This window comes from Sinohyriopsis cumingii, chromosome 7 (genome assembly GCF_028554795.1).
Source record: "Sinohyriopsis cumingii isolate HCF-2022 chromosome 7, ASM2855479v2, whole genome shotgun sequence".
NCBI lineage: Eukaryota > Metazoa > Mollusca > Bivalvia > Unionida > Unionidae > Sinohyriopsis > Sinohyriopsis cumingii.
Genome location: NC_142967.1, coordinates 18,963,796 through 19,035,884, shown reverse-complemented (window position 1 = coordinate 19,035,884; position 72,089 = coordinate 18,963,796). Strand labels below are relative to the sequence as shown.

General features: G+C 35.1%; 1 protein-coding gene across 2 annotated transcripts; it reads right to left on the bottom strand.

Moving 5' to 3' along the window:
• Window positions 1-13,249: 13,249 nt before the first annotated feature.
• LOC149794815 (solute carrier family 75 member 1-like) lies at window positions 13,250-70,116 on the bottom strand. Of its 2 annotated transcripts, none has more exons than XM_089964472.1 (13): window positions 69,917-70,116; window positions 50,852-51,101; window positions 48,719-48,815; window positions 39,375-39,478; window positions 36,467-36,625; window positions 35,442-35,633; window positions 30,417-30,513; window positions 29,208-29,319; window positions 27,447-27,502; window positions 25,167-25,219; window positions 21,481-21,571; window positions 20,773-20,910; window positions 13,250-20,211 (listed from the first exon to the last, which is right to left on the bottom strand). In XM_089964472.1, exons 2-13 carry the CDS (start codon window positions 51,080-51,082, stop codon window positions 20,111-20,113), a joined length of 1,431 nt encoding a protein of 476 aa, XP_089820598.1. In that variant the 5' UTR covers window positions 51,083-51,101; window positions 69,917-70,116; the 3' UTR covers window positions 13,250-20,110. The 2 variants fall into 2 exon arrangements, with proteins under 2 accessions (XP_089820598.1, XP_089820600.1); XM_089964474.1 differs by lacking the exon at window positions 69,917-70,116 and adding an exon at window positions 60,101-60,221.
• Between the last annotated feature and the right edge of the window lie 1,973 nt (window positions 70,117-72,089).

The following is a 72,089-nucleotide window of genomic DNA, read 5'->3' as shown; positions in this document are numbered from 1 at the left end:
ACGGGACAGTTAGGGACCAACACCAGCCACGGCATTTCGTACCATGATTATCCAGGAGGTTACACTTTGTGGGCTAATGTTTTCACTCCAGACCAAGGAAGCGACGAGGTACGTTTCCACGCGATAAAATTCGGTCAACTGCCTGTGGTACTTCAGTTTGCATAACCTCTACCCGAGACTGTGAACGTCATCTTTTTTGCCGAAATCAATAATACTATAGAAATCAACAGTTTGAGCGAAGTCATTCTAAAGTATTAGAAAATATGGAAGACTAATCTCTCTTTGAACAGTAGACAACCTTTCTAAATGAAATGGGAGGATACCGTGGAAGCAGAACCACCCACCAAAAAATACACAGACGAAGAGACCATGGCGATGTCCAGATGACCAGAGGCCGAAGACTATCTAGTTTCCTGTTTTTTCTATGCACCTGTCGGAAATTACGGCATTGACCAAGACAGATTGCTGTAGATGTCAAAAGGATTATCCCGGTCAATTTTAACGTGATAAATGTATGATGGTGAGTCAAGAAGAAAAATTGGACAAGTATCTGGACAGACACTTGGGTCCTCATCTCGGAAGAAACAGTGTTACATCAGTGATATAAAGCTTTCCGTAACCATTCTTCCCCTTCATCGACTACCCTGAAGATCCGTCCTTTCGAAACTATCTTGGCACATCGTACAGAGACGAAGCCATACCCGTTTAATTGACAGATTTTCAAGTAAAAAGTCAGAATTGTATTGATGACTTATTATCACCCGTGAAAAAATGGATACCTGAGAACTTTATTACATTTAAAAAAAGCTGTTCGTACGCAGCTTGTAGGAATCCTGTGGTGTGCGCTAAAGATGAACTTCCTCATCGCAAACTTCAGGACCATCAAGCTTATGTCTTTAACACGGACGATTGTCATCTCCCAGAAGCCCACTTGGTGGCCGTCTACTTCCCTAAGAATAATTGTGTTGAATATTTTGATTCGTATGGATTACCACTTTTGGAGGACGAAACCATCGAATTTATGAGAAGAAATGCCCAGACGACACGATTAAATGATGTGAAATTACAAGGCACATATTCCATGATGTGTGGACAATATTGTGTGCATTTTCTTCATAAATGCAGACTTTAATAGCCCTTAGAACATTTAGTGACTTAGGTTGATTGTAACTGTTCTAGAAACGATGAAAAAATAGATCGATGGTTTTGTGATCGTTACGGATATGTCTTGTCTTTAGCTAGGAAACGTAGTGTACATCAATGAACCAATGACCTCCCTTCGTGGAAGTCTAACATAATTTCACAACGTTGTCAACCTTGTCAAAAGTAGTTTTTTGAAAAATTATTTTATTGTTAAGTAAAAATGTGTTACTTAAGTAAATATTTGTTGAATTGTTAGTTGTTTGTGAGTGAAATAAAAAATGTTGTTTTGAAAAATTGTGTCTGTCGTTTATTTTCCAAACAATGTGACTATACATGCTTTTTGATTTCTCCCTATCCCTCATCATAAGAGATCAGCTCTATAGCATTCCTACTCAACAAAAATCGTAGGGGTGTTTTCTATCGTGCCGGCGCTTTAGATATATCAAGCGCGGCAGTCTCCAGTCAACACCTGCCCCAAATACCGTACATCAACGAACTAACTTCCAAGAACAAAAGAACAAATACGGATCCCCTACGACATAGCAAGAAATATTAAACAATGTATATAATAAAAACATTGAAACTACATAAAATATATACTATGGTACCTTAAACAAATTAATAAATATGATAAAATATAAGCAAACATAAGAAAATAAAAACATAACATCCAACAAAACATCAATTACTAGACAGGACTAAAGCGGTAGGGTAAGACATCACAAACATAACATCACATAAATAAATATATTCACAAGCTAGGAAAATAAACAAAACAAATAAGTCCAAACCTATCATAACTAGTAGACAGGCTAACACAGTTAAAATTAGGGAATAAATAAGACCAGATGTCTTTGACAAGTATTAGCTACCCGAGTATTCGACAAAGATATATATCATATCAAAATAGATTTAGCCTGAAAATAACATCGCATAAATAACTCTATCCACAAACTAGGAAAATAATCAAATCAAAACAAAAAATAGATTTAGCCTGAAAATAACATCACATAAATAACTCCATCCACAAATTAGGAAAATAATCAAATCAAAACATCAATCACCAGACAGGACTAAAGCGGTAGGGTAAAACCGCTAGCCAAAGGGCAAGTCCAAATTGAAAAGAAAATTGAAAATTGGGTGTGGGTATGTATATGTGTAAATATGTATGTGTGTATGTATATTAATATATATGTATTATTGATTTTTACAAAATATTTTTTTTTTTAAAATCAACACTCCCTCCCACTGCATGTTTTCAGGCTATTCATACAATATTAACCATACAGGTCTGAAAGAACTACACAAATAACTCTGCAACTCACCTATCCAAGAAAAACTAATGTATATAAGATGGCTAACCCTGCCACCAAGCCCGGTTGCACAAGGCGACAAAGATTGGTAATGCATAAACAAACATCACAAAGTTTTAGGTCCCAAACTGAATTGACTATAAGGTAACAAAAGCCCAGTCATCAGGTCCACCGCACAAGGCGGAAATTAAAAAAATACCAGATACACAGACCCCAAATTATTAAACACACAACACTAAAATCCCATCATTACCCCGCAGACCAATATAGTTATAGTATTAAATAACAAAACTAAGAGGCACAATGTACTCGCAAAATTCCAACAAGCAAATAAGAAATGACAGCCCATGGACAAGTCGCAAACATCATGGCCGGCCTACAATTCTGAAAGTCGAATCGGAACCAAAACACCTAACTCTACCATCAGACAAACAGAAAGGAGAAAGAAGATGAGAAAAGAAAACAAAGAAGAAGAAAAAGAAAACCGACATCGACTTAAAAATTGCCTTCTTACATGAGGTCCTTCTTCTGGGTTATGATGTCTTCTTTTTTGATAAAGGAACTATCCCCAAAATCCTGATATGATCCTTTGACTAGCGCCATCAAGATTCAAAACCAAAGAAAACATAACATGACACAAAAAAGTACATAGGGTGCCTGACACCCCGCTGATTGGTACAATTTAGAATATTGAAGGTACACCATGTAAACAAAATTCTAACTTTTTATCAAAATAGTAAAAAAAATTATACAACCCATTGAAATTGGAAAATTGCACAGGTACCTCACGCACTATTGAAAAAGCAATTGTCCACTAGCAAAACTGGACTAAAATTTGATCATACGCGCTTCAACGTTTTGGGGCGTACCGCTTTCATGTGCCCTTTCGCGTGCCCGGGGTACCATTCCTCCTTGCCTCTCCTAGACATGTCCAAAATTAAGGAGTGCACATAAAAAAGGGGTTGTGCTGGTACCATACACACAGCCCCGACCAATTAAGAAGCCTGACCTTCAGGACTTAACCGGTCGCGAAAACACTAGTAGCAAAGGCGACATACATTTTATTATCATCATCAGTCTGACCATCCATTGTTGACTCATCCTTTTGAAGCTGTGGTCAAGACTAGCCAAGCTGAACGAAGCTTACATCAATTTACACCGTCTTAGGCAAAACCTGATACCGAAGCTCATGAGATAGAGAATGTCAGGATGTCGACAGTGGTCGAAGCCCTGATAAAAGAGCTCTACAGAGATGAAATCAAGAAAGAGCAAGAGTTGACGGAGAAGTATAGGCTTCAAAAGCATAGAGAGCAACAGCAGCAGCAGGAGCCAGACAGATGCTCTGTAGTGTGCCGAGTGGACACGAAAGAGTTCTCCTTCTCTTTCCGCAGAAGCAGACCATATCCTGTGTGAAACCCTGCAGCCAAACGGGGACACAGTCTTAAAAGATAAAAGATTGTCATAACTCCCCGACCAAAACAGTCCTTTTCAGAGCTACCCAACACTCTAGAAAAGAGATACTAGTCAAATTGCCAAAATATGTGTATTTGTGTTTGTGTGCGTGCTTGAACGTTTGTTAGGGTGTATATTTGTGTCTTTGTATGCTTGCTCTTACATTTGTGTGTGTGTGTGTGTGTGTGTGTGTGTTTTATCAAAAAGCCTAGTCCCTACACTATGTGGATAGTATATAATGAATTTTTCTTCCCTTATGTGTTGATAGTAGATATGAGTTATTTTCTTCCCTTCTGTGTTGATAATGTTATTTTTCTTCCCTTCTTTATTGATAGTAGATAATGGGTTATTTTCTTCCCTTCTGTGTTGATAATAGATAATATGTAAAGTGATTGTGAGGGATGTTATCTTTCACTTGTTTTTTGTGTATTTGTTTGTCTATCCAGTGATATGTCTCGCCCAGCCAGGTGATGTTTGTGTTTGTTGGTTAGACCCGCGCGGAAGTTCGTTCCCGCCCCGCCAAGTAGTATATCCAGTTATATGTCACGATCCGCCAAGCGTTATTATTTGCATAGTGTCACCACTGAACTAGCTGAACTTACTCGCCACCCACCACCCGCTAAGCGTTATCGTTTGTATAGTTTCACCGAACTAACTGAACGTACCCACCACCCGCCAAGCTTTATTATTCGTATAGTTTCACTGCTGAACTAGTTGAACCTACCCGCCACCCGCTACCCGCCTTTTTTTACCAGCTGTCACTATTTGCTATTTGGTTCGATTGAGGTCAGCCACTGGCAACATTGTTGTCAATGTCCAGCACCGTGACCTTACCCCACTCATTCCATTTCCATTGTCACTAAACAGACCCACTAATTTTTGACCCTATACAGTCACACTATTTTTCGACGCTATACAGTCCGAATATTCCCCATGTTAAATTCCCCTTCTCGCCAAACCTTCCCACAACCTTTTTGACTGGGTTTTCCATTATCGCTATATAGTCTCCACCTATGTTCAAACTTACCCTTGTCCCTATAGTGGCCCAATATTCCCCATGTTAAATTCTCACTGAGGCCCCAGCACAATTCCCCGTGTTAAACAGTCCCACCACCTTTTTGACTGTGACTTTCATTGAGGCTAAATAGCCCCACCCCACCCCTTTTCTACTCACATGATACTACTATGGTCTTAAAATAACTAATACAAAGGAGCGAAAACCAACAGGTTTTGCAACATTCAACAAAATTAACATTTCCATAGAATAGAAAAGTGAAAATCTAAATATAATTTACAGTCTTGCAAATTAAGTCCCGAATAGAATTTCTAACACAAGTCTTAATGAACAAAGTTCAGAATAAACTTTAGTGGTATTTCAAATAATTTTCAGCACTCGAATGGAAACATTGCATTTGAAAGAGAAAGTCGCCAAGAATGCGCAAAACTCGTAAGAAGAAATTCACAAGGAGTATATATAATCCTATGATAATTTTGAATACGCTGAACATACTAATCATTATAGTCACGACTCCTGATTTTGAGGACTAAGATGTTTTTGGAACTAGTAGTTCTTCTCAATGAGTTTCAAACTTTAGGAAACAAATCGGGTCTTAAACACCTGTCGTTCTCCACATGTGGATGGAGGCGAGAGACTGGATTATCACCTTTTGACTATCTACCAACGCCAAGCAATTCGTAAATAGAAAAAATATTCGTAAGTAGAAAACTAGCCTGTGTCAAAACGAACCATCTGATCTTAACTGGAGATAGTTCAGGTCTGACAGAAAGGGCGTGTAACTCATCAAACCCGCATGCCAAGGGTAGCGCTCTCAAAATGCTAGATATCAGCTTCATAAAACTTCTGACAAAGGGTAAGAAAATCGATGAGTTGAACCAAGTCAAAAACCCATGAAAGGTTCCAATTTAGGAAACAAGGCGAAATGATATCGGTCTATCCTACAAGTCGGACAGAATCTTGTCGTGACCTGTAATCGCTCTACCAAGATGTCTGAATGTTTCGGAAATCACGGAGCGTTATTAGTGCTCCCACCCCGACCCCGATAGTAACCGGACAGTTTTTTTATTCCACCTCGTCCCAATAAGACCCATCATCGGGTGCAAATGCAAATAGCAAATATCCTTAAAGATTGACGGATGAAGCAGCCACTATGTGTGCAGAGTGTAACTCTTTGAGCGAGAGTCGGCCAACGCATTCAGTCAGTCGTGTCCGTGATATTTTTTGGACAGTTATCTTGCGCTGGTATCACCAACAAAGAAACTCTCAGACCAGGATACAAGAGTCGGGGTATTTGTTGTTTTCAGCCCCTGTCTAAGGAGGTAAGCGACCAGATTGTCCGACATTATGAGGACCACTTTCCTGCACAGAATCTCACGCCGGGAACGAAAGGCGTTCCTTACATCCTTCCTTTCCAAAAGTTTTATATGAAGAGCTTTTACCCATGGGTTCCAGTTGTCACTTGCTGCGGTGACGACAGGCAACAACCAAACCCCCATGCCAAACTGGCGTCCATACAAATCATGGCATCTGGTGAAGGCAGCCACTATTTAGACGTTTGCCAAACAATGGGAGGACACACTTTCGGCAGATTAAATCAGTATTAACAATTTGCGAAGACGGGTGTGGAGGAGAGGTAAATAAAAATTCAACCTACGAAAACGGATTTGCTGCTGCCTCCTTGATCAAGCACTGCAGATGCGACTCCAAAAAATATTTGCTCGGAGACCATACATTACCCATCTCTACCTAGTAACCTTTCCTTGACTTCTTTGACGGAGACCATGAACGGAGCGTGCGGGGAAAACATGCCCTAATACACTAAAAATGGAAGACGATTTCGGGTGAAAGGTTAACATGGTCGGATTCCGACAACTTCACAAAGTTTCAGTTTTTTCCTCCATTCTTTCATCAAAATGTTCTTTCTTAGGATATAAGATCACAATTCCTCCAACCAATTCCTGCAAACGTTACATGATTCTTTTGAAGCACATTTCGTACAGACGAAGCATGACTCTCGGTTGTCCTCGCTGACGTTTTACTTGTGACATTTACATTTCTTAGCCATTACTTACGAAAAGGCAGAAGAAACGAAGAACAGATAACAACCCAAAGATATTAATACTTCAACAACAACCTTAGCATCACAAAATAGAAAATTCAACAAGTATTTGCAAATCATAATTACAGTAAGTACGTATGTGAAGGTATTATCTGCGACTTGCCAGGTCGAAAAATATTTAAGTCCACAAATTAGAACAAACATGGAAATATATTCAAAACCATTCTCAGCAAAGATCACTAATCCTTTGCGTTACTTTATCACATAATAAGTAACACCAGTTATTAGATGCTCATTTTTTTCCTCCATTAACTTTTCATTGTTAGAATCGTTCAATATTTTACGATACTGAACTCGCGCTCAACTTCATATTGAACTCATAAGGGAACTACTTTTATTTTAAACAAACAATGGACGCAGACGCTAGCACTTTTGATTTGTAAACAAATCATGTACACTCGCGTAGTATGCGCTTTACGTTTTAGTTGATTAAATTTGTTTCTAAATGAAGTAAAGCAGATGTTTCGTGGACTGCGACATGCCAGCTGCTTTGGCACATTGTGCATTAACTTTTTTTATACAATGTTTCGGATTTAGGCTACCTATATAATAGACGCCAGAATGGGTCCTTACAAATTAACATGCAAGTGACAAGGCATAAGCTGTCTTCTTTAGCTGGTAATAAGAATTTATTACAGAAATCAAGGAAGAAATGTAAAAAAATTATAAATAAAGAAATTATTGACATTATCAAAGAATGGGATAACTTAAAGAATTTTTTTAAAGCACTAACCTATTCACAAATGAGATCATACAGAATTAAACTGGAAAAAGAATTTTTTTTAGATATGCTTAAAACTAATTTAACTGCAGAAAGAGAGGGGTTTTAGATAAGAAATTATATAGAATACTAGAAGACGAAGAGAAAAGGGAAGGATATTAAAGCGGGTAAATTTATACAGGTATATAAAAAAGCAGAAGGGTTATATATAAATGAGAAGAGTTAAGGAAGGGAGGGGAGAAAACTTTAGATACTTTGAAAGTAGGTGGAAATGGAAGTAGCTCAGATAAAAAGGAAATTTTAAACTATATAAAAGAGTATTATAGTGGATTGTATAAATCTCAAGTCATAGACGATAACGAGATTAATGAATATTTAAAAGGAATAGAATGCGAGATGATATCATCAGAACATAAAGACTTATGTGATGATTTCATCTCGATAGATGAAATAACAAATGCCATAAAAGAATCTAGCAACAGGGAAATCGCCAGGAAGAGATGGACTCACCGCAGAATTCTATATTAAATTCTGTGCTGAGTTGTCGCCTATACTTGAATGGTTATACAACAACATATTATTAAAAAAACCACAAGATGACTAGCAGCATGAGGGAGGGAACAATCACTATAATATACAAAGAGAAGGTGGATAGGGAAGATATAAAAAAAAAAATTGGAGGCCCATCTCCCTCCTTAATACAGATTACAAAACTCTAAGTACGATTTTAGCAGAACGAGTAGAAGAAGACATGGATAAACGTATTAATATAAATCAGACATGTGGAGCAAAAGGGCGAGGTATCCAAAACAATATTCTAAGTATTAGAACAATTATTGATGTCATAAACATGTCTGGCCAGAAAGGTGCAATGGTACTTATCGACCAGGAAACAGCCTTTGACAGACTAGAGCACAACTACATACAAAAAGTTTTTAAAAAAATTGGATTTGGAACTAACTTCCAAAAATGGACCAAAATCCTGTACAACGGAATAACTTCAAGCGTACATGTAAATGGCGCCAGCACAGGAAAATTTGAAATCCAGAGATCGGTGAGGCAGAGATGCCCCCTATCTATGCTATTATACGTAATAGCAATAGAAATTCTAAATATAAAAATACGACCAAATAAACAGATTGAGGGCATCAAAGTTCCGAATATAAGAGAAGAAGTTAAAATGCTTCAACATGCAGACGATTGTACAAACTTCATAAGGGATTCTAATTCATTCAAACACCTTATAAATGATTTTGAAAACTTTGGTAAAGCTTCAGGATCCCGAATTAACCATGAAAAAACAAAAATTCTAAACATAGGGAACAAAAGGGGAAATCACTCTGGATTACCTCCACAACAAATCAAGGAAAAGGTCAAAGCCTTAGGAATATACTTTGGCCAAAATGAAGAAAAGGCAAACCATAATCAAATAAAAAGTAAAATAAACGAAAATGTGAATATCTGGGCGCTCACACCACTATGTCTTATGGAACAGGCCCAAGTGGCCAAGACGTATATGTACGCAAATATAAACTATGTTACAAAAATCTGTACATTTCAAAAATGATATTTTAAAGACTCTGGACAATCAAATTATAAACTACATATGGGACTTTAAAACTCATTATATAAAAAAGGAAATAATTTATAAAGCAAGGGAAGGGGGGGTAGCAATTCCTAGCCCGTTACTACTTAAACATACAAACATTTGAAATAGATTTAGAATTTTAAAAGCAAAACCTGACATTCCGCGGGAGGATCTCTATATATACTGGTTCGGTCTCTCTAAGAGGCATAGAAAGGATATCTATCAAAACAATAAATTACGTAGATTATTGGAAACCCCACGAAAATTGAAAGAAATTAAGGAAATTTTAGTTAAGTATAGGGACAGAAAAGAAATATGAGAACTAGATAGGAAAACTACATATACATGGATAAGAGAAGAGCTAGCAAATAAAATAAAATGCAAAGTAGAAATAGAAAACATACATGTAAATTGGAAGAGAGCGTGGGGAAACTGGGTCAAATTAGGGTCACTTAAGTTACAAAGCCTCTGCTTCAAATACATGTACATGCATAATGTATGGTTGACAGGAGAGGTCGCAATGAGGTGGCATATGGTCAGAGTACCGCCGAAATGCCCACTGTGTAAAAATTCAACATTTAGTCAAATACATACTATAATTTACTGCGAGGACAGGAAGACTAAAGACAAAAAGTAATAAATGAAATTAAAAGTAAAGAAATATATAAGATACAAAACATTTTATACTTAGACGGAAACTTCGACAAAAAAAAAACAACACTATACCAGATTACAAATGATATAATTGACACTATGACAGCATGGGACAGGTAATCAAAATTGGACGCGACTAACCTGACAGGACTCTACTAAGGCTGAGAAATATCTTCACAAACTAAATGATAAACATGAGTAATGGAAGGACAGGGTTCTACATGGAGCAAGTACTATCGATGACGCCATGGGGCTATATCACAAGGCGCCACGTGAAGTGAACAGGCTCATGGCAGAGACGAGAAAACACTCCTCATAGAAAATTTGCAACACATACAAACACACACACTGTCATCGACACACAACAGTTTCTAAACTCCTTTTCTAAAGAACTTTCCTCTTTACCCTAAACCTCACTCTAGAGGGGTGAAAAACTTTCCGGAAACTTTGGCAACTAAATAAGTAAGAGATAACCTGCTCGAGGTGGGAGAAATACAAAGTAATTAAAGAAAGTACAGACCTTACCTAGAGCACAGTTATAATCTCATGAAATATAATGCGAGAGCGACACATATATAGAATACACATAAACCACTAAGGTTTTAATTTCATACAAGCACACCGCTAATCTCGCCAAATTCTAAATTCTATAAATCTTCCACTGAGAACAATACTCAATAGTAAAAAGATAAGACAACTGGGTTATAATTTGAAAACAATTTGCTGTCTCAACATGGAAACATATATAGCATTCACACCATATAGCACACACACATAGCACACACGGGATATAGGTGACCCTTAGCAAAGGTCCACTATGAAAACTAGGGAAGGAATTCCGAGCAGGTGATAGAAACCCTCTCGGATGAACAACCCTATAGAAACATTAGGGATTTATTAGAAATACCCCAACCAAATATTTCTAAAATATATAAAAAATTTAATTAAAAATTCTTTTTATAAAAATAACACATATAACACACCTTCGGGGGATACATAAACACAAACACTTTACTTTCTTTAGCTAGGTGGGGGGGTCTGTCTGTTGCCCCCCCCCCCCAAAAAAAAGTAATAAGAATGGCAAAAAATATACTTAGTTTTACATCCTGAATTTCCTCAAAATGTACTTTCTTAGTTTTGCAAATCCGAATTACATGAGCCATATCACAGGTTCTCAATCTTAATTACACATTTCGAAATTGTGCTGTAATTTCGATGATAAGTGCAATTACATCCTCCTTACTGCACTCAAAATAAAACAAACACTAAATTCCATAGCGTCTTTTTGATAATTGCAATTGCAAGACTTCATGTTTCCCACATTACGATTTCAAACATTCAATGATAGAAACAGAAACACATTTACACAAGTCAACACAAAATCCAGTCCATAATCACAAAATTTCGTAGAATCAACAAAAATACCAAAATCTATTCATTCCAGGTCAAATGTTAAAGTTGTTCCAATGCACGATCATCCACAATATGACTCCAAATTTCAATTTTAACAAGACACGCCATTTTCTTTCTAAAGTTATGTCTAGCGCACGAATAAGTTCAAATTTATCTGGCCGGAGTTATGTGCCCGGTAATAATGTTGTTGTATAATGATGAATCTGCACTTGTGTATTTAGTTTGGAATACGGCATACATTCAGTTACTTTGTTTCTTGTAGTGTATTTTGTAAATACAATTAAGCATTAGGTAGAATAAGAAAATGAACATATAATAAAAAGGTTACTGCTTTTGTATGGGAAAATATGAACTCCCAAGGTCGTGCAGTATTCCATCCAAAAAACTCGTTTATATTTTCCCATACAAATGCAGTAACATATAATTACTGAATGAGCGTTCAAAATCACGAATATTTTAAAGAATTCGATGCAGGCAAACATGTTACACTGCAAATAAAGCTTACACTGGATTACTACTGGTGCTACCTGACGGTAGTAAGGGGAAGCAATGAACAAGAGTTTTTTCCCTTTATGTATACGGTATATAGACATGACAGTCTCAATTTTATTTTTTCCGGAATTGTTCGATCTGAGAGGTAGTGAATGATATAGTCGGAAATGTGTTTAATGCGCATATTCAAAATGGAAATAAATATTGCCCGCGCTTTTAAGCCCTAAAATAAAGGTCTATACTCATAACAGTGTCAGAAAAATGGTGCTGTAACATGCAAAAGTCTAATCACCAGAGCGTGTCTGTAGATAATAGTACCCTCCATGATGAATACACCTATATATGTAACAGACTCAGAGAAACTAAGGACAAAGCCTCTGCTGTCTAGGCTGACTATAGCTTGCCTATAATTCCATGCTCTACCCATGATCTTGTGTTTCACCTATAATCATATGTCTGACATAGGAGTCTGTTTTACCAATGACTATATATCTCACTTATTATCGTGTTTAACCTATGACCCCATGTCTCACCTAATATTCTATGTCTCATCTATGATCACGTCTCACCTATATCCCATGTTTACCTTTATGATCATATGTCTCACACATGATTCACAGGCTAAAGGAAAATGGCTAGCTTGAGTTCACACAATGATATAACGAGTGTAGGTATGCCTTCATGCAACAATATATGTTAAAGTATAGTTAGTTTAAACAATATTTTGCAAATACTTCTTGAAGCTTTTCTTTTTTTTTTCTAATTAGGATACAGGATGCTACAATGGTTTGTACATTTGACAAATTTTTTCCAATAAGTGTCAGATATATCTGGTTCAAATCAAACCATTGGCTTGAAGTTAAAATACAAACTTGTGCAATCATAGAAAAGCTTGAATCTGAAACTAACTTGTAAGACAAATCAGAAGGCAGATGTTGTTGTTGTTATGGGGTTTAACGCCATTTTTCAGCACACGATAGGCTATGCATGGCGTCCAGTATTAATGGTGGAGGAAGAACCAGGGAAAACCCCGGGAAGAACCACCGACCCACGAGAAGCTACTGGCAAGCTTTCTCACATACCCACATTAGCCGAATCCTAGACTCGAACCCACGCAGACAGAGGTAAGATGGCAGTGATCCGTAACGGAGAGCGTTTTAGACCACTCAGCCACTCAGAGCCCCAGAATACAGATGAAATGGGGCTGATTTATTTTCATATTTCAAAGACATTTTTGTCATTCTTTCTGAAGCATGGAATTTCAAAATGCTGAAAAATAAAATTTCCTTTGTGGAAAAAATGAGGAATAAAACAAATTATGATGCAATAACATGGCTTTTACAACAAAATTTCCTTTATTTTTCCAATAGTTTGGACAGAATATAGTATAACAATATATTTCACTAATTTAAATAAAATTCAAAGTGATTAAGAATCTACCTAATCACTTACTGTCAATTAAATCAGATGCGTAGATAACTATAAAAATAGTCCCTCAAATAAAGTGAGGCTGTAAGAGCGGAAACAAACCTCCAGGAATAAATAAGTTCATTCTTCTGTCCTTTTCTTCATTTTAACTGCTGAGTATTTAAAACATCAAATACATTCTTGGGAAACACCAACATACCAAATTTGGTAACAAAAATATTGTCTTGTGTGTTTGAGTTAATATATTCACAATATATCTGTAAATGCAGTACAAAATTCTTTGTCAATACAATCCTCTTTGTGTTATCATGGTCACATGCCAGTGCAGCTAAAAGTCCATGTCAAGATCTTTGACCTTCAAATCCATGTCAGAGTGCAGAGTTCAAATTGTTTACTGGAATGCAGCCATATACTGAATAAAGTCTGGTCGAAATCAATTAGTATATGCACATATCAGTATGTTCACAAGTTCCATGAAGATAAAATATGTAAGCAATGTTGTCTGACATGACCTGCAAGGTCCAGTGGGTCTGGTTTTCAAGTTCCGTCATAAAAGTACATCAATGTTAGTCTAGTTTTCAAACTCCTTCATAAAAATTCATGTATGTTAGTCTGGTTTTCAAACATCTTCATATCTATAAAAAATGCATATATGTTGGTCTGGTTATCAAAATCCATCATATTCATACAAAATACATATATTGGTCTGGTCTTCAAACTCCTTTATAAAAGTGTACATATGTTTGTCAGACCTGCACTCATTTTATTCAGAGCCTATTATACACTGCAGTGGTGTTTAAAGGAAAACCCACATCACCATTCATGCAATGAATATAACAAGATTTTCAAGATGGCCAGTAGTGTGTCTTGTCAGTCCGATAATCACCATTTTCATTCAGAACAAGTCGCATGTTCCTAAAGTAGTTTTGCTCAAAACCCCATGTCAATACAAGCATCTATTCAAGAGAAGTAGCCACAGCAAGGTTTAAAGGACAACCCTCAATGCCTCCATTTTGAAGGTTGGATCACCATCACTATGAACAACTTGCAGGAAAGAAGAGACCATCTGCTTGGGAAATGTGACTGCAATGAGATTTTTCACATTGTGGGAGGTCACAATGGTAACATTTTCATTTCGGACCAACTACACATAACAAGAAGTGATTTAGTGAAAACCATGTAAATGCCATGACAACTTCAAAAAGAGTAGTGATAAGAATTTCAAGATGGCCATCATGCTGGAGGTCTAATTAGCACAAATTTTCATTTAAGACCAACTAGACATTAAAAACTTATAGTAAAAAATCCATGTTGATATGACCTTCCAATACAGAGCAAAACCAGATTGTCAACATAAACACAAGATTGGCACCATTTTCATTAAGACCAAATAGACCTTGGGATCAATGTATGTATAAAGCTTCATGGCAATCTTCCCAGTAGTTTAAGAACAGCAATAAAGAAAATAAGCTAACGAAAAGAAGATGAACAAGCCATAACAAACTTTTCAGGCCTGTCGCCATAAAAGCTATAAAAAAAGAGTCCCTCATTGGAAATGATGCTCACTGAATTTCCAGGAAGTCAACATACCACCATTTCTTCATTTTAACTGTCGAGTGTTGAAATCATCGCTGATATTCTTGAGCAAGTAACACGATTTTCAAGATGGTCACTGTGGTGGCAATACTGTATGTAAGATCATAATTTTCATTTTGAACCAACCAGGCATTGTAAGAAGTCTTACAGTAAAAACCCCAATATAACTTTCCTTTTAGGAGGAGTAGCCATGGCATGATTTCCAAGATGACTGACATGGCAGTCTTACTGGATGTCATATCAGCATCATTTTCATTTAGTACAAACAAGAACATCAGAAGAAGACTTTATGTGAAAATCCTATGTTGATGCCATCTTCTGTTCTGGAGTAACAATTAAAAAAAAATTATTCAAGATGGCCACTGTGACCACTATTGGATGTCTGAGCAAGCACCACTTTCATCTAGGACCAACTAAACATGGAGATGAATGTGTGTTTAAAGTGTCATTCCAATCCTCCAAGTAATTTTGCAGAAGTACTAAGAACAAACATGTGTTAAGATATGCACAGATCACTGATGATGGAAAACAGGCCATCCCACAAGCGGTTCTGTTCTACGACCAGTAAAGCAAAAAAAAAACAACATTGTGACCATTTTGCAAAACATTTTTGTGGCCTTATCACAGAAACACAAAGCTTAAAGGTAATTACGCAAAGCCCACATATACATGTTCTAATATATTTCATTACTATTTTCCACTCACAAAAGGAAAACAAGTGTCTTTACAAGGAGTATAGGTGTATAGGTGATCTTCACCAATGCAAGGTTTTCATACATAGGCCTTAATAATGTTGTAAAGAGTAACTATAAGTTGAAAAAAGAAAAATGAAAAAACACACCAACCAACCATAGAAAATACATGTGAAAAAATAAGATTGTGAAAAAAACCACAAACTTTGCCCTTCCACTAATCAGGTGATCTTCAGGACAGACGTGTGCAATGTGATTTTTATATATGAAACAAAGAGTCACAAGAATGTAAAAATATTACATATCGATATAACTATAAACATTAACACTGAGCTGTTGTAACAGTTTCTTTGGAAGACATTCATTAAAATGTACTAATACATGCAGAACAATACTAATATTATTTGGTAGTTTAAATCTGAGACAATATTATCTGACATACATATTGTACTTTTTGTACACATCCAGTTTTGGATTCAAAGGAAAGTAATTAGTATATAGATACTTTTTACATGATAACATAACAAAAATATTACACAATCATATCATTATACCATACCATCACCTTAATACATGTATACTATATAAATGGATGAAAATAATATGATATAAAAGTTCTAAAACAAAAGTGCCATGAATGGCATCCTTTGTTTAATAATCCTCTATACAGATACCAGTAGGCACCACTGGTCTCAATGATATGGACCTTAGGTCACAAACTAAACTTACGAAGCTGAAACCATTATTTTCTTACTAGAGTTACTATGACTGTCACCTTTGCATCCCAAAATCTATTGGTTTCTTTCCTACCCAATTTTTGGACACAAAGTCTGGTCGAGGAACTTACTCCAGAACAAAAGTTATTGTGCAAAAACCTATTTTCATTCAAGTCACAATTACATTGGGCCACTCCAGTGGCCTAGTGATTAGAGTGTCCGCTTCGGATGCAGGAGGTCATGGGTTCGATCCCCAGCCCAGTCATACCAAAGACTTATAAAAATGGAAATAACATCTGCCTTGCTTGGTGCTCAGCATTAAGATGTTAGTGTTAGGACTGGTTGACCTGGTGTCAGGATAATGTGACTGGGTGGCACATCATGCTACATGCCTACGGCATGATGCCCCATTGATAGACATCACTATAAACTGCCACAATGCAAACAGCATAGCGATATGACTGCAAAATTGTTAAAGCTACGTTAAAAATCCAAATCACACACACACACATACAATTACCTTGACCTTTCACTCAATGGATCACTTCCTTAGCTTTTGTGCAATCCATCCACAAACTTTGGTCAAGGAACATGATCTAAAGCACATGTTATTAAGCACAAAAAAAGTTTTTGTCTGCATCTTGACCTTCAACTTTCTGGCTGTAAGGTCAATAGCTTCTGTCTAACCCAAAGTGTAAGCCATCCACAAACTCTGATGATGGTACATGGTCAAGGACTGCCATTTTTGTACAGAAACCATTTATAATCTTTCAGTCACAGTGCCCATAACCTTCTGCCTTTTGACTCCAAAATCAAAACCTATTTTGGAAAATTAATTCCAAAAGAATACACAGAAATTCATTGGGGATTAACTCAGCGATATCCAGTTAAACTGTTCCTAATACAATATAAACAACACAACTGCATTTGACAAATATGTGATACTTCATTTAAATCATCAGTGAAATCACATTTACATTAAATTTCTATGATAGGTTAACAATAATGGTAGCAGACTCACTGGGTCAAGCCCAAAAGTTTTCAAATTTTCTGTTACCATTTGCAAATTCATTGAAGAATGAGGCTGAAATCAAATACAAGAAATTCTGCAGGAAAATTCCAAAAATCATCTTGTGGTGGCTGAGGCATTTCAAAAGATGTGAAAATACTGGGAAGCAGTTGTACCTGAATGCATGTTTTTATTATCTATACATTTATATAAAAATATTTGTTTCAAAAAATATTTATTCCAATATTTCAAAGTATTTTTTTTAAAGTGATGAATGAGAAAGTGAAAATAGATTATGGGAACATATTTTAATATTTCTGCCATGGATATCTCATCAAAGATGATAAATTGTCATGGATGCACTTGCAATGAATCATTTATAAAAGACACTCCTTAGATGTACTCCATAAATTCACAATATAAACTATAAACACCTTACAATACCATTAACTGACAATAGGTCCAATTTAATTTACAAGTCAAATTTTACTAATAGCATCCTGTATGTGCACACATTTTTATTCAAGATGGATTTTACACAAAGCAACTTTTTTTACTCTATGCCATATGTCTATAAACTTAGGAAGATTTCGGATGGGACTTGTTTAAGGGGTAATATTAGGTAAACCAAAATGTAATCAATGATTACATAGCTAGCCTCTACAAAGCTTTCATTGGCCACCAGCAGCCAAAATAAACATCAATTATCATGCAGAAAATAATTCTGACTGAATGATATTGATCTAAAAAATGCTGGCACATGTGACAAGGTATACACAACAAAATATAAAAATTATATTCTTTTATTTTATAAAAAAGTAAAAACACTGTAACAAGTTTATAAAAACCAGAGATCAATATTTTTTATTTATATATTTCAAATCATTGTTCTTAAAACTGTTTCAGAAGCTACAATCTGTTTCAGAAGCTACAATCACTGTAAACACTCTTAAAAACCAGTTTTTACTGGGTGAATGTCACAAGCTTTTAGTAACCTCTGAGTTACCACCAACATGACCCTTTTTACATGCATAGCACATGCATCAACTGTCTTGATTAGCCACTACAGGTGAGACCTCATATATAATGCATGCAGTCCATATTTTAAACAGAAAATCATATGCATGTTTCACAGTTAACCTGTTGAGAGTAGCCTATCACAATACAGATTGTTGAATTATTATTATGACTAGTTTACCACTGAAAAAACCTATTTATGCCTACTTACAACTGCAATGACTTAAAAATGGCAATCTGTGTCTGCAAGGATGTTTATACCATTGTAAAAATATGTGGTCATGAACTAAAACAAAAACTTAAAATATGTTAATAACACAGAAGATGTTCATCCAATTGACCTTCTTTGGTTGTGGGTTTTGAGTACCAACAGAAATGCATCCAATTATCAAGTTTCATGATTCTATCATGAATAGCACCGAAGAAATGAAATTAAAATTAAAAAATCAAGAAAGTCAATGAAGCATGAAAAATAGGTCACAGAGACCTTCTTTTGCAAAGAGTGTAGTATTTTATGAAGATGACTAACCTCACCAAGTTCTTGGTCCTAGTATGCATAGAACATGCCAGAAAGTAATTTTGCCATGAACTAATCTCAAAAACTTAATAAAAGTCATTCAAAGAAGTATGTGTCTCAATACACTTCACTGCTGTAAGGGTGTGGTTTTAAAAGTAATACAAATCATTAATTATGTGCTTCCAGCTTGAGCAGTGCCTGAGAAATGAACACAAAACACAAATCTAAAAAAGGTCAGTGAGGTGTAAAATATGATCCACAAGTACCTATTTTTGCAATTAGGTCTGTAATGCTCATACTAATGAATTACCTCACCAAGTTTTATTATTTTAGAAATGACCACATGTGCATAAAAAGCGAAAACCTTATTGTCTTGCGCTAAAATCAAACAATTAATCTAAGCTGGTAAAATGAGAAATATAGGTTACATTAACCTTATATTTTACAGGTGTGATATTCTTAGAGGTGCATTTGATGATTCTAGCATGAACAGTGCTTGTAAAAGTTAAAGTGAGGTGTAAAACAAGGGTCACAGTGACCTACTTTTGTGATGATGGTGTAATACTCAAGAAGATTATCTCCTCACAAAGTTTCATTATTTTAGGTATAAAAAAATGTATACAGGGTATAAACAAACAAATGGTCAGGACCTAAATGCAAAAACGTTACCTAAGCCAGAAAAATGTGAAATGCAGGACAATGTGACCTATTTTTATAAGGAAATGGTACTAAAAAATATGTGTACAATCATCAAGCAATGATACTGCCATAAATATTGCTTAAGAAAAAAACTTAAAATGTAATCTAGTCAGTGAACACAACTTTAACTACAAATACACAAATAAGATACATGTAAATACAACGTTAGCCCCTCCCATAGGGGCAGGTGCTGTGAGACCCACTCAATTATTACTTAGGACCTAGGAAGAAAGAATGGTTGAGGTTCAATGAGACTGTACTTTGTCTTCCAGACTGGTTTATAAGAAATATTAATGATTATCTGATGTCTTCCAGACTGGTTTATAAGGAATATTAATGATTATCAGCTGTCTTCCAGACTGGTTTATAAGGAATATTAATGATTATCTGCCAACATCTTCAATGCATAGTCCTCATGGTATGTAGAACTATTCAATTTTCTTGACATGTGAATAATTGTGCAATTTTTTTATTTATAGTGGATCTCATGCCAGTACATGGACAAATATCAGTAATCTTTATTTTAATCCTGTTGACTTTTAATCTGTCTCATCAATAGGAATGGCAGGATCAGAGAAACACCTCCAGATATATAGCACACCTCGGCCCCACAGCTCCAGTAAACTGTAATAGATCAATAACATGCAAGTCAAACACTGGAAATACCCTGATGATTAAACTGAGCATAAAATTATTTGTCTTCAGGATTACAAAAAATTTCAGTTTTTGGGGGGCTTGGTTTCAATGAGTTTTAAGACAATGCCATTTTACAGCACATGATAGGCTATACACAGCACCCAATACATATGGTGGAGGAATAACCCAGGAAGACCCTGAGAAGAAAAACCAACCCACAATAAGCTACAGGCAAGCTTTCTCACATACCCATGTTAGTCTAGATGAGACTCGAACTCATGTGGACAGAAGTTACATCTGTGAATAACTTGGACATGGGAGCAGCTTACACCACTCAGCCACCCAGAGTCCACTCAATTTATTGGGGTGAAAAACTGCTCAAGATATTTTGCTACATTCTTATACCTTTTCTTTCTTGAAGCAAGAGGAAAGAAGAAAAAAACCATTAAATAATGAAATTAATAAGCTAAGTCAAAACATCATAAACTGAGGCTTTCATTCTTATTATCATTAAGGACAAAGAGAACATTCATAGTCATGTATGCTTACCAGTTGAAGCTACTATAGGTCCCAAGGCCCTAGCCAGAGCACCTAATGACCGGAATACACCCAGTATTGTCCCCTTTTGATCTTCTCCTCCATACTGTGAGATCATTGTAGTCAGACAGGGTACCACAGTTGCTGAGGCTGATTTATAATATAATTGACACAATCATTCAATAATCTCATCCTTTTGTCATGATTTGAAAAAAATATACATTATCAAATGGGACAGCTGTAGCAATAATAAATCAATTCCTGATTAATACAATATTAAACAAGATAAAAGAAATTTTTTTTCTACCAAAAGCAAAAGTACTGAAATACAATTAATCTTCATCATAAATGTTTTAAGTCTATTCTTCCTTTTATATCATAGCACAAAATTAATTTAAATAAAACAAAAAATATTTTTAGAAAAGAATATTTAAGCAGTTACTTTTGAACATTTTCTTTAAACATTATCCATTGAAATGATCGTCATACTATCACAAGGGAGGTAACAATCTTGGCTAATAATTTCTATTCAGGATTAGAGTTACTTTTCTTTACACAGTTTAACATACTTTTAGAATCGAAAAGCAAGAAGAGCTCAAGACAGAAATGTCTTATCATTATAAATACATACAAACTATTCTTACTAACAAAGACAGGACAGTATTTAATAGGCTTTGAAGAAAATGAAATTGATCCAAGCTAAATAGAACATGTACTTACCAAATGAGAAGAGAATTAATGATATGTAGATAAAAGTTGCTGTTCCTGAGAAGCCCATCAGAACAAAAGCAGGTACAAGTATCATAATGCCCTGAACAAAAACAAAAAAGTATTACTTGTCAGCTTTTCAACAAATTTATCATGCAAACCTTTGACATTTCGGGATAATGTGATGATATATAAAACTGATTTATCTATCACAGTGGGGGAAAATTCATTTAATTAGAAATATTTTGTGAAGAAACTTTTAGGTCTTCAAGCAAATCGGGAGACATGACATCATAAGCATCTTGTCAACACACAAGTATACACCCTACAGGACAAATGAGATAACAAGAATCCCTCAAAGTGACTAGTGCTCTACTGGCCAAAAAGAATTTCCAAGAATCCAAGAAAGGACCATTTTATTTTGGTAACTGCTGAATACTGAAATCATCTCTGGTATTCTGAAGACACTCCGAGGTACCAAATTATTCAAGGTATTCTTCAGATATGTCCACAGGCTGGATTACTGATAAAAATCCATTCATACTTGTATGTTATCATGTTTACAAGCCAGTACAGTTAAAATAACAAGTCAAGATCACTCACCTTAATAGTAACACCTGAGTACTATCAAACTGTTTATTGAAATGCAACTAAATAAAAACTTTTTTTATAGGCTCAAAGACATACAAAATTGTAACAATGACCTTTGACTGGAGTCCAAAGTTAATTAAGTTTACTTTTCAGAAACTCTTTCACAAAAGTGTGGAGATGTTGTATTCAGATAATGCTCCTATTTCATTTCAGAACCACATAAACATTAATCTGTCAATGCCACCATTCATGCAGTCATGATAACAAGATTTTCAAGATGATTGCCATCTTGAAAATCTTGTTATCATGACTGCATGAATGGTTCCATGTTGGAGGTTGTATGTTCCATACTGGAGGTCACTCTCATTAGAACAAAGACCTACAATAGTATTTTAGTGAAAACCCCATGGTAACACAATTCAGTAGAATTATCAATATACAGGATGCCCATCATTTTGGAGGCTGTATCAGATACATTTTAAAATAAAAACAACATACACCAAGAAAAGATGTGCCAGTATGACCATCCATTTTGATGAAGTAGGTTCTACAGAATATTTAACCCTTTACCTCATAGAGCATAGTGACAAAGTGCAGCACGCTATAAACAGAACACCTGTTACCTAGCAGACCGCATCCGTATAGGCATGCCTGTGAATTGTTAAGCAATGTAGTGGTGTTACGTTTAACAGCAGTTTTAACCATTTTACGTTTTAGGTAGACATCTATTATAAATGGAAAAATTGAAGAGTAAAGTCCGATTGTTATAGCTGTGTACTTATTTTTCACGGAAGAATATTCTATGTGCTTCAAAATCTTGAGAGAACTCGTTCACCGTCATGTCCGTGAGGCCGCGTGACCGACCGTAGCTGCCATTTCCCATACTCGAAATTTACATGTTTTTCGTCTGCGTCTACATCACTAAGTCATCTGAATTTGATAATCAATAAAAACTAATTGCTGCTTACATAAATATCAGAGCCTTTACCTTAGTTATTGAATCTTTCGTGGTCGTGATTCTACTCGTGAAAACTTCGTTAAGTACTGAATGAAATCCTGCCTGTGAACTGTTAAGCAATTTAGTGTATGTTACGTTTAACAACAATTTTAACCATTTTACATTTTTGGTACACATATATTATATGTGGACAAATTTAAGAGTAATGTCCGGTTGTTATAGCTGTGTAATTATTTTCCACAGAAGAATTTTTTTATGTGCTTCAAAATCTTAAAAGAACTCGTTCACCGTCATGTCCGTGAGGCCGCGTGACCAACCGTAGCTGCCACTTCCAATACTCGAAATTTACAAGGTTTTCGTGTGCGTCTATATCACTAAGTCATCTGAATTTGATAATTTATAAAAACTAATTGCTGCCTACATTAATATCAGAGCCTTCACCTAATTTATTGAATCTTTCGTGGTTGTTATTCTAATCGTGGAAACTTCGTACGCACTGAATGAAATCCGCGGCTGCCATTTTGGAGAGTGGAGATTACGACCCAGTTACTTTAAATAGCAGATATCGACCAGTGCATGAATAGCGACCACGTGATCTGACGTAATTGTCATTCGCAGAAATGAATGTAGTATGTAATAAGGGGGTTTCCCCCGAAGGTGGCGCTATGAAAACTAGCTCAAAATGGCTGATGTTTACAGCAGGCGTCAAAAGGCGCTTCTATGCGAATCTTGCAGAGGCGTCAAAAGGCGCTTCCATGCGAATGGAGTAGAGGCGTCCAAAGACGCTTGTATGAGGTAAAGGGTTAAAGTTTTAGGCGATATAAAAAGAATTAATTTGTGAAAATAATGTCAATATTACCATCCTTTGATGAGGACTAGTGATAAGATAAAAACCCAATGTCACTATGACCATCCATTCAGGAGAAGAATCAATCACAAGATGTCCACCATAATGGCCATACAGTATATCAGATTAGGATGTATGTGTATGTGATTTGGATCTTTAATGTAGCTTTAACAATTGTTTAGTCATATCGCTATGATGTCTGCAGTGTGGCAGTTGATAGTGATGTCTAGCACTGGGGCATCATGCTACAGACATAGCAAGATGTCGCCCCTTCTCCCCCCACCCACCCAGTCTCATTATCCTGATTAGGAAAAACTATATATCAAACGAAGTCTTTCAGAGAAAACCCCATGGCACTACAACCAACTCTTTATGGCAAGCAGCCATAACAAGATTTTCAAGATCACCACCATGCTGGCCATACTCTCCATCAAACAGGCAACATTTTCATTTATTGCCAAAACAAACAAGATAATAAACCTTCTGGTAATAATCTCATTTATTTATGGCCAACTGTACAGGAGAGATACAGATAACAAGATTTGGTGGCCATGCTGGAGGTCCAACTGCCACCATTTTCATTTAGTATCATTTAGTCTTCATAAGTCTTTTGGTGAAATTCCATGTCAATATGGCCATACATTCAATAGGATACATGATAGCAAGATTTTCAACATGGCAACCATGGTATCCACATTGAATGTCAGGTCAGTACTATTTTCATTTAGGACCAACTAGACATCATCTAAGTCTCTTAGTGAAAACAACATGTCATTGCAATCATTTATTTAAAAGGATAGGCAATGATTTTCAAAATGGCTACCACTGCAGCCATATTGGATGTCAGATCAGCACCATTTTTATTGAAAATTCCATGCTAACCTCACCACCCATCAAGAAGTAATAGCAAACAAGATTTTCAAAATAACTACTATATAACTATATGGGATCTTGAAGCTGCGCTCTTTTCATTTTAGGACCAACTACAAATTAGGATGACATTCACATTGTTGGTAAACTTTGGTGTCAATCTTGCCAGAAGTTTATGAGTTGCAATAACAAAAGAGTATTAACAGATGCCAGACAGAAGATAAGTACATATATTCAAAGTCCCTGAAGCCCTAAATACATGTACTACATTTTGAACATGTAAAATATTAATGTCAAATCAAGATTATATTTTCAGAAAATGATTTTATAGAAATGAAAACTAAGCACAATTGAAGATAAATTTTATAATCAGTTTATATATACCTGAAGTAACAAATTAATTAATTAAATGGTCATTGCATCAATATTCACCTGCTTGGCAATCTTCAGTTCTTTTCCAGCAGCAATTCTTCTTACATAACCCCCTGTCAAAATCATTAAAAATATGTAACTAACATAATAAGAAATTCTAAATACAACATTCTTACTGATTTACTACGTCTCTAACAATCTCAGTAAAACTAGTTTAAGGGATGTAGAATAGGTCTGATGTGTCCCCTGCATGTTGTAAGAGGTGACTAATGGAGGGGAGGCATAAGCTGTGGTTCACAGTGGATAGCAACCTGAAGGAATCAGGTCAAAATACTACTATTTGATCAGCCCCCATCAGCTAGTGCTGTGTTTTTGGGTAAAGCTCTTTACTCCAACTGCCTTGACACTAAATAGCCAATCCGTTATGCTGTGCAGTAATACACCAAAACACACCAGCAAAACACTCAACATTGTTTATACATTTAAGATATTAATTGACAAGCTGGCACAGTCAAACCTTAAATATAATGACCACTCTGTGTACCACAACAAGTAGTGATCTTTATAGATATGTGGTTGCTATGTACAGACTGGGTTTCACAAATTTTAGAACAGTCAGCTTGCCCCAGCAACTCAACATACCTTTCAGGGATGTGAACTTATGAAATAATGTATGAAAAAAAAAAAAATAAGAAAAAATATGAAAAAATAAACAAAATAAGTGAAATAAAGTATGGGATGTTTTATGGAAATGATATTACATGTCACCTAATAAGTCATATTTATGTATCACATGAATTATGTTTTATTTTTAAAACTTTCACAATGTTAGAATCACACAGTTTACAACTATTAAAACTTTGAAATCCTTCCATAAATTTTTGCTACAATTCACTAAAATTTTGTCTACCATACTACAATGCAGAGGATGAACATCTACTGAAACGAACACCAAACTATATGATCTTTTGCTGTAATTATTTATTCCTTTTAATGTGTCTGATGTCATTTTCCGAAGTTCCCTGATTCTGACAGACAGACATATATGTAAATAGACAGATAAAGATAGTTAAAAGCTGGAAACTCCGAAATAAAAAAGCCAATTAAAAAATATAGATAAAGTAGACATCCATCCCTAACCACCAGTCACTATAAACACAATATAAGGGTCTATGGGGCCCCAAACTAGTGATCACAGGAAGCAAGAAGCAGGTGATAGTTGGTTACTGTATAATGGTTGCCACTAGTCCAGGTTTGGCTGCATGTTTATTAAAAAAAGAATTTCATCTGTACCGGTACTTGCAATATATCATACCCTATTTGGGGACATTTCTTCCTGATTTAATTTTAGCAAATATTACACCAGATAATAAACTTTTAAAAAATGAATATCTATGGAAATGGAATAAAAAAACTGCAAAACCTTTTTTTAAAAACTATATATATATATATATAAAGAATACAAATCATATGGCAAATAACAGTCCTTTCAAGTGCACTGGATCCTGCAAGGGATTGCTTGTGTCAGGGATTGATTAAGATAAATGCATTAAACTGACAACGAAAAAGAACAGTGTAAAACTAGATTCTAGCTAACCTAAGTGCTTTCAACTCTAAATGAGTTTTTTTCAAAGGCAAATAAAAAACACAGACATGACAAATGGAATACACAAAAAGTATTGAGGTTTCAAAATTTTTCATGACTATTGCTACAGGAATAAAAGATTGATATAGATTTATTCAAAGAGGTAGGGTAGGAAGCAAATAAGTTGAAGCCAACTGGCTGAAACATCAAAACTTTCTTAACTAGTGTGTCAATCATTATTATTCAATCATGTCAACATTGGCAAGCCAGGCAGGACTGACATCAATGAGGGAAATTTTACAAAAACCAGAACTATAAGACCTAATTATGGGTAGATGATGACTGTGGAGGCATTCCCTCCCATCTGCTGGAGTGTTTGAGTCACCCCCTGTCCCTGACTGGTATCATTACTATTGTAACTCATCAGAGGGAATAATATGGGTTGATTCATTTGTTCAACTGATCATTTTGTTACGCAAGTGAGAGGTTTATATAACCCTTTGTTGCTGGTGTCACTGACGATGCCAGTGAAGCTGGTGTTGCTACTGGTAAGGTCATGTGACTATTGTTTCTATGACTTGTTGTTGTAGCATATATATATATATATATATATATATATATATATATATATATATATATATATATATATATTACATACTCTACAGTCGGTAGAGATTAACATCTCTGTTTAAATGGGAGTTTTTAACTAGGAGACCTAAGTAAGTTCACAAGCAAACATAAAATTCTTCACTTACCCTGCACTAAGGCCATTATAAGACCAATAAAGAAAAACATCTTTCCTTGTTGCATACTGAAAAAAATACAGAAACGTTTTGTTGAGAATCTTTGCATATTTCTTAATAGCAAAACTTCACTAAAGTGATCCTACTATAACTTGGTGTCTTCTGCAGAGTGTGAAAAATCTTTAAATTCCAATATGGCAGTTTTCATATAAACCTTCAAATACTGAACAGGCCTACCATGAAAAACAGCAAAATGTTTTTGGTCCATACAAAGTCCAGTTTAGGGAAGTTTGACAGTAGTTAGTGATAAATCAATAAAAGGAATTTGGGTAATGTAACTGAGAATGGAATTTACAAGGAGACATTAAAAAACCATGCACTGAAGGCTAAAGGAATAAATTAAAATGAAATGCTTACATTGAGATTTATAAAACTATACAATGACAACTTCACATTAATTCCCAAAAAATAATATTCTCTGACTTAATTTAACACAAAATGACACATACAAATGTACACAATATAAATGGCTAATTGACATTTTAAACTCTATCCATTCAAGATGATGCAATAATTCTGATCAAATCACAGAGACATAAATCAGTGTGGAAGATTAGCAAGAAAACAAAACTTGCAAAAATATTCTTCATAGCAATGGCTAAGCTTTAAGACTACCTTATTCATAGATTTGCAAAGTCTTGGGTCTTTATCATAATGACTGAGCTTCATGACTACATTATTCACCTTACTGTCTTGGGTGACAAAATATGATGCAAATATAACAAAAGTCAAAATTCCATGATATTATAATTGGAAATATCATATTTGGCATAATACACACATAAAAAGTAGTAATTTGATAAATTACAAAACTTAAAACTTATCATAATAAGCACACACCAATAAAATATTAAGCAATGTTCATATCATATGAATGAACTTGACAGAAGAGTTATTTCCCCTTAACTATGCTGGTACTCTCCAGTGAGGAGGGGCATTGCATACTGAGCAAAGCACATGGAATCAGGTCACAATTAATAGTTCTGGTTTAGTACCCATGAATGTAGTTCTAGTCTACTTTTAGAATATTTTTTTCCTCTCTCATTTTGTTGATGATATAAGAGTTAGATTTATGCATTTCTGGCAGGGATTTAAAGGAAATTGTTTATTCTTGAGAATATGAGCACAGGGTGTGGTTGTCCATGTTTATTTCGGCAACAGTACATAGTGAGTAATAAGGCCTTGGTGATGATCTGGAAGTGAAATCTGTGTTCTGTTTACACAATGCTCTGTTTACAGTCCAGTCTTTCAAAAAAATGCAGGCCAACCTTTGACAAGAAACTTCACCGTGAAGTCATCTTTGAAAGTATTTTAGATTAACAGATGATTTGTATTGATTGTCATAAAGTGGAAATGCTAGTACTGAGAAACAGATATAGAGAATATATAGTAAAATTAATTGTGTTCTATGTCCACATGCAAAATCCCTATTTGAGATTGACTAAACCAAGAAATGAAAGTGAATATGAGACCCAAGATATGCAGAGTGATGTGTTCCATGACAATAATGATGCAGTAGCAGGTCTTAGTAGCCATTGTCCTTCCATAAAGCATGTTGAAATGAAGAAACATGCATTTAGGAGTGGCTATTTTGTGTAAATTCTTATCAAAACAGTGATATGCACTTGTTAAGGCATGCTTGTGCATTATATAAGAGATGGTATAAATGACGTACATAATTTATATCTAGAATCATTTGACAGACTTAATTACCTGTCATACTGAAGTCTGTTATGGGTAAGAAAAGTTAGTGTGAACTCTAATCCAGAGTAGGTGAAAAGATAAAGAAAATAGACCGTCCCAATCCTTCTCACTGAGTCCAGGCCTGAAAGAATGAACGAAAAGTGGTTCAGGAAATTAAATGCAAGAAGCAGATTGTAAATCTTGAAGGTTATTGTAGAATGTCAAAAATATGTACAAAGACTGCACTATTATACAATGTAATAGCTTGAAACAATTTCAGTGACATGACCTAAAGTCATGATAATATCTAAGCACAAAACACATTCAGACGACTCCAAATTGGAAATTATACTGATAGTCAAATCTGCAAACAAGTATCATGATTGTTTAGTTTATCAAACATCTTAAATGTCAAACAATCTATAGTTTTAATTAATCTTTCTTTTGAGAGAAGTAATAAACAATAACATTTTTCATTCTGTGATAAGGTCAATGTTTGTATTTTAAATACACCTGATCAGAGTAACCCCTCTAGCAAAACAGATTTTTTTAAAAAAATCTATAACAGGACATACTAGTACATTTGATACATTTTAAACAGCCAATCAGAAATTCCTCCAAAATGCAAATAGCTGATACTATCTTTGCAGCAGAACTGAGGAATCCAGACTTTCAAGATTTTTGAGGAATACATTTATTACAAGACCGATAATCAAAAGAAATTGTTTTATAAACAAGAAAGAACAAAACAAGTCCAAACAGGCTAGAGAGTAATGGAATGATTTGCAATTTTTAAGTCTAATGTTGAGTACAAACTATTTATAACACTAACTTGGACTCACCACTTGATGTACAAGCAAACATTTTGCTGTTTATGATTTTCTACTTCAGAAAGTGACAAGAAACAATAAGCACTATATATATATATATATATATATATATATATATATATATATATATATATATATATATATATATATAAGTATGGAGTAAGCTAAAAATGAAAAAACAAACCTTGTATATATAGCTGTACCTAGGCAGACATACTGGGACCAACATATATACTGAGTAGTTGTTAAGTGATAGGTGATTGAGGGAATGGAATAATGCTAATCTAATGTCTTAATACCTAATGGACTACACTATCTTTGAAGGCCAAAACTATCTAGTCTACAAGGATTATATAAGGTGTCTTATCAATTTACATTCAAGACACCTAAGAGAATGCTGTGTACTCACCTGAAGGTGCCAGATTTGTGACAGATGAGAATCTAAACAGAGATACTGGATTAATAAGGTATGCTTTCTTCTGCCAACCAGTAGCTATACTTTGTGCCTGGAAAAGAGAATGTTGCCAGGTATTAATCTGCATCACTGTATACAAAAAAAAGAGATATCATACATTTTACTGCTTAAGTTAGTTTATGTACTATATGGTTCTTTATTTAACTGTGCTGCATTTCAGATTTTATGGGCTAGGGACACTGACACACAAAATCTCAAAGGGACAGAGAAAAATACTGCAAGAGATCTTAAATTCAATTTCTGTCTCTTACTCTTTCTGATAGTGATTGGGTTTTGGTTGTTTTTACTACAACGTAGACTGGATCTATCTTTTAACTAGAATTAGATTTTCTATGTGATTGGTCACTGATAACATCTTCACTGCAAGAAATACTTTTGTTTTATTCTCGTGTAGTCATATAAAAAGACCAGTATCCTCTGTTTCAATGGCTTCACCTTCACACAAACTATTGAATCATCTGCACTGAATAACCATCATTATTAGCAGACATTACTGCGGTAGAATTCTCATGAAGCAATCATCAAAAGTATATATGAATTATGCATATCCCTTTAGACCAGTATTACCAACAGACTGGTTCACTGTCTATACTACTATGGAGACCAATCTGAATTTCAGTTTTTAATCTGTTGCACATTCCCTCTAGGCGGGAATGACACTTGGAAACCATGTAATGATATTTTTTTCAACTAGTAAGACTAAAGTTTCATAGCATCAGTTAATTACACTGCTTCCTAAAAAGGATAACATGGTAACATACTACTTCTATATAATTAATATTCATCCCTGTACGTGTGAATGCTGACATGGAAGTCAACATGTACATGTTTCTTAAATCATTTACATACATTTGTGCAAGGGACATGCATCAAGGGGATTTTGCAAATTTCCTCTAACCTATAACATAGTAACAAGTCCAAACAAGAAGCAGATAGTGGTCAAGATTTGGCAGACATTAGACAAGCACTGAAACAGGAAACCCCAAATCTCATAATAATGGTAATGAATTATTAAAAAATATTACTTTATAAATGGAGAATTTGCATCTCCATGTCTTTAATACTAAAATTGTGTTTTCTTACATGATGGTACATTGCTGATTTTTGTACATCCATTTCACAATAAATTACTAATGTGGCATATTATATGAATGTTCAATTCATATCTGCATACTGCATAATCCTTAATTTTGTCTGGGGGAGGCATACATATCACTTTGTCACCAGTGCCACCAGTACAGCCAGTATTACTACATGTTAGGTCATGTGAGAATTGTACAGACAAGACATATTATTGCAACATCTGGGTTTAGAATGATACAGTTGTCTTGCAGCCAGGATTCAGCTAAAATGGTGGATAAGACATAATTACAGAAATGTTTTAAATAAAGGTATAACTAAAGAACTGGCTATAAAACGCTTTTGCATTTTTATTTAAGTTACAAATGTTGTTTTTTTAATATTGTTGATAAACAAAGAAGTTTTTGTAGTGCTTAAAACATAAGACTGCACAAGAGATTTTCCCATTGTGTTTGGAATATTAAACACAGTTGGATGTAATTGGATTCGATCACAAATTCTATCCATATCTTCATATCTTTCAGGTCTAATAGAAAGTATCAATTGAATGGAGCTATATTTTATCATATTTCTAGTTTTGAAGATTACAATATTGTGTTTAAATATTGTTGCTGCACAAAAGACCCAGCAATATTCATTTTGATGTGTAGTGGTCATGATGCAAAATATCACAGTTTATGATGTAACCAGTCAACTGCAAGGGCAGTCATTGTGGGAAAATGTTTCTTCAAAAGAGTTCAATCTACTTCCAGCAATCGATTATGGTGCCATAGAATCTAAGTTCTCGTAGGAAGAAATATATTACATTAAGTTTAAAATTCCTGGAATCCCGTTTAAACAGAGAAATTTATCCTTACCAGCTGTAGAGTATGTAATTGGCAAAACCAATAAAAATCTCTATCTTTCCGGTTAATATTGTTACTAGTAGGCTTTGTGTCAGATGAGAAGATTTAAATTATGTGGCAAAGGTATGTTTTTACTGTGTTCAGATAGATACTTAGGTATTAGCAAAACATTTGGCTTGTTAGTCTTTCCTCTACAAAACAAAATTAAAACTGTACAACTAATTTTGGTTTACACAATCCCTTATATTACTTAATTTGCAACAAGGAGGATGAAAAAATTACAAAACAAAATCACACATGTAGGAAAGGTTAGAAACCAGAAACCTGTGCTAAAAATTGCCCCAAATAATTGTTTAATAATTTACAAAAGTGTAGGGATGAGGAATCATTCCTCTTTATTCACATTTTTTTTTATAACCAACTTAAACTGAAGGTAAAACTGGGCAAGCCAGCATGATGAAGAATGAATTGGCCAAGCTTTATAACATCAGACCAAGTAGGATAAGAATCTATCCAGAGGTTTAGAATGAAATATTTATTCTAAACAAACTGTTGATGATGGTGATGATGATCCTGTAAAAGTGACTGTTAAGTCCGCTTTTATTTAACATGGGCTCGACAGTACATCCTATTTGTTTTGAAATCCATTCAAAGTGTATAGTTAAAACATTTGACATGTTCATAAAGAAGGTTAATTTAATAAATACAAAACTGCATTTTGTTCCAAGTCAGAGAAAAGAATTTGTCTGATACGGAATATGTATGAATCTCAGGCTGAAAGACACAAAGCACCTCCATGCCATGTCAAACTTGTTCCTTCTACCGACCAGAAACAGAACACCTATCTAGTTTTGTGTATTTATATCATATTTGATCATTATAATTAAATCATGTTCGCCACATACATGTATCTAAATGCTGAATATAACTGGACAAAGCCCATTACACTCAAATGAAAAAAATGTCCATTCAAATACACAAGTACCTCTAATTTATACAGACATTAATACAATACTAGGGGTATTTGAAAAGTTCTGAACATTTTCTTATAACTTCTTAGTTTCTTTGAACCTGCCAAAAATGCAATGCCAATCAATTGACCAAAATAATATTCTATAAAATGATCTGCAGCCAGACACCTACAGATATATGCATCTGATGTAACACAGATAAAACATTGTGATGTACAAATGTCAAAGGGGAAAAAATCTGTACTGTGCAAGAAGCATAATACAAAACCTGGTCATTCTTAGGACAATCTATGGCTGATATCAAGATTCATTTGGATCAAGTTTGCAGATGCAGTTCTGTCATATCTTGCAATTTGTTTGGTAGCTTAACCATTTTAAAGAATGACCTCAGATCCTTGGAAGATTACCAATATCCTAAAACATGGACGTCTGCAACTGGTGAGAGTGAAGAGGCTGCTATGAAGGGTACAACTGATGAAAATGTTCAAATCAAAGTGAAAGATAATTTCTTTTATCTCTGAAGAACCAATGGAAGCTCAGAAAGGTTCAGGCAAGATGGGTCCTGCATTTGTTGATGGCTGACCAGAAACAGACTCAAACTGAAATGGTCAAAAAGCTATTTGGCAAATATGAAATGAGTGATCAGAGATGTCTGAATGAGATTGTCACAGGTGACAAAACATGGAATTACATATCTGAATCAGACTCAAGAGAAAATAATTAAGTTTGGATTTGAGAAAATGAACATACACCAGAAATCGCTCAATGTAGTCAGACTCAAGAAAGTTTTTTTACATTATTTTTTAACACTCAAGGCAAGGTCATCCAGGTACATGTGCCAGACTGCAGTTGTCAGCAGACTTTTTTATGCTTCCATAGTGTTGTAAAAATATGTTCAACAATACTGAACCACCCATCCATGTACCAGTACTAGTTTTCCAGTGTATGAACAACAGACCAACAAGTGAATATAGAACGGCCTATAGTAGTTAAATATTCAGACTGAGAAAGTTGATATAGATGCATGGGGAGTACTCAGAGAGGATGTCCTGTCATACTGTTGATATAGATGCATGGGGAGTACTCAGAGAGGATGTCCTGTCATACTGTTGATATAGATGCATGGGGAGTACTCAGAGAGGATGTCCTGTCATACTGTTGATATAGATGCATGGGGAGTACTCAGAGAGGATGTCCTGTCATACTGTTGATATAGATAAATGGGTAGTACTCAGAGAGGATGTCCTATCATACTGTTGATATAGATGTATGGGTAGTACTCAGAGAGGATGTCCTATCATACTGTTGATATAGATAAATGGGGAGTACTCAGAGAAGATGTCCTGTCATACTGTTGATATAGATAAATGGGGAGTACTCAGAGAGGATGTCCTATCATACTGTTGATATAGATAAATGGGTAGTACTCAGAGAGGATGTCCTATCATACTTTTGATATAGATAAATGGGGAGTACTCAGAGAGGATGTCCTGTCATACTGTTGATATAGATGCATGGGGAGTACTCAGAGAGGATGTCCTGTCATACTGTTCACTAATAAACTGTACTGTGACTAATATTCAATACATTTTAAATAGCCACTGAACATGCTAAAAATAGATTATGATTAACAGATTATAAAGGTTGTGTTACAACAAGCACTATCTTTTCAGAAGTCTAACTTTGAAACAATGATATAATACTGGTTATCAATGGTGGGAAAATTTATAAGAAAAAAGTTTTAATTCTGAACAATCTTTTTGTACTGATGATGATAGAATCAATTTATGAAGAACAAAAAACTGAGAAAAGCTGGAAATACTACAGAATTTTACAGTGTTTTATTGGTACATGAACCACTGATCTTAAAAAACAATCAAGCAAAATCCTGTTTGCCTCAGTGGATGAATAATGAAATAAAGAAGTGCATACAATTTATAACGCCATATATTTCGTTGAAGAAAACTATGCTATCTATTGTTTTGTTGTTATGTTTTCTTTTGGTATTGCAAAACCAATGTGATCTACATATCTTTGTTTAAATCAGTTGGATTCTTACTCACTCTTTTGTTCTCTGGTAATGTTTCCTTGAAGAAAATCGTGAGGAAAACAATATCAAGCAAGGCCAAGAAAAGGGCAAAAAGAGCTGGTACGACGTAAAATTGTCCTTCATGTTCCCGAGCATATCTTGAAAATATGGCTCCAATAATTGGTCCAAATACAAAGCCTATCGAAAAGGCAATACCAATGAGTGCCTGAAAAGAAACAAATTGAAAAAATCTAAACATTATATAATCTAGTCAAAGTGTATGGTAGATTATACTGACTGAAGTTAAAAGTCCATTTCAGCATGGTCTAATAAGTACACCCTTCAAATTTTCTGAAATAAATACTTGACCAAATTAAAAATGATTGTTAGAAACCTTAACAACATAAGACCTTGGTTATTTTCAGCTGTAAATGTCAATTTCCATTAAAAGTATTATTTACAGCAGATGATAACATAATTTTATATGGAAATTCCTTTACAAATCAGTCATTTTTGCAAGTCACTGTGGGTAATTTTCTGCATGGTATTATGGGTAAGGCTGGTATCGGGTTCTCCATTGCAAATATTTTAAATGTAATAAGGGGTGAAATAGTAAAAACTACAAGTTTTACCCACAGTGGCTTGCATAAAGTTACCAAAAATGGCATATTTGTATAGGAATTTCTGTGTCTACTGTCAACATTTATAAATAATTCTTGTAATGGCAACTGACATTTCATTTACATACTCAAAATAACTGACCTCACCTGTCTTAATCTCAAGGATACCAAGTAATAACTTTAATGAAAATAAATAAATTATCAAACTGAGTTTAGAAAACTATTTCATTTAGAAACTGAGGTGAAGAAAGTAAGTCAAGGTTTTTGCCATCTGCATGAATAAAACAAAGAAATAATTGAGCACTAGAATGAAAGAACATTTTAATTTCAAGTCACTCAAGTTGACAAGTATCAATACAATGTTACAATTATGTTCAGTTAAGCTTTCATTTGTAATCAAATGGTATTTGATGGAGTAAAACATCAAAACTGCACATACCATGCCTTTCCCTCGTTTTTCTTGCGGCAGAATGTCGGCCACTACAGCAGTGCTGATGCTGACATTACCCTTGCTGATTCCACCAATAATACGAGTGATGACAAACAGTGTGAAGTTGTGTGACACCGCCCAGAGAGCATATGATGCAGCTATCCCTAACTAAAACAAAGCAGGATATTATAATTAGTCACCGTGGTTTTCTTTTGCCACATTCACACTGATGGAATTATGTGCACTAAATTTTGACATGTGTTTTTACTGTAAATATAGCTCAGTAAAGTATGTAATATTTGCATATTAAATGGGATATGTGTGGAAAAGGCTTCTAAATACTTTATTCTGAATCAGTGTGTCAATGAATTAATAGTATCTGGTGCATGTGTAGACTAAGGTGGCGCTCACCAGATAATATGTACTTTTGAGAGGGTGACGTATGTAAGGTGAAGTAGTTCGCATTTAAAACATGCACAGTGGAGAGAATGTTGGCATACCTCTATGCTAAATTAATGTAATGTGGATGATATTTCTTTTGGATATTGTACTTTTGGAAATTTTACATGATTTAAGCACACTGCTAACTAAAATGACTGCTCCCTTGTGTTAAAAAATCAGTCTGAATTAGTCTAAAGTACACTACACATAGCAGCTATTAAAATAGGGAAAATGAATTTTGCCAGACTAGACAATACCAGCTTCTGAAAGTGCAATGAATGAATCACCAAATATATAAAATGTAAAAAAAAGTTATCGGCTCTTTTTTATACAATATACCTCTGAAGTTCAGGAAGTGAAAATGACCAAGTAGAGCTAGCACTTTTTTGAAAGGTGCACATTTGAAGTAAGGCCAAGCTGTATACTCTATAACCCATAGTACACCCATCAATCATACACCAAAATAAAGGGAATTAAAGGTTCTTTGCATTAGACCTAAGATATACAAGGTCTTTTTTAAATAGCCAGTATAACCAGTGAGGAAAGCCGGGGACATTCTTTTTCTTTAAAATCCTAACCCTATGCAAAATGCGAAACTGTATAGCGCCACCTAAATGTATATGAACATATTGGAATAATTAGCTCCCTTTGTCTATGTTTCTGCGCTCTCCAATTTGAAGGTGCATTGTATCTCTCAAATTGTCAAATTTAGCTAGTGTCAGAATGTATATATCAGAGTAGAAATAAAAATTCATTTCCATGTAAAGATGTCAAAACGTCAGTTACCCGGGGACCCGATCAAAGGGAAATTATTTAAAATGTGAACCTAAACTGCTTTGTTTTACGTTTATACATGTCAACCCCTGAGAGGTATAAGCATAACTATTACTAATATGAGCGGCAAAAAAGTGCAGTCTGAGCATAAAAAGAGTAATCTATATATTACATGCCATAATTACAGAAAACCATATGAAAAATGTTCATTTACTTTTGCTACTTACCTGGATCTGCAATTAGTTAAAATTATTGTCATAAATCTGCTAACTCCATATGGATTAGTACGAGAATACAGACACAAACAAAATGATAAATTATTTATCGATAAGATTCACTTTAATTAGTTATTATGTATATTTAATTTACATTGTTTGTTATTTTTTTTATTTTTTTTATTTCATTACATGCTATTGTAATGTAACTTTGTATATTAGGCTTGACCTTGTCCAAAATTGAGTTCATTTCTGCTTGACCCAGACTGATCTTTTTTATTGTATTCTGTGTAAGCAACTTATACATAAATTATTATCTAAGTGTATGTGTTTAAAATCAGAATTATTATTAACAGAAGTAAATATGTTTATTTGGGTCTAGGTCTAGGTTTTGGAACTTCCAAAGTGTATTTTACATAATCCAGGATATAGTTTTTATTTTGTAAACATCAAGATCATGATAGAAGGTATTTTCCATTATGTAATATTTTTTTAAAGAAAACGCTAATTGTGATCTGAGGTCAAGTAGAGAACTAAATAATCTTGTAACTGACATGAATTTTTCAGCTGTGCTTTAAGATCTAGTACTTTGAAGTTGTATTAAATGTTGTGTCCAGTTGGGTTGAATTTTATTTCTACAAATTACTGAATTCAAGTGATTATTTTCTCTGGAAATACAAAAGTGCCCTGATAAAATTCTTGGATAGTGACATTCACTAGAATGTATAGTCAATTCAAACGTGGAATTATATTACTGTGATTGAACAAAAGACTGCTGACACATCAAGACTCTATAAGCTACCACAGACACATCATCACCTTTAGTTTTTGGATTTATTCTGGATCCAAAACCCACTTGATCTGGTGATAAATGCAATTAATAAACTAACTGCAGTAATTGTGGGGGCCCTGAGTGGCCGAGTGGTCTAAAGCGCTCTCCGTTACGGATCACTGCCATCTCACCTCTGTCTGCGTGGGTTCGAGTCTCGGATTCATCCAGTGTGGGTATGTGAGAAAGCTTGCCAGTAGCTTCTCGTGGGTCGGTGGTTCTTTCCGGGGTTTTTTCCCGGGTTCTCCCTCCACCATTAATACTGGCCGCCATGTATAGCCTATCGTGTGCTGAAAAATGGCGTTAAACCCTACAACAACAACAACAGTAATTTTGGTAATCCCACTTTTTTTGTAAATAAACAAATGGTGGAGAAATTATTAAAAACACTTGAAAAATACTGAATAAAGTTACACTTGCTCCTGAACTTAACAAAGATGTTATAAATGAAACTAGCTCTATAAAATTTAGTTGCAATCCTAAGAAAGCTGGAAAGTTACTTTATGAAAATCAAAAAATGAATTAGCAAAATAAAGCTACCACAGTTGTCAACAGTTTAGTTTAATAACATCAACTTTTAATATATTAGTGAAATGCATCAATTCAAAGAAAGGAAAACAACAACAAAAAAAAGGAATTTATATATAATGGCACTGACCATGGATAAAATTAGGACTGGTTTTCTACCATAAACATCTGAAGTTGCTCCTAAGACAGGTGAGGCCAGGAACTGAAGGAGTGAAAACAGGGATCCAATCAAACCTGAAATAAGATAAAGTATGAGAGTTTGTTTTATGTATAATGTACTTAACATACTTGCAATCTCCCTTAAGCAACAGCCTCTCATATCCAGTCAGGGTCTCATATTCCCTTCTCTTCATTTCATCTACAGAGTTACCTCCTCTCAATAGGCCCCTCGCTTAAGCAGCAAACATTTGTTACCCATATCAACATGGCTTCTTAAGAGCGATTCCATTATCAAGATCGAAAAAAAATTATTTTTACCCACTTGCGCATCAGGCAAGTAAAAATTAATTTAACTTGCCCAGCAACAAAATTAGCATGCACAGTAAAGAAAATTTCTTAGTATACAATATTCAATATTTAAAAACCACTACACATAATTATGCTTGCATAGGCTTCATATTCAAATGGCAATATCAAAAACAAGGGGCAACTTTAATACCCAAATTTGCCAACATCTGGATATGAAGGAATCATTTTGTACATTATTTAAATCTAAATATATTTGAAAAAGGTGCAATTGTTTACATTTATGTGTAATAAACAAGAATACATCATTACATGGATAACTAACCCATGATTCTGGTCTGTTTATTTTTGTTATTATTATTATTATTATTATTATTATCATTATTGCTTGTGATTCTTGCAGATCAATTACCTGTCTGCTCAGTCTTAATTTTGTCTATGTTCCCATAACAACAGACGAAGGCACTGGGAATATGTTCATATATGTAATCACTGGGATATCAGTTTCATCAACTGTTGAAAAACTCAGTATACACATTTTTGGTCCATCCAAATATTGCTTAACTAGTAAACTATTACCATCATGGGATGTCTGTAACTGATACCAGTCTAAATCAAACCACTCAAAGATCCATATATCAGACCTTGAAATTCAAATAATGTTAAATTAAGAAAAAATAAGTGCATATTTCACATCTGTACCTTTTATCCAAGGCATAAAACTGGTACATGCTCAATTAGCCCTTGGAAAATTAAAACAACAGAACAGTGCCCTGCTCAATTAGCCCTTGGAAAATAAACAACAGAACAGTGCCCTGCTCAATTAGCCATTAGAAAATAAACAACAGAACAGTGCCCACTGACAGTCTCTGGTATTAAACATCCAGGATGATGGGATTAATGTTCTGGCCAGTTGTCACAACAAACAGATAAAACCCAATATACACCTAGACTGAAATTTGGCTGATAGCAAATACTTTTTCTGTACAGTGCCCATAACCAATATTACTGGCCTACTGGGATTTCCCACTGGATGTATGGTGCCCATAAAGAAGACATCACTGGCCTACTGATATTTCCCACTGGATGTATGGTGCCCATTACTAGACATTACTGGCCTGTTGATATTTTCCACTGGATGTATGGTGCCCATTACCAGACATTACTGGCCTACTGGGATTTCCCACTGGATGTATGGTTCCCATTATCAAACATTAATGGCATATTGATATTTCCCACTGGATGTATGGTGCCCACTATCAAACATTACTGGCCAAATGATATTTCCCACAGAATGTTCGGTGCCCATTACCAGACATTGCTGACCTACTGATATTTCCCATTGGATTTATGGTGCCCATTACTAGACATTACTGACCTACTGGGATTTCCCAATGGATGTATGGTGCCCATTACCAGACATTACTAACCTACTGGTATTTCCCACTGGATGTATGGTGCCCATTACCAACATTACTGGCCTACTGATATTTCCCACTGGATGTATGGTGCCCATTACCAGACATCACTGACCTACTGGGATTTCCCACTGGATGTATGGTGCCCATTATCAGACATTACTGGCCTACTGATATTTCCCTCTAGATGTATGGTGCCCATTACCAGACATTACCGGCCTACTGATATTTCCCACTGGATGTATGGTTCCCATTACCAGACATCACTGACCTACTGGGATTTCCCACTGGATGTATGGTGCCCATTATCAGACATTACTGGCCTACTGATATTTCCCACTAGATGTATGGTGCCCATTACTAGACATAACTGGCCTACTGATATTTCCCACTGGTTGTTTGGTGCCCATAACTAGACATTACTGGCCTATTGATATTTCCCACTGGTTGTTTGGTGCCCATTATCAGACATTACTGGCCTATTGATATTTCCCACTGAATGTACTGGGATTTCTCACTGGATGTACTGTGCCCATTACCAGACATTACTGACCTACTGAGATTTCCCACTGGATGTACAGTGCCCATTACCAGATGTTACTGACCTACTGGGATTTCCCACTGGATTTACAGTGCCCATTACCAGACATTACTGGCCTATTGATGTTTCCCAATGAATGTACAGTGCCCATTACCTGATGTTACTGACCTACTGGGATTACCCACTGGATGTACGATGCCCATTACCAGACATTAAAGACCTACTGGGAGTTCCCACTGGATGTATGGTGTCCATTAGCAGATCTTACTGACCTACTGGGATTTCCCACTGGATGTATGGTGCCCATTACTAAACATTACCAACCTACTGGAATTTCCCACTGGATGTATGGTGCCCATTACCAGACATTACTGACCTACTGAGATTTTCCACTGGATGTACGATGCCCATTACCAGACATTACTGACCTACTGGGACTTCCAACTGGATGTATGGTGCCCATTACCAGACATTACTGACCTAATGGAACTTCCCACTGGATGTACGGTGCCCATTACTACACATTACTGACCTACTGATATTTCCCACTGGATGTATGGTGCCCATTACCAGACATTACTGACCTACTGGGACTTCCAACTGGATGTATGGTGCCCATAACCAATATTACTGGCCTACTGGGATTTCCCACTGGCCTAGTTGGGTTTCCCACTGGATGTATGGTGCCCATTACCAGACATTACTGGCCTAGTTGGGTTTCCCACTGGATGTATGGTGCCCATTACCAGACATTACTGGCCTAGTTGGGTTTCCCATTTGATGGGTCTTAGGCAGGGATAAAATCTTCCTGCCTGAAGGATTTCTTGTGCAAAGCAATCCTTTAATGCTTTTAAAATGAGTGAAGAATTTTTTCATCTCCTGAATTTTCTCATTGTTTAAACCAGTTCTTTTATACAAGTGAAACCTTAAATGATGTTTGCATTGTGGGGAAAGGTGGGAGGGAGGGATTATTTGTAATGTTATTAGATAATTATTATTGGAGAAACATCATTTACTAAACAATTTGGTTTCTCTGCCAAATACATTACCTAATCACATTACATTATGAGAACAGGTAAGAGAGGAGAAAACGCTGAGCATCTAACCTCTACCTGTGTCACCCAGTAAAAGCATGATTGCCTCTCTTGCCAGATCGATAAAAGATAGGGATCAAATAATTATTGTTGGTTGACTAGTTCTAAGGAACCAGATTGTGTTATTAGAACAAATGCACCATCAGAATGGACCTGCATTTAATTCAGATTTATAGATATTGTATATATGCCACTCACTCACATGCTGAAATTGATCTTATCAAATACTGCACGTACTGCAGTACTGTATGATACTGCTTCAGTGTGGTGGGGAGGGAGTTGGAAAGACAGTGGCTCAAACATAGATGAGTCTGACCAAGTCAGAGATTACCTTGTTGCAAGCAAAATAATCTCTTTCATGAAGTCTGAATGTGCCTGAGATCATGATTGTGATAGGGCAGCATTTCTTAACCTTTTTCGGTGGCAACCTAGATTAGGTTTGAGGTGTTAGCCTTGTGACCCATCAATTCTTCCACCCTCCTGTGGAAAGCATTGAGAATGGCTTTCATTTCCAAGAGGTGGATATGACAAGCTTTCTCTTAAGATTCCATATGCCACTGACCATTGACAGTACAGTAGTAAACTGGCATTGCAACAGGTCAATTCGTACAACAATAAGGCCAAGAAGCAATGAGAAACATCCTTGCCTAAACATTATCTTATATGATGCTTTCTCCAATGCATGAGTGTGCTTTCAATGCATTTGGAAGACACCAAGTTAATGTGTTAAAAGTGCCATATCTGGAGGAACAAAATTTTCAGATGGGGTAAGATCAGACTTCTCTAAATTGATTATCCACCCTGAACTGTGAATGAGGGAAATAAGAGTGTTCATATCATGAAACAAACTCCATACCTACTGAATGGTTTTGTAGTGTGTCATCCACCTTCTCTGTGGTCTTTCCAAACTGGCCAGTCCACCTTGGTTGGACAGCTTCATAAGCAAGGCCAGTTCACTATGAATGTCGTAAGAATGGTCAGTCCAGTCAATTGGTAAATCAGTTTGTTGAGAGTCAGAACAGCATATCAAAGTGGTCCAGCCAATAGGCTATGCAATCTGTCTGTCTGGACAGCTTGCTAGTCAGAAAAATAATAGACTCATGACCACTGTAATCATACACAGCATGTTCATAAGACTGGAGTGGTTAGCTGACAGTCAGAATGGCATGTGAAAAATGGTATATGTTATAAGGTCTGGCCATCTGATGCAGTATGGTCGGTACAGACCGGCCATCGGTACTATATAGGTACAGAATGTCCATCCATACCATATTGTTTTAATTACAAATCTTCACATTTGGCTTGTTTTCTTAATATTTCATTGCATTATCAGGTTAAATGAGTGCAAGTCATCATGCCTTTTTTTTTAATGGGATCCTAGGTATATCCCCATTCCACTCATCAGCATTTCCACAAACAAACCTTTCAAGTCAATGACTATATGCAATTATGAGACCTGATTGGAAGAGCCTATATAACCCATGAGAGTAATCAGCAATTCTACTGTATTCACAGCAACAGTATTTTCTGATGTTACTGATCTCATGGTGTATTCTGATGTTATTGTTCTCATGGTGTATTCTGATGTTACTGTTCTCATGGTGTATTCTGATGTTACTGTTCTCATGGTGTATTCTGATGTTACTGATCTCATGGTGTATTCTGATGTTATTGTTCTCATGGTGTATTCTGATGTTACTGCTCTCATGATGTATTCTGATGTTACTGATCTCATGGTGTATTCTGATGTTACTGATCTCATGGTGTATTCTGATGTTACTGTTCTCATGGTGTATTCTGATGTTACTGTTCTCATGGTGTATTCTGATGTTACTGATCTCATGGTGTATTCTGATGTTACTGTTCTCATGGTGTATTCTGATGTTACTGATCTCATGGTGATCAACCATAGGACTAATCAATGATTCTCCTGTATTTACTGATACAATGTGCTGGTATGTTATTATGTGGCTTCATGGTGGGGTGGGGCAGTGGAGAGGATATGATTCTCTCCACTCATTGTACTTGCTTGTCATCTCTGTAATGACAAAAAAGTACATACAGCAAATACATACATACATACATACACACAGACACAAACACACTCATACATACAGCAGACAGACATACAGTGAAATAATGATAACCACATAATTGTAATAAATTAGAAGTATAATAATTGATAAGTACAGTGCCCAAAAATATTCCTTTGTGAAATTGAACGGTACCAATCAAAATTACATGTCACAATAATGAATGGTACGATAATTGCAAAAATAAGAATAAATGAATTGGAAACATTCTGACTCAGTGTTCCACTGAAAATGAATTTGGATGGTTTCAATGAAAGCTTTATAATTTAAGTGATTTTTCTGGAGACCATCTTAACAAGTGGCAGTGAAAATAAAAACACTTAAATGGGGTAAAATGGCATGAGAAGAAAGAGGAGTCAACTTGTAACAATTCCTTCCCTTCATCTTCATATAATAATTAGAGAGCAAAATGTCTTTCCGTCCTTCTGGAATGGTTAGATTCTAAGGTAGCAAAGAAAGTTATCCCTAATGTAATGTGATCAGGTAATGTATTTTACAGAAACTGGTGAAGATAATATAGCAGGACTGGGTCAAAGACACCAAGATTCTCACATGGGCAGATAGTTGTGGATGGCAGGCCACATCACTAGTGTGTCAGAAGAATGACAATCAAATAAGATTTCCTATGGTGAGCTGAATGAGGGAAAGTGATCTCATAGTGGTCAGAATAAACTCTTCAAAGATTCCCTCAATTCATCCTTGAATCATTTCAACTATGACCCTGAGTCTTGGGATGATCTCACACAGGATTACTCCACCTGGCAGTCTCATCCATACTGGAGCTAGAGACTTTGAACTAAGGGGAATCAATGAGAAGTGTGAACAGTGTAAATCTCAGAACTACAGCATCTAATCAAGTAAACCCAAGATGCACCTCTTGTCTAGTGTGCCACTAAAAGTTCTAAGCATGAATTCAAACTCAAATGTCAAACAAAAGCAAAACACTGATAATGAAAATATACAGATAATGAAAATATCATATTGATCATGGAAATATCTGCTGATAATGGAAATATCATACCGATAATGATAACGTCATACTGATAATGGAAACGTCATACTAATAATGGAAACGTCATACTGATAACGGAAACATCATAGTGATAATGAAAACATCATACTGATAATGAAAATGTCATACTGATAATGGAAACATCATACTGATAATGAAAACATCATACTGATAATGGAAACATCATACTGATAATGAAAACATCATAATGATAATGGAAATGTCATACTGATAATGGAAACATCATACTGATAATGGAAACATCATAGTGATAATGAAAACATTATACTGATAATGAAAATGTTATACCGGCAATGGAAATGTCATAGTGATAATGGAAATATCATACTGATAATGGAAATATCATACTGACAATGGAAATATCATACTGATGCTAAAAATTCCATATTGATTAAAATTTGGAATGACACTGTAATTTATTGCAAATAATTAGATGACCAATGGAAACTGATAACTGATTTAAAGGTAGGAGATGTGTAAATCCCGGCTATGACTGATCTATTGTAATGATTCTCTTTTCTGAAGAAAATAGTCTCCAAATTTGTGGGAGTAAATGGCTCCACATAATAGAACTACAAAGTGTTAATTATTTACTAAAGATCATAAAAGTTACTAAGTTATATGATCCTCTTGTTAATGAGTATATTTATTTTTGTTGTAGCAGTTGTACTTGTACGGTTTAATGCCATTTTTTAGCACAAGATAGGCTATACATGGCAGCCAGTATAAATGGTGGAGGAAGAACCTGGGAAAACTCCAGAAAGAACCACCAACCCAAAAGAAGCTACTGACAAGTTTTCTCTCATACTCACATTGGCCAAACCCAAGACTCGAACCCACGCAGACAGAGATGAGATGGCAATGAGCCGTAACGGTAAGCACTTTAAACCACTTGGCCACTCAGGGCCCCCTATTTTTGTTGTCAATAATTCACTAATGGCAGATTTTTGTATACAGTTTGCACAGCATTTTTTCAGTTCATACTCCACTGAATTTTTAAAAAAAGTCCATCCCCATAATTAAATTCAACTGTATAAATAGTTAAATAAACTCATAGTTTAATTGCATTCTTAAATCATATTTTGAATTTCATTCTATAAGATGTAACAGCAGAGAACGGAGACTATACTGGTTTTTATACATTATCTAACACAACATCTGTCAAGTGGCTGCATAGCTCTAAGATGGTTAGAGTGTTCAATTCCCCATATGGACACATTATTTTGTTATATTTTTTCTTCTTTTATTTTGTTTTATTCTACAGATCAAATTTAAAATGTCCATATTTTAATGGTATACATATTTCATATCATACATTAATACATACACACAGTGATGAAATTTGCATGGTACCATCATGTCTTCACACCAAGATATGTAAGCAGATGATGTTTATTTATTCATTTAAAGTGTACTTGTAACATAAGCAAATATATTTCATTTATTTGAGAAATGTCAAGTGTTTGGTTTACAAATAAAATCTTATATAAGAGGTCCAAGTTTGGATGATCCTATGATCATTAATTGAGTTATCCTATGCCCATTGATTGAGCGATCCTATGTGTATTGATTGAGTGATCCTATGATCATTGATTGAGTGATCCTATGCTCATTGATTAAGTGATCCTATGATCATTAATTGAGTTATCCTATGCCCATTGATTGAGTGATCCTCTGTGTATTGAGTGATCCTATGGTCATTGATTGAGTGATCCTATGATCATTGATTGAATGATCCTATGTTCATTAACTGATTGATCCTAGTTCATTAACTGAGTGATCCTATGCTCATTGAGTGATCCTATGATCATTAATTGAGTGATCCATTGCTCACTGAATGATCCTATGCTCATTGAGTCATCTTATGCTCATTGATTGAGTGATCATATGCTCATTGATTGAGTGATCATATGCTCATTGATTGAGTGATCATATGCTCATTCATTAAGTGATCCTATGTTCATTGATTGAGTGATCCTATGTTCATTGAGTGATCCTATGTGTATTGATTGAGTGATCCTATGATCATTAATTGAGTGATCCATTGCTCATTAAATGATCCTATGCTCATTCACTGAGTGATCTTATGCTCATTGATTGAGTGATCCTATGCTCATTGATTGAGTGATCATATGCTCATTGATTGAGTGATCATATGCTCATTGATTGAGTGATTCTATGCTCATTGATTTAGTATATGTACACAAATGTAGTGCAAATGGACATGGATTTAAAAAATATTTGGTTCATATAGGTAAAAACCCAAAAAATTCAAAAGGTCCTGGCCAAAAGGATTGCTGTAAACCGCAAGGAGGAAAGAAAAATTTAACCATTCATAATTTAATTCCTACTTATTTTCCAAAAATCTATAATGGTCAAATTCTATTAGATTGCATTTTAAGCAGATATCTCCAAAGAAGAGAAATTTCAAATTAATTTTTATCATAGCATGCCAATTTATGTCTGATGGAGAGTTCCAACAAGTTGATATTAATTCTTGAAGTTGTAGGTATTGACAAACTACCACAAAATATATCTAACATGTATCTAACAATGCAATGGAGACATGATTTAGAAACCATTACGCATGGCTGCAATAGAACAGTTAAGGAAATAAATCGTACATGTCATGTTAAAATTTCCCAGCATGCAAAGGCATTTATACTAAATATAACCTTTTACATGCAAAAATTTCACTATCCAAAAATCTAACCAAACTTGATAACTCTCCACAACTGTTCTGTGTTATATATTTGCTGAAACTTATTATTTGTTGCTTATTTAATTAGTAATGCTACCTTTCATTAAAGATTATGATTTAATATTTAACCTCCAAATAAGACAGAGTTCCATCTAGGAGTGTCAGGTGCTCCAACCAGTTCCCGGAAACCATGGACTGACGTCTTCAGGGTGTGATACAGACTGTCCTGAAAACAAAAACCGATTTGAAATAATCACTGAAAATGATCTTGTAAATTCAATTATTTTATTCAACTTGTGTAATTTCATAGCTAACTATTTGTGAATTCAATGAACAGGCTGAACGAGAAAATTATATGAGAAAAACTATTGTTATTTTTGAGATCATGCATGGTTCAATTACAAATCACCTTACCTCTAGATGTAATATGATGAGTGGCTGACATAAATAAGTGGGAACTTATAATAAAAAAATATTCTTCTAATATGCAAAGTTATCATATTTGTCTCAAATATTCAGTATTCAAATAAAGATTGAATCATGAAAATAAATTCAACAATCAATTTTTATATAGGAACATACTGTAAATTCGCTATATTCTGTAGCATATAAGTTTGTCTTGATTTTGTGGTTGCCATGAACCATAAATTTAATGATCAATCAAAGGTCATTCTGTAGAAATAACAAGTCCCCTCTACCAATTAGTGAATTCAAGTATTGCCAAAACAATAACTTTCTTAAATTAAAAATCACATCTATACTTGTGTAGAAGTCTGATCCAGACGCAAAACACATAGACCCTGAGATGCCATTGCATAATGCACCAGCACATCCTAGTCTATGCAGTTCATTAAGAGTAATTCAGGGTCTATGGTGTTTACAGTTGGAACAGACTTATAAGCAAGTATAGATGGTAAATGTAATGGCAGTAATAGATTTTGATAAATATCCATGAATGTGCATAATGTTTCCCTTCTTTTAAATTTGAATCCAAAAACAAGATACAGCCAAACCTGTGTACAATGACTAAACAGACCACACAAGTTGTCTTTACAAACAGGTCTTCTTAAAAAATGGACAAAAGTCCTGTAGAGGGACTTGAAAGATACGATACAGCAGAGATACACAGCACTTAAAAGCAGACAGATAGATGTGACTGAATCTAACTCAAATGATCTGGAAATTATCAACTGTAGGTAGGCAGATAAGCGGATAGGTAGGTAGGTAGGTGTGTTGGTAGGTAGTTAGGTTGGTGGGTAGATAGGTAGGTACATAGATACACCAGGAAAACAATACCCATTTGCTATAAGCAGTACTTGCAAATTCAGGGGTAAACCCCTGCCTGTGATGAGCAGTCTGTTGTATTACTGAAGAAAAGTTTGTAATATTGTTTTGTATACCTATAATTTTTGTAATTTTTATTCATAACTGTAAATTGTGGTGAAGATTTGGTGTATATATATATGGTCTATTTTAAGATGTAATGAATGTAAAATTGTGTAGGGTCTATAAATAGATGCTTAAGTATGCGCTTATAGTTCATAATAACAAAATTATTAGTAAATATTTTGACAAGATTTTGCTTTTTTTCCCCAATGGACATGTTTCTTAAAAGAATTAAGTTATGGGTTATGTCACATGAATGAGTATTTTGAAATACTGAATTGAATAGTAAGATATGTCACATGGGTATATAGCGTAAATAAGGAGAGAAATGCACACACAATCAGATTTATTCCTATTTTGGAGTCATTCTTATTTCTTGAGTTCCTGTTGTATGTCTGTAGACATGTTTTATCTTGTATATAGATATTATCTGAAAGGGAAAACATTTATTTGGACTGTTCAGTGGAAACACAAAGTGCTCAATGGACTATAATATTATTTTGGAACTAATGTAAATTATTCAAAGGGGTTCTGGTCTACACCATTTTGAAAACGTTATGATTCTTGCCAGACCAGTACATTTCTGGGTTTGAAATTTATATAGAACTTTTCTTGTTTTTACTTTAATATAACTTTTTTCAGATTGTTTTGGCTTCACTTCATAATACTCTAAGTTCCTCTCACATTTTCATTTATAACTCTGATAATGAAATTATTTGTAAAGTTTTACAAAAGTTGCTGGTTTTGCTTCTTTCTGTTACACAGTTTATCACCACTGAGGCATAATAATTTGCAGGTGATAAATAGTTGCAGGTGGTTTCTACACCAGGTTTGACTGTATATGGAAAAGCTACAAGAATAATGAGTGTGCCATACCTGACCATGAGTCCCATAATAGTCAAGAAGAGAGGGTAGCAATGGCAGTATCAATGTGAAACCCAGCAAATCAATAACTAAGGATATGAAAATTATATACAGCATCTTGTTCTCAGAGCCAACTGTGGCAGCAGGAGAACTGTCCTGGCTTGCTTCTCTATTCTGTTTTCCATTTTCTGACATTCTAGATTTGCTTTCTAAGTTTGCTTCTTGTGACCTTGTCAACACCATTTCTGATGGTAGATTAGCTCTGAAAAAATAAACCATTTTTAAAATATGTTTGTCAATGAAGTTATGGAAAAATAATGTAAAATTCTAACACAGAACAAGAAACACAAGGGCTGTGTTGTTCCCATTAGCCCTAATACTGCAAATATAATCAAGGCTTAGGTTTTAATGTAATATCCTAAAATTTAAATGACTTTGCAAATTGTAAAACCCTTCATACATGTATATAAATTTATTTTTTCTGACTTATTTAACTACTGATGAATAGTTTAATATGACTAAGACTTAAACAAAAATATATTACTGGGACTAAAGCTTCTGGGTGAGAAGAATTTCTATAAAGTCAAGATAAGATGATGTCTTCCTTTAAACTTCTGAATGTTAAAACCATCTCTTAAATTCTTAATCAATAACAAGATTTTCAAATTACCTGATGTGATGACATATTGGATATCAGATTAACACCATTTTCATCTAGTACAAATCAAACATCATTACATATAATTTAATCAAAACCCAATGTCAAAACAATCATCCATTCTGGGGAAGTAGTGACAAGATTTTCCTGACGGCCTTCATGGCAGCCATATTGAATTTTCCAATTGCACCATTTTACTCTCTGGCCAACTAGATACCCAAAGAAGTCTATTGATAAAAACCAAATGCTGTTATACATGAAGTTATCCAAACAAAATTAGATATAACAATATTTTCAAGATAGCCACGATGGTGGCCATATTGAGGGTTAGTCATTTTCACTGAGGACCAAGTAGCCACCATAAGAACATGTTTGATAAAAACCCTTTGTCAAAATGACTTTCCCTTGAAGAGGAGACGCTAAAACAAGATCTTCAGTATGTCCACTGGATGTCAGATTAGCACCATTTTAATTTCAGGTCAACCAAACATTATAAGGATTCATTTAGTTAATGATATGACCATTCTTCTGACGAAATAGTGACAACAGCATTGGTCACTGTGGCAGCTATAATAAACCCCAAATCTGCCCCATTTTCATTTAACACCAAATAGACATCATAACAAGTATTTCACTGAGAACCTCATGTCAATATGACTTTCCATTCAGGACAAATAGCTATAAAAGACTGTCTAAGTAGCTACTGTTGCACTCATATGTTATGTCAGAAGAACACAATTTTCATTCAGGACCATGAAGACATCAGAAGTCTTTCAGTGAAAAATTAATGCTAATATGACCATCCATTCAGTAGAAGTATGTTTAGTAATGTTTAGCCCTGTGTGGTGGCCATACTGGATGTCAAATCAGCACTATGTTTAGCACTGTGTGGTGGCCATACTGGGTGTCAAATCAGCACCATGTTCATTTAAGACCAACTGAACCTTATAATAAGTCTATTGCTGAAAATCCCATGTCAATATAATTTACTGTTCTGAAGGCATTGCAATTACAAGATTTTCAAGATTGCTATTGCAGTGGCCATGTTGGATGTCAAATTGTAACCATTTTTATTTAGGATTAAATAGACACTATACGGTTTTCTTTTGCGTGAAAACCCCACATTAGTATGAATATCCATGTCGGTGGAGTAGCAGTAACAATATGGCCACTAAGCTTCATTTTAGTCTTGTACATCATAAAACGTTTTTTTTTGGTGAAAACGCCAAGATGATATGACCATCATTTCAGGAGTAGTACTAAGCAGGAATTTAAAAAATTCTAGATGTAAGATCAGCACCATTTTCACCTATGGCCAGTAACAAGACATCATAAGAAGTCTTTCAGTGAAAACCCGATGCTGATATGATGACCATCTTTTCCAGAGGAGTAACAATAACAACATTTTCAAGATGGCCACTGTGGCAACCATATTGGATTTGTATCCAACACCACCATTTCATCTAGGACCAACTAGATCTTGGCATAAATGTGTTGGTGTAATATTTCATGTCAGACCTCCTAGTAGTTCAGGAAAAGTAAAATAGCAAGTATGTGCTAATGGACAGACAGATGACAGACAATGACAAAAGACCATAACATAAGCTCTTTTGGTCTAAGACCAGTAGAGCTAAAACTTACTAGCCCAACAGGAAATTTACTAGCCTTGGGCTAGTGGACTACCACTAAGTTCAAGCCCTGCACTTTACATATTCCATTTTTCTTTACTCAAGACATACACTGATGGTATAATGTGTGAATTTACTTATTTGCATAAGATTTGGTAATTTAGTAGAAAACTAATTTATTTCTACTAAACTATGTTTAATTGCAAATACTTATCCAATATAATATCTACTACTACATTGCAAATCCAGCCCTCACAAATAAAACTTTTAGCTAAAACAAAGAGCTAAAAGTTATCTGCTCACCTAGGTGGTGGTCAGGCAGAGTGATCTCCCTTTGATATAGGAAATGGCAGGAAAACCCATAAACATTTCAGTTACTAAAGAATGCTCTTTATATGGATGTTACTGTGGGAAGGCTTTACGTGTATTATGATTGGGTAAGTATTCACAAAGAAACATAATTTACTAGAAATAATTAGTTCCTTCTTTAAATATGTTACCCAATCAAAATACCTTAGGAGAATACGTAAGAGGTGGAAGGAGGTATGTCCCATTATTCCAAAGATGCCATCTCTGGTCCCCTAAGGTATGTGAGACAACTTCTAGGTAATCCAAGGAGAAGATTCCACCTGTTGGGAGGAAAGATTTTCCCACCCTGCAAATCCAGCATAAGTCATGAAGCTGCATCTTATGAAGTTGTGAAACGACCTGGAAAGGTGACCTGTTGCAACATGGCTATAGGTCCCACCAGATCAAGTTGAGCCATTTTAGATAAAAGATCATGAGAATGTGGATCTCCATACCAAGGCATGGATAATATCAGTTACAGAACAGTTCCGATCAATGGCAATGCTTCTGGCAACTGATCTAACCTTGACAGCCTAACCAGTTCATCTGAGTTGGAGTTATTTCTCGATATGTAGAGCAAATAACCCATTTAATCAATGGGTCTGTACAGTTATATTGTCCTGTTCCTGTCTGAAAGGTAAAAATTGGCGTGATCTCCCTTGATGTAATGACTCGGTCATTTAAAATACCACTTCAAGGCTTGTCCTGGATTCTGTAGGTGGCCATGAATGAAAGTATCCAGAGTATACCATGATTTCAGCACAAAAAAAAAGGTCTGGTTAGCCATGGGTGGAAGCTTGTTCTTGGTGATGAAAGAGGAAACTGACCCATCCTGTTGGAACTGCATGTAATATAGGTCGCCTGATAGGGCTTGTATTTAGTTGATTCTGCCTACCAGTGTGTATATCTAAGTGAAAATCAAGGGATGGAGAGACCATTCCATCTGTGTCAGTTAATTGTCCTGGGACATGAATCTGCTATTATGTTTCGATATCCTGGAATATGATAAACTTAGGCATGGATTTGTTTGCTGAAGACACCACTTTACATAGTCACATACCAGTATGCAAAGGTATGGGGACTTGGTTCCACCTTGCTATTTGAGATAAGTCACCGCTGCAAAGTTGTTGGATAGAATGAGGATTCCCTTTCCAGTTAAAAATTCCTGCCACCAGTGGAAGGTTATCAAAATAGCCATCATCTAGAGAATATTGATATGTAGATGCCATTCCTGGAGAGACAACATTCCACTAGCTTCCTGGAAAGATGGTATTAGGTGTGCCCCCCATTCATTTGTACTTGCCTCTGTACAGAGTGTTATCTCTGGCAGCTGTATTTGCAGAAGTATACCAACTGTGAGACAAGTTAGGTGGCTCCAAGTCTGCATATGATAACTCATATTTGTGCAAACGGGGAGAGGTTGGTCAAGTGGACAAACTTTTGGCCTCCATTGGTATAAAAGAATCATTTTTAATGGGTACATATAAAAGTGACTTAGGATGATGAGGTCCGATGCCGCATAGGGCAAGCCTAGATGGGGAAGGAATTCCCATGCAGATAGAGATTCCCTTGAGAGCAACAAGCCATTATGGTCCTGAGTGTTATGTCTGTTCCTGAGGGAGACAACTCTATTTACCTGTGTGTTGAATTTCATACCTCGATGAAAAAAAACAGCAATATCACTAGGTTGGATTTGTCCTTTTTGATGAGAGAACCAAGATTTGTAAGTGTGACATGGGTAATCATATCATGTACTAATTATAACTCACCTGATGTTTATGCAGAATGTCATCCAGGTAATTTGATGTTGCTGCCTTTAGATGGTCCAGACATAAGCCATAACATGGTTCATCAGATAAGTAAAAACCCAGGGACTAATGTTCAGTCCAAGTGGGAGTGCATGGAACTAATAATTATATCATTGTAGGCAAAACACAGGAACTTCCTGGAAGCCTTGTGAATAGCGGCATGAAGAGATGTGTCTTTTAAGTCCACACTGATTACGAAGTCTACCTCTTGAACGGCATTCAAAATGCACATTGGTGTTCCCATAAACAACCAAGAAGCATAAATGAACTGATTGAGGGCACTTAAGCTGAGAACAGGGTGCAGTGTCATTTTCCTTTGTAATCAAGAAAAGTCTAGAATAAAATCCCAGGGAATTTATATTTTGCACGATTTTTATTGCCATATCTGAAGAAGATTATTTATTTCTTACTGCAAGGTGGTTGCTTTGAATGGGTTTGTTGGAATGTTTGTAGCTGATGGGACTCCAGACAGAGGAGGAGGTGTTTTGAAAGTAAAGCAGAGTCCCTCAAAAAACAATTGTTGGGTCCCATGATCTTCATGGCAAATCTTATTTGGCAATAAAGACTTGAAGCCTTCCTCCTACTGGGATCTGTCAGAAAGGCCATGTGGAGATGATACCATTTTTTGGAGAGATGGAGGCAGTCATGTGGAGAAACTTTGACATATGCAATCGCTACTTCTCAGCCTTTGGTCAACTGCTTTACGAGAACCGTGGTTTTTAGCATGAGGAACTAAAATGGGACAACTTGTCCGAGGTTTATGTTCAAGTTGTGTCCCATGGTTACCCAAAATGACCCTGTATTGGTGTTGCAAGGACAGGAGAATTTGTCCCCTTAGTGGCTTGTTTGCATACTTGATCAATCTGAAAGTAGATTAGAGGATAACAGTTGTGATCATAGCTTGGCCTCATGATGATTCTTAAGAAAGCTGATTGTGGAGTGCAGTGTGCATCTTGTTTTGCCAACTGTAAATCCGCTGTGACAGTATTGGCTGTTGATCATCTTTGTTCAAGATTAGGACCATGTACTGTAGAATTCGGTGATGAACTCTGTTTTGCCCGTTGGAAGATAAATGTCCATACAAAGTACAACATAGAGCCCACAGCTACCACATTGCAGAGCAATTACTGAGTGTCATTTAAAGATGTTCGATCCATTTGAATAGAGTATTGTTTTATCATCCCTAAGGATATAATATCCTGGTCAACTGGCATATGGCATGAGTAAAACCGCAGATAAAAGTTGAATGAAGGCATTTTTGTTAGAAAAGGATATGGATGATGCTGGGGCTTGTAATTGATGATGTAAATTGTTCAAAATGTCTCTGATTCTGCCAGACTGCACAAGTAATTTGAAGTTGGATTCTTCCTTTTTCATGGTAAGATCAACAGATGCTGGAGCTCTGGTCCAGGTGTTTGATAAGATTGAAGGAGGAGTGCAGAACTGGTAAAAGATGGAAAACTTCAACTAAAGCTCTGAAGGCTGAGTATTCCCATGATAAAGTGAAATCAAAAGTGAAGAAGGAGCCTGAGAACAAAATTCATCACCTCTGCTTGCATGAGGTGAGGATGACATCTCTCAAGTTGCCTGCGAAGAGTGCTGATGTCCGACACTGACAAAACTTGTGGAGTGCCCTGAAGTAGAAACAGTGATTTCCAACTGGCCACCAATTAAAGAGTCCCTTTTAATGACCAAGAATTGAGAGAAATGAGAGGTGGCATATGTCACAAGCTGAGGTACTAAGCTCAGCATCATAAATGGAGAGTGCAGTGAGGCCATATGTGGGTTAGACTGGTCTCCATAACTGCCTGTATATAATAGGTTCGACAGACTGGATGACAGATTTATTTCCAGTAACTTCTTTCCACATCTTTCTTTGTTATATTTCTTTTTCAAATGGATTTAACTGCCCTCAAACAAGTTTTCTTGTTTCTTGTTTTGCATTTTAAAACAGAATTTTGCTTTTCTCCTGACGTGAATCTTATTTTCCTCGATATGGACTCTTTTTTTTAATATCATACCCGAAACATTTTTTTGACCACTCAGGTAGCCTAGTGGTTAGACTGTCCACCTCAGATGCATTAGGTCATGGGTTCTATCCCCAACAGAGTCATACCAAAGACTTATAAAAATAGTACTAACAGCTGCCTCGCTTGGCACCTAGCTATAAGAGGTTAGTGTTAGGACTGGTTGGCCTGGTGTCAAGATAATGTGACTAGGTGCTAGACATCACTATAAACTGCCACCCATTCCACAACAAGCTTTCTAATAAGTATTTATTTAACAGATGATCGCTGTAAAGAGCTTTCTGACTGGTCAAAATTTTGTACTTGCCCAATGAATTGTCACACAACAGAAACTAATGGGAATGAGCATGCATGCTAAACATGGCGATTCAAATTTTCAAACGGAATACAAGTTTGAATAACCATTTGAAAAATGTGTGGCAATGAGAATAGCTAGAATGCAAAGTCGATGGAAACGTAACTGGTCAGTCTGTATGAAAACTGAACGCCAGGACTAGCATTTTGCTTTTGTGCCATAAAGAGCTTTACAGTAGCAGCTAACGTGCTAAATATAACAAGGAATTGAACCAGAATTATTTGAAGTTATGTAACTCCAAACTGATTAACTTCCAAAATTTAAGGAGAGACAACGTATAGATCACTGGTGGGAATTGTTGCCAGATACCCATGTCTATCAAAGATAGTCATATCTTTGCTGAATTTTCTTGGCCCACAAGTACAATCATCATTCAGTATCATGAGTGGTATTATTGTGAATATTATCAAAATATTCTAGGTGTGTTAGAATTCAGTGTAAAATAAGAGTAATTATATCATGATAAACGTTTGTCATGGCTGCTTATGGAACAAGACTAATTCAAGAGACCACAACAGCATCATAGATTGTACATTAATAAAAAAATAAAGTCAGCAGTACAACAATGACATAAGGCAGGCTCAATGTCTCAAATGGATGCTTTTCTGTAATTATGCATCATTTTCACAGTTGAATTTTGAAATGCAGGATAATATTTTATATTCTATATATTTTCGTGTGTTTACTGATGCCTGTGCATATGTTCCAGGCTTGATATTTTGATTTTTAAAATCACTTATATATTTAGGGTCAAGTCAGATTCTTCACGTCATGTTGTATATACTGTATATATTGTACATAACAGATAGAAGGCCTTAAAGTAGATTAGTTATGTAACTAACTGAGTTACCTTCTCTAAATAAAGTCTTTATTATTATTATTTTTATTGTTATTAACTCCCATATCTCTTGCCTTGGATGTCATAATTACAAACATCTGTATAATTTTCTTCATGTACACTGAAATATCACCTTGGTTAATGAAGTCCTGTTTAATTCATATCCATTATTTATTTGAAACCTTTTGAAACATCTGACAAAGTACTGAAACTTTAGTAAAATACTATATAATGATCAAAAATCTTACAAAAGTTTTAGTAAACTCTCACAAAACTGTCAATGAAATGTTAGAGATCTCACCACAATTTCAATGAAACTTTTGGTCGAAATGTTTGTGAAATCTCACCAAACTTTCAGTGAAATGAAAAATACTTAAGTGATGCCATCATGAATTAGCTTTTTTATGCATGTATTTCATGTCTGTCAAAATAAAATTTATGATCCATTTTAAAAATTATTGTGAATATTTATTATTGATTCCCAATAATGTCTAAGAATCATTAGGCAGTTTAGTAGAAATCTGAAACAGATTTTTTATGGTTTAGGCAGAAAATGCTATTTAAAAAAACGTTTGAAATCCACCTTAAGTCCTGGAAAATTTTGTACGGGTTGGATTATTACCAAATTTCATATGAACTATTTACAAATTCCATATAGACCATTTACAAATTCCATATGGTATGTTTCCAAATTCCATATGGACTATTCACAAATTCCATATGGACTATTGCCAAATTCTATATGGATTATTCACAGATAATAATAATAATAATAATAATGAGGACTTTGAACAGCGCCTAATCTTTAGAAGCTCTAAGCGCTTTACAACATTAGACAACACCTATAAGATAAAAAACATATAATGATACGATTACAAACACAAACACCATGAAATTAGAAAACATAGAAAAAACATGCTGAGAATATTTAAGGTAGGAAACATCATAAGGTCTTTAACTTTGTTCTTGCAGTCAAAATTATTGCCAAATTCCATATGTAAGTTTAATTTTATTCCATATGGACAATAAACAGATCTCTATTCCATGGGATTTTCCATAAGAAGTATGTAAGGAATCCATAAAATATCCATATCAACACACTAAAATCCCTAAGAGTGGTTCAGCTATAGAATAAAAATGTCCATATGGATATTTCTGTAAAAGTACATATGGATTCGATATCCAGTCCATATGGAACATTTCATACGGGAACTGATTTCTATATAAACAGGAAATAAACAAAAATTTGTAACCCCACCAATAAATGTATTTGTCACAGTATTCTACATACTAGTTTTATATCACTGGAAAATAACAATATTCATATTTGCTAAAAGCTCCTCATCAAATTCTTCACAATGAAATTTTCTTACTGCATAAACTCTGTATCAAACTGTCAAGGCATGGGTTCTATTTTATACAAACAACAGTATTTGTGTGGAAAAAACTTGATTTGAATTTCAAATTAAACAAAGAAAATGAAAGCAAAGTTGATTTTTTGAAAATATATACCTACAGCTTCCAGGATGTAGTGCATGCCACAGTACCAAGTGTATACCATTAGATCAAGTATAACCTACCACATCATCTAGTGCTTACCACCAGGCCCTTGTACCTACTGCAGAAACTAGTGCCAACCTTCTGACTTTGTGCTACCACAGGAACTAGTGCCTACTACAGGATCTTTTACAAGGATCTAGTGGCTACCATCAAGGTCTACTGCTTACTGGAGCAAAAGGAACCCAAATTTAACCCTTTGCTATTTCAACCATGACATGAGTGGACCGTTATACTAAGTAAACAGAGGAAAATCAGAATGTGTGCCTTGTAACATGTCTTTGGCAGTCTATATAAAGCATTCATTCACAATAGTGATGTGGCAGTTATAAAAAATGGACTTTGAATAGAAAAACTGCCATTCAAAGGTATGCAAGAAAAACGTGACATTATCATAAAATCTGAATTCAAGAAATACTGGTAGTTTATAGACATCTGAATACATAAGAAGGACAAAAGCTTTTTAATACCGTACTAACATGGGTTAAAAATAAAGTACAGATAAAAGAAGTCATGACACTAGCTTACTATTTTTAGCTAATGTGCATGAAAAGCACTAAATGTCATGTTCAAGAATATGCACGATTTACTCTGGGGTCATAAAAGGCAAACATAAAGAAAAGTGAAGCTTTGATTTGGACATTCCTGGGTTAGAATCAACAAGTACCGGAACATGTATATGACATATAAAGATACATTTTTACCAGGAAATGATAATTGTTTGTCCTGAAATCCAACTCAGTGGCCCAAAACAAATACTACGGTTTGAAAATACAAACCAATAGTTTTTAATTTAAACAGAATCATGTGGGATTTACAAGTAACATACTGGCATACAAATAGAATGAATGATGCATTGATTGATTGATTGCTTTAGCTAGACATGCTATGACATGGAAAGGAAATGTAGTTATAGAATGTTGATGAATTTAAATATCTAATCTAATGAACACAACAAAACTGCTAAATTATATGCACAGCAAGTATCTACTCCATCCTATGATAATCGTGTTTTGTGGACTCCACCCACCACCAAGGTTTTTGTTAAGTTGTTATGTACAGAACTCCCTAAGTCCAATGCTGTTCTTAGCAACCTTCAGAAGGGTGGTCTGAATTGTAAGTGAGGAGTATATTACAACAAGGTGGCATCATAACTGGACAACTGGTGCATGAGTAATTGCAACTAGCGTGTCATACCTGGACAAATGGTGTACAAGTACATGTAATAACAAAGTGTTGGCATAATTGGAGAAATATTGCATAAGTAATGGCAACAGGCTGGTGTCACACCTGAACAATGGTGTACAAGTAATGAAAACTGGACAACTGGTGCATGAGTAATTGCAACTAGCTGGTGACATACCTGGACAGATGGTGTACAAGTACATGTAATAACAAAGTGTTGGCATAATTGAACAAATGTTGCATGAGTAATGGCAACAGGCTGGTGTCACACCTGGACAAATGGTGTACAAGTAATGACAACTGGACTTGTACAAGTAATGACAACTGGACAACTGGTGCATGAGTAATGGCAACAGGCTGGTGTCACACCTGGACAATGGTGTACAAGTAATGACAACTGGACAACTGGTGCATGAGTAATGGCAACAGGCTGGTGTCACACCTGGACAATGGTGTACAAGTAATGACAACTGGACAACTGGTGCATGAGTGATGGCAACAGGCTGGTGTCACACCTGGACAAATGGTGTACAAGTAATGACAACTGGACTTGTACAAGTAATGACAACTGGACTTGTGCAAGTAATGACAACTGGACTTGTACAAGTAATGACAACTGGACTTGTACAAGTAATGACAACTGGACAACTGGTGCATGAGTGATGGCAACAGGCTGGTGTCACACCTGGACAAAATGGTGTACAAGTAATGACAACTGGACTTGTACAAGCAATGACAACTGGACTTGTACAAGTAATGACAACTGGACTTGTACAAGTAATGACAACTGGACTTGTACAAGTAATGACAACTGGACAACTGGTGCATGAGTGATGGCAACAGGCTGGTGTCACACCTGGACAATGGTGTACAAGTAATGACAACTGGACTTGTACAAGTAATGACAACTGGACTTGTACAAGTAATGACAACTGGACCTGTACAAGTAATGACAACTGGACTTGTACAAGTAATGACAACTGGACTTGTACAAGTAATGACAACTGGACAACTGGTGCATGAGTAATGGTATACTGGTAAAACTAAAATATCTCTCATCTCAATATGGCTAAAACTAGCATAAATCTTGAGAACAATAAACTATTTTTTTTAAATGGAAGGCTGTAAATCTGCAAATGATCTGCTAAAATAAAGTAAATGTACTTGGTATTTTTGTGGGCAATAAGCAATTATGGAGAAAACATCCAAACTATAATCAAAAACGTTTTTCAAGTATATGACTTGGAAGTGCGATACTTGTTGCTCCCATAAAGGCATAAGAAACTGTTTTTAATATAGCTTCATAAAATCCTATTTTGATGACAGTGATAATTCATAACATAAAAATATGGCAGAGCTAGCATTCAGACTCAAATCAGACCAATAGAAGACCAAAATCTTAGCTGCTTAATTCAAACTATTACCTATTATATACAAAATAGGTTCCAATGTTAAGATATCCAATAACTATTGCTACATATTAACAATGAACTATTTCTGAACAGGTAGAATGGGTAAATTTCCTCCACCCAAAATCTATGTTTACTTAACAGTATAAAATTTCCAAATAATCAGGAATAATTCAAAACAAGTTACCAATATTCTGGAACAGTATACCAGTAAGTGTATTAACAGAGATTATAAATGCCCCCCCTTTCTTTTTTCCAAACTCAAAACAGTAAGTGCCTTCAGAGATGTAATTCAACATGTATATAGTTAAAATATATGAACATGTGGTGTACATATATATGCAGCGGATAATGTGTGAAAGAGAAAAACAACCATATTTGTATTAATGATCATTGACTTTAGGCATTAATAAAGATACTAATTATGTCAAGTATCGATGAGTGACCATGTAGGGTCAGAGAAAGGAAAGAAAGTTGTTGTATATAGATGCTAACATGTAGATTCATATAGCTGAAAAAGATCTGACAAAGAACAACCTTTGCAATACATTGAATCTATTTATATAGTTGAAAAACATCTGACAAAGAACAACCTTTGCAAGTCAGTCTATATAAATAATGTATCTGTTAAAATTGATGAAATATGCAGGTTCAAGATTTTAAAGAAAAACTAAAAAGACAAAGGATTATGTTTATCCAGTTTTAGTGAAAATTATACTAGGGATGATGTTGATCCAGTTAAAGCAAATTAACAAGGGCTTTTATGTAAGAAAATGAACAAAACAACAATCACTGGTTTCAATGCCCATACGTTACCCAATAGCACAAGAAGCTAGTTATCTCACTATATTCTGACTAAACAACTTATCACTTATTTAAAAAGACAAATAAAATGCTATTTACAATCAGAATTTTTATTTTATAGAATTTACATGCAAAACAAATTTAACTTCTTCTGTGAAAAATATATTGGAAGTAATAAATTAAATACCTTTATATCATGCAAATATTTCTGATAATTACTCAAAGGTCAGAAGAAAGATAATTGTTCACAAAGGTACTGGATGACGTTGATAAAAAGGATTTTGTTCTCATCAAAAAAATTACTTTGAAAACAAAGAGAATACAAAAGTGGACTTGTCCATTGGCAAAACTTTATCCATGTATGTATAACAGCAAGAAAGTCCAAATTTACCATCTGGCTCCAACTTAACGGTTACATTCTAAAAGTTATTATTAACAAAATGTAGGAACAAAAACCGTTCCAAAATAATCAATGCCATCCTACACTCGAAAAGATAAATGGTAGAGATTATAACAATCTTTAAGCATTATATAACATTTTACAAAAAAGGTAAATGGTACATAATCCTTTAAAGATATGGCCAGAATTGTTATACAGGAGTCCGTCAAAGGGACCTATGCTCAACAGGTTGAAAGAATTTTCAGGAATTAAAAAAAAATTAATTTCTTCCTTGTGAGCATTGAAAGCATTCTTGAAAAATTTCAACATAATAAATTTGTTAACAAAACTATTTCTCCTTCGAATATGTTCCCAATTACATTAAGATAAGGAGTGTAAGCCCTACTACCTCCCAACTCCAGCCCTCCCAATGATGAAAATTTGTCTTTTCTGTCTGTATTATGTAGACAATGGGTAATAACTCTTGTCCATTACCTCCCTTTGCTAAATACAGGTGGCATAAGTTTTAAGCTCTGGCTCTGAACAGACATCATTCACTTAGCCACCTGAAATCAATTGGAATTTTGTGGTACTTGTCATCCCATCCACTGAAGATTCTGTGAGTAGGGTTAACATATTTCCAATGTTAATGTTACTCCTGCAACTTTTTGGGTGGAATGCATTTTTTTGGATATTTAAAACTTAAGATGCCCCCACAATTTCATAATTTTAGAATAACAAAAACAACAACAACAATAATCATAATAATAATGAAATAAGGTATTTATTTATCATGAGATACATGTTTAAAGTGCACTTTTGAGATCTTGGGGAAAACACTATTCAAACATTGTTTCAACAATTCAAAAAAAGAAACAATTTCACGTTTTTCCATCGATGATCGTGTGTGTGTGTGTGTGTGTGGATTTTTAATGTAGCTTTAACAATTTGTCAGTCATATCACTACAAAGTTTTGTAGTGTGAGAGTTTATAGTAATGTCTAGCACTGGGGCATCATGCTGCAGCTATGCATCATGTTCCACCTAGTCACATTATCCTGACCCCAGGCTGACCATTCCTAACACTAACCTCTTAATGCTGAGCGCAACATGAGGCAACTGTTAGTACCATTTTTATAAGTCTTTGGTATGACTCAGCCAAAGTTTGAACCAACGATCTTCCGTATCCATTGTGAATGCTCTAGGCCACCAGAGCAGTCATCAAGGAAACACAGTCTGAGCTGTCAACACCACACCATTTCTTCTGATGGGGACAAAGTGCCTCCACCATATACACCTCCAAAAGAACTGCCCCCCTAAACCAGGGAAAGGTTTAGCCCCCTTCCCCTTCCTATGTTTAAAACTTCTTCTGCTACTTTATTTAATGAAACCTCTGCAGACAGTACTGCATTTTCTGAACATTTTGGCTCAAAATAGGCTCTGCCATTATGATCCAATTTTTTCACCAATGACCTTGAAAAGCATGTGAAAAACAAGAAAGTAGTAACAACATTACTTATTCTATGGTGGCCCAAGTGGCTTAAGAATACACACCACACAAAATTTTAAATCATTTTTGCAGTGAAAAATGACAAAAATGGATTTTGTTAATCTCATATAAATTAAAATAAACTAAAATAAAATTTTCAGTTTATCTTTTGATTTGATCATATTGATTTGATCACACCGTTCTAACAAATTTTCCTATATCTACACTCACATGACAGAGTTCTCCATAGGATTCTGAAAGCTGCAGTCCAGGACTGCTTCCTTAAGATACTTGCAGTCCCAATAATGATACATTTTGTACCTTACAATGAGTGTAATGTGTTGTCACCATTATGTATATCACCAGTTTGATAATGCTCATTCCTTGTGAAATATTTAGTATTATAATAAATAAATGAAAAATTAAGGCAGTTTATAGTTTTAATAATAGTGATTGTGTCTGATGTTAAAACTATACCAATTCTCAATGTATTTACCTTGCCATTCTTAATTTTGAGTGCAGCTAGAAGGAATCAAAGAGATATTACACTTTATGTTAATTTATTTTAATAGCTTAATTCCATTTCAAATTACTCAGTTTTCCAAGACACTTGAAGAAGAAACAAATGACCACATAAGATTCACTCTCTCATTTCAACTTTTAGCAACAAAGCATAATACTGGCATATCAGCTATTTTCTTTAATAAACTTTAACAGATTTCTCCACAGCATCACAATGATTAAGATTTGGAACTTCCTCCATCACCCTCAAAAATTTCACTAGTTTCTTCTTCTTTTAACTGTCAATGGCCCTTTGTCTTGACGCAATTATATTGAACTTAAAATGTCAATGGCCCTGTGTCTTGATGCAATTATTGTGAACTTAAAATGTCAATGGCCCTTTGTCTTGATGCAATTATGGTGAACTTTGTAAGTTCAGTGTTCCTTGTTTTGTCATTGCACTATTCCTTCTGCAGTGTTCCTTGTTTTGTCATTGCACTATTCCTTCTGCAGTGTTCCTTGTTTTGTCATTGCACTATTCCTTCTGCAGTCAGGACACTATGTGCATAAGGCTAAAAGTGTTCCATCATTTTCTTGTTTTTCAGCCTTGGGAATGTCTTATTCCATGATTCATTCCACAAAGGTCTCTGGGTTTTTTGCAGTTTGTTTTCTTTATGCTTTTCTTTATATCGGACAGTCTCACAAGAATTATCCTCACTGACAGCATTGCCTTTGGTACCAAAAGAAATTATGTAAAGTTGCCATCAGAATAGTACATATGATAATCACCTGAAAATGATGCTATATCTGTACATGACACCAAAACAGCTGATTTTATTAAGATTTCTGATCATTAATATAGAAGGTCATGTTTCTCCAACATAGAAAATAAATCCCAAAATAATGGCACTATTTTTCCAAATATGCTATGTTAACATGCAAACACTGTGTTGGGATTTTCAAAATGATTGATTAAAACAGTGCTGAGTAACGCTTATTGAAGAGAGATGTCAAAGCAGACACTCATGTAATTCGTCTTTTGATCAAACTGATCATTTGGCACTGACAATCAATCAACAGGTGTCGTAATCTCCCCATCTGCTAGGATCTAACCAATGCATGTTGGTTTACCTAATCCCATTAAAATCACTTTGTTTGATAGCTTGCATTCTATATGACGGAATACTCCCTTTGTAAAAAGCAATCAAATAAAACTTAATTTGGGATACAAATAAACTTGCAAACAGAGGAGTGGGCTGTCGGAATTTTCATGCATCCAAAAATGCATACTTTTAGAGGATTTCCCAGAGAAATCTTATGGAGATTAAAGTACCTGTTATGTACATTTAATTTAATTGTTTCTCTGTTAGTTTAAAATGTTTTTATTCCGTTGCAAGTCATTGTAATATAACATTGCTTGCTGAACTTGACCTCATCCAAACGTCAGTTCATTTCTACTTGATCTGATTGACATTTTGTTTTAAATTTCATTTATGTAAACTAATAATATCTTCATTATTCTCTATGTGTATGAGCTTATTATCAGGATTAGTATTCAGTTGAACAGAAGAGGAGTAAATACGTTAATCAGGGTCAGAAATATGTTGATCACGGTCAGGGTTTTGGAGATTCCTAAGTGAATTTTGTAGGCTATTATGTTGTAAATAAACAAGGCTCATTAGATCATTCTAGAAGGTTATTTTCCAATATCTAATGGTCGTTTTTAGAAAATGATAATTGTGACCTGAGGTCAAACAGTGAACTATATTATCTTGTGACTGTGACGATTTTACCAATTATGCTTTAACATCTAGCACCTTAAGTTGTACTTTGTTGTGGCCAGTTGAATTTTATTTTCTTCAAATTATTGATTCAAGTGATTACTTTCTCTGGAAATACAAAAGTGCTCTGATAAAATTCTTGGATAAAGACAATCATTGGAATTTATACTGAATTCAAACCTGGAATAATATTTCTGTGATTCAACAAGAGACTGTTGACACATCAGTACTTTGTAGGCTATAACAGACATGGCATCGCCTTCAATTTTGGATCTCTTCAAGACTTAAACTGAGTTTCATTCAAGACTTTTTATTACTAGAACGTGTGTCTTTAATTCTTGGATTGTTTTTGGATTTAATTTGCAATACCATAAGTTCTTTTTTCTCATTTTTCACTTTGTATTCTAATGAAATCAATTATTTCTTAAATTTTACAAAGCCTGTTGTCTTCACTCTTTTCTGTTATTTATTTTAAGAGCATAGACTCATAACATACCAGACAAAACTTTATGAAATTCTGACCAGGCAAACTTTTTTAATTTCATTTCAACAATATTTTATGCACTTTGAGTACACAGTTTTGCATATAAATCATGTGGAGACTGTACTGAGTTAGATATCTGGTACATTCAGTGATACTGGACACTCAAGTACTTTGATTCACACCAACATGAGCATTCCCTAATTCTTTTTTAAATAATCCCACATTCAATTGTCGGTATTGTCCTTTCAACAGAAATGTAATCCTGTACAAAATGTGTATTGTATCCTGACCTGCCCCATCTTTAGTAATGCCATTCTGGCACTCCCATATTAGCTAACCTAAAGACTGGCCAAGATACCAGACTATAGCTATAAAAACAAATAGGAATTACATCCCTTTCCAAAAGTTCAGAGGTCGTTCTTGATAAACATATGGCACACTCACTGAGATGTTAAATGAAGTTCAAATTCAATATCAATTTGCTATTTTATGGGGTGAAATGGTATGAGTATGCCACATATTGTTACATATCACACAACACAACCTACGATATAATACATACATATAAAGAATAAAGACATAAATGCCTAAAAATTATTCATGGTACTTAATGATTCTAGTTAGCTTTTATTATACAGGTAAAACCCATTACAATGCGATGCTCAGGGTCCAAAGAATAACATCACAATATAAGCAGGATCACGCTAACATATTTTTAGAAAAACTTTCCCATAGAAAATGTGCATTGAAATTTCAGTGTCAACAGTTTAACTAACCTCTTGATCATATATTGTTTGTTTTGTTCACTGAGTTTCATCAGACATCAAATACACTTCAGTTTTTAATTATATACATGCCAATATGGTGGAAACAGTGCATGGTGAAGTTAAAGTAACATTAAACGCAATGCTGGGATTAAAAATCTGCTACAGATATGAATAATCAGCTTTTCCAAGAGCGTGTATTTAAGATGTTAAAAAGAGAGGTCACCTTAAATTAAAAAATGGGAGCCATGATGCCATTGCGTTATAAGCAGAATCTTGTTATAAAGGCTCACGTTATAACAGGTTTCACCTATATCATTTTTAATTATTTATTATTGATGTTTGTATTAATATGGCAAAATTATGGATGCAATGATACATCTGTATATTATTTTCACCCAATTTTCAGTTAACTTAAACTTTCACAACATATTTAATGCTTGTATAAAAAAGAAATGTCAAAACCACATCTAAATGTACACTATAACAACATTGTGATGGCAGGCAAAGTGTTGAATCATCACTCTACTATTTGACAAATGCTACACATAAACGTTAAATGAGGCACAAGTGTATGTCACTGTATGGAGTAAGTTTCATTTCATGTTGCAATAATAATAATAATAATATTTTTATTATTATTATTATTATTATTATTATCATTATTATTTTATTTAATTCTACTTACATATTTACAGCTGATGTTAATCTTCCATATGGCCCTCAAAGATGGGTGATGTGTACAAATTGACAACTTTTCATTATCATTACTGAGTTTGAGAGAGCAAACATTCTGAAATAAACTGTTGGCAGTAATGATGGCCCTATGATGTAAGACGTCTACCCCTGAAACGTATCTGGCTTGGGTTGATAGAACAGATGTAACAGACTGCACCAAATCGCCACCGCTGAGGAATCTGAAGCTTGCAGGAATTACTGTGCAAAAATAAGCAGGGTTTCCCTTCTGTCAGTAAGAAAATACAGCTGTAAAGAAGGTTCCCTACTCCCAGCCCCCCGGAATTGTTGGCAAGGGAAGGGCGTTCCTATACTGGTATAAACTTACCTATAACTATACCCGTGCCTATTTCCCACAAACAAAGAAATCAGAGTCACGCCAGTTGTGAATCAGAGACATGTAAGTTGTGCCCTGATAACATGTGCAGCTATTACTACCACGTGTCAGCTGTCAATCATTAGTAACATCAAAGTCCGCCGTCTTTATAATATTACTTATCACCGGTATAAGAAACCGTACAACAACACTACCGGTATGCAATCGGAGCATCCTCGGTCTTTTCCATCGTATGCTAGAAGAAAACGACAAAAAACCGCAGATGTAAATAGTGGCCATTATGAAATGCCATCAAGCCCTTTTTGTTACGTCATAACAACTTCATTACGTCACAATGAATATAAACAGGAACATTTACAGGCGTCGAAACCAATGATTTCTTTATTACACATTTTTGGGGTTGTTGACACCCTTCATCTCTCCTCAGCATATTAGCCGGATTGAGCTTTAAGGTGACACCCAGGTGGTTTGGAAAGTGTGTTATGGTGTTGGTGTCCCGTGTCCACCCATAACTGCATAAGTGTTAAAAGTTTTCGTGTTTGAGATTAATGAATAATAAAAAAATAATTTTGTCAGGATTTCTCTTTGTTTTGTTGGTCACATTTTCAAGTTTTATTATCCCATAGAAAGCTTGTAGGGTGGTACTCCCTTCCTTCTGCATGGGCTGGCAGTGGGTCTGGTTTCCATCCCTACTTGCTTGGAACTAGGATTGTATCCCCCCCCCCCCCCGGGACTATTAAGTCATATGGTTGTTTTCCTCTCCGTGGGTCCCCATCAGATACTTTCGCTAAGTGACTTTGCCAGAGTGATTTTTTTGTCCGTGTAGTGTTATTTGGTAAGTGCTTCTGTTCTATAGTTCTTTTTATTGTTCGGTCAGCATTAATTAGATCAAATTGACCAAAGTTATTTTCCTTACCTATACCTATCCTTGTAAATGGAATTTGGGATATTTGTCTTTAAGCCAAAACTGTAATCATGTGTTAGAATAAAAAAAATATTGTCTCGGTGTTTCGTATGTGTGCTTTATGCATGCGTTTTTTGCATGTTATTATTATGTGTTCTAGTTGTTATGTGTGTCTTGGCATACTGTTTTCCAATTATTTATTAAGGTTCAACTGCGCCTTGGCGCTAATATTTATTTAATTAGTACATGTTTAAAAGTGATCTTTGATGTTGAGTAATTGAGAGTTGTTCTAAGAGACATGATTCATATTTGGGTGGAGTATATCTTTATGCAATAGTATTGTGTAATTGTCCATATTGGTTGGCAATTTGAGACATGGGGGGGGGGTCTTTTCCAACAGCCGCCTGGTAACATATCTTGGAAAGACTATTCACACGGCCGTGTGTGCTCACAATAATAAAAAAAATTTATAAAAAAACTATCCGCACGGCACCCGGCCAATATATTAGGGACAAGAAACATAACATAGACACATCAATACCATTACAGATTTGGCGGCCAACTTGTCGGACAACAAAACACCACCATAAAAAAGTGGGGTATGTGAGTCGTGAAATAAATGTTACCAAGACTATTCGCACGACTGCAGTTGGTTAATACTATTTGTACTAACACCAGTGTCCGTCTCAGTTTGGATTATAACAATTTTGACTTGGTATGCAAACAATTAGAGGCTATTGAAGTATTCCATGAATTAGTGGTTTTCCCAAGGGAAAAATGTTGATAAATTGATTTTACTTTATCAGTCCATAATTTTGTTTTCAGTTCACAGCCATAACATAAGCAAAGAAATGTCATCTTCCAACGTATCAGTCCCTGTAGTTGCACGGAAATAGTTGCATGAAAATGCGTAGACCTATTACACAAGAAACCCAGGAACGGATCTCACGCTATGCTGATTTTAGTGTATGCTTTGCTGTCTTTAATTATGAAAGGCTTATGTTACTCAAATTTGCTGTGCGAATTGTTGTGTATAACTATAGTGTGTTCTCAACTTTTATCTATGATTATAGGTTGTACTTTAATGTAATGGTCATTTGTAAACATGTTTAGATAGCTAACCATTGTCCATGCTTATAAGTTATAAATGAAATGCTTACTGATATCTGAGTTATCCAGCCTTATTTACAAAATTTAAAATGTTCTAGATGAGAACCTTTGACCCACTTCCTGGTCATTGTATTGTCATTTAGGTTTTTA

Bases quoted from the DNA above. Each gene is read 5' to 3' on its own strand.
- LOC149794815 (XM_089964472.1), bottom strand. From the start codon at position 51,082: ATGGTGTTGACAAGGTCACAAGAAGCAAACTTAGAAAGCAAATCTAGA. The intron at 21,572-25,166 runs GTGAATATTGAT...GTTTTTGTTCAG, and splicing joins AACTGAAGATTGCCAAGCAG to GGCATTATGATACTTGTACC. The intron at 20,911-21,480 runs GTAAGTACATGT...ATTATAAATCAG, and splicing joins ATTAATTCTCTTCTCATTTG to CCTCAGCAACTGTGGTACCC.